Here is a 70872-nt window from a genome sequence, read left to right as displayed (position 1 = left end):
TCGGAGCGTGGATTAAAGTACGGCCGGAGCGGCGAGGAGACGGGTGACAGGCCGCCCAGCAGCAGCTCCTCCCAGCCTCGCCGTGCCCTCCGAATCGGCTTCACGATCACAGGCGCCTCTTCTTCGTAGGACAGGAAGCCCTCCTCGTCAGGTAGAACCGTCTGGGGCTTCACCTCTCTTTCCCTGAAATCCAGGCTCGGGTGGTGAGGGGTCTTGGCGGAAATGGCGGAGATTTTTTGCGTGGAAAGGTTGCCGAGTTGCGCGTCGTGAGGCAGGAGGGTGGACTCGGACGAGAGCTCCAAAGACTCATCAGCTGCAGAGACAGCTGGAATCTTTTTGCCTTTGGGTCGTCCAGGTTTCCTCTTTGATGAGGCAGTGTCTGAAGGCACAGGGACGTCGACGGTGAGACCAGCGGGCAGATCTTCGGGGACACTGACCGAATGCTCTGCTCCAGCTGACGGGGCCTGGCTGGGCAGAGTGCTGATGGGCGGCTCCTTGAAAACGGGTCGCTCATCCAGGCTCTCAGTGGATATTTTCCTATTAAAAGCCAGTGCTGTGGGGTCAGGGAAGACAGGGGTGAAGGTTAAGTCTCTTCCTGGAGTGCGGGGGACTCCAGCACTAAGGACAGGGGATTGTGCAGGGTAGGAAAAGGGGCTACCGGGGATGTGAGGGGAGATAAGCAAAAGGTTGCTACCCGTCAGCGGGGCATCACTGCCAGGCGTGACGGGCACGGTGTCCGTGCTCTGGGACTTGCCCAGACTCCGAGAGCGCTCCAACAGGTCCCTGCCCGGCGTGCGGGGGATGTCCTCGTCTGTGGGGAGCCGGGCCCGCTGAGGGAGGTCAGGCAGGGGACCAGGGGGCAGATGAAGGAGGGATCGACCCTCTAGAGCCGGGTGAGGAGGGAGAGGGAGGTGCATTAAAGATGCAGAGACAGTTTTGGGGGCAGGTGTGTTAGCGTCTACGCGGGATAGGGCTAATCGACCGGGGGTGACGGGCACTTCCTCGGCCTCTGCTTTACCTTTGTCTTTTGCCTCCTGGTCGCTGTCGGGCAGGGCGCCCGTGGGCGTGGACGGCCGAAGGTTTGCTACATGCTCCTTCACTGCAGGAATGTTAACGTCCACACTGATGTCTTGCTCTTGGACTACAAGACAAAAAAAAGATATTAATTGAATGTATCATCTGACATTCATTTTGCCGAATGACAAGTACCGTTGTTTAAATTATACATGTTTGCGCTGAATAACACAGCAGACACTCACCTGGGATGCCTTTGGGGGATGGAGGCTTCAGCTCCTCCTTCACCTCCGCCTCAGGACTAGGAGGTCTGCTTTTGGGTTTGCTGCTTAGCTTCACTCTGCTCCTCGGCTCCTCCGTGTCCTCTGGGACCGTCCCCGAAGGAGCGCATGGTGCCTTGATCTCTGCCTTCCCTCCGTCTTCATCAGAAGAGGAAATTGATGAAGACGAAGAGGACGAGGTGGTCACTGCTTCTTTGCCTTCAACCTCCACATCGTGTACTGCCGCCGCCGTCTCCTCCTCTTCTTCTTCTTCCTCCTCCTCATCCTCTTCCTCTTCCGAGCTTAACTCGTACTCAGAGGAGTCTGCGCTTTCTGCCGAGGAGACCGAGCTGGCTTTGGAGGAAGCTGAGCTCTCTTCTTCTGAAAGAAATGTGGAAGATAAATTATTAATTACAGGAAACAGCGGAACTAAATGAAAAAAAACAACTGTTTTGTATCGAAAGTACCTTCATCAGACGAATCTGAGGAGGCGCTCTCACTGGATGAGTCTTCATCATCACCCTCCTCGTCACCACTCTCCTAAGAGATGATAACAGATCATAAGAATGTTTACAAAATGCACAAATAGTCATGTGAATAGTCACACAGATACAGGATTAATGACTGCTTACTTTTCCTGACGACAGCCTATCTGTAACCTGAGTTTTCTCAGGCTCCTCCTCCCTGTCGGACAATGACTCCTCTTCCTTTCCCGAGGTGTCCACCTCCTCCTCTCCCTCGCTGTCCAGTTCGAGTGGCCGCGAGTGCCGTCGCTTTGCTGACGCACTGTCGGCGTCCATTTTGGAATCGTCCAACGGGAGCTCGGCTGGGTCTCGATCCCGGTCTGACAAAAACAAGCCAGGAGACAAATTAGCGATTGGCAATTTCGCAAAACAACAGAAAGAAGAGAAACCCAGCGAGAGCGTTACCTTCATCCTCCAGCTCGTCGTCCACTGGGGTGGAGGGTCGTGCTCGTTTGTTGTCGCCTGCCGTTGCAGCCTCAGGCGGGTCCTTCCTTTTCACCTGAACACAACATGCAACCATTAAACACCAACAGGCGGGGGAACTGGCGTCGTCCATGTTGACATGAAGACAAAGGCCGTACCTTGAAGGAGGGCAGGCGGATGGCCCCTCGTAAACTGATTCCCAGGCCCATTCCCTCGTAGCCCAGACCCTCGCCCTTGTTCCAGTTCTCCAGCAGACTTGAACCCATCGTCTCTTTGGGTTTGGGTCTTTCTTCTTCCTTCCCCTCGGCACCCTTCACTGGAGTCAACGATACCTGTGGAAAAACAAGATGATCTTTTCATGTCTGAACATGTCTGCCTTTAGTCTACAGATCAATTTTCATGAAGCAAACTGTGCTTCATGTAAATTAATCATGATCAGATATCGGTAGATTATTTTTCCAATTGATCGTGAAGGAGACGTCTTTAACTTGCTTGTTTTATCTGATCAACAAAACCCCAAAGTGGTCAATTGAACAAGATATAGAACAGAAAAGAGCAGCAAAACCTCCTATCACAGTTTCTGGAAACAATGAATATTTGGCATTGATTGACCAATGAATTAAAATATTAACTTGATTAAAACAATGTGTTTACAACATCATCTTTTTTTATTCAAACTATTTTTCCAAATCATCAGCTCAGGTTTTATGGCACTTAAAACTACAAAGAGAGGTTGTTTTTTATTAATCCTCTAAAGGCATCATGTTTTGATTGCTGCTTTGATGTTCCTGAACATTTGTGCTGGATGGTTTGGCAAACATGTTTTTTATTATATATACAAATAAATAATATAATATGTTCCCACACATACACAAGTGTGGTTATAAGCTCTCTTTGCTTCTGTTTCCATCTTGGAAGGTGAAATGAATTACTTACCTTTGCCGAGTGTTCCTTCTTTTCCCACCAGTCATCAAAGGCTCTGAAAGCCACCACCTCCACCATTTTGCGGTTAAGGTCCCTCTTCATGATGGCCTTCAGCTCCTTGACAATGACCAGCAGAACACCGTCAACGGTGGCCTTGTGGGGATCCTCCTTTTTAGTCTCATATCCAGGAGGAGGAACAGTAGGGTTGAACTTTGGTATACTGGGATGCTGCCACTGTTGTCCGGGTGCTGCTGCGCCGGCAGCAGGTGTGGCGCCCATCGCCACAGGCTGGTAGGGCGCCCCATAGGGCACAGACGCGGCGCTGTCCATAAAATGTGCATATTGATAGGGACCTCTCGTCTGAGCCATGCGACTCAGCATCTGCTGCTGCATCTGGAAGGACATGGGAACGGTGCTCCACTGTTCCCACCGCAAGCAGTTCATCAGCTCCATTTGCACCAGCGGCATCATGCTGTGAGCGTAGGGGCCCATGGGTGGCAGCATATGGTGAGGCACTCCAGGATGACCGGCCAGGTGAGGATGTCCCGAGACGGCAGAGTGAGCGGCCAAGTGGTGATGCGAGAGCTGGAAGCCGACCTGGTGCGGGAGAGAAGCGAAGCCGGGAGGAGGCATGGAAATGGTCTGCATCGGGGACACGGCAGAGTTCATGACGATGCCCTGGACGCAGTCTCCACCGCTGTTTGGAGTCCCGGGCATCTCATCGTCGGAAATCTCCATGTCTTCACCCGACGACTGATGACCCTGCGGAAAAAAACAGACAACCGGTCAGGACTATGTGAGGTCAACACAGGGTACATGAGCACAACTGAGCAAACGCCATTGACTTGTGAAGGCCTTGAGATAAGGTTGAAAAGCTCAGGAAAAAAAGCTAGTAAGTGGACCTTGAGTTAAGAGTTTTGTAAACCTGCCCATTTAGCTTTACCAATAATTATGGGTGTAGTTTGACATTTCCCCCCAGATTTTTGGGGGGGAAATGTCAAACTTACTTTGAGAAATATAAACATATTTAAACTTTGGCTGGGAACATTTTAATCAAGACATATCTGATCAAAGTATAAGTAAACACCAATACCATCCTGCAGTACCAAAAAGCACAGAGGTTTGTGAATCATTCAATAAAAGCAACAAATGATCAGTTCAAAGTTTAGTCTCTCGGCGTGCACAGTCACACAACTGATCCAAGTCATTGGTCAGCATGTCTCCAAACTGCTCTGGGCCATAGTGGATAAATGTCCGTGCAACACTTGTGCCATTACACAACACATCCGCATTTTAAAATCTTCTTCCCTGACGTTTATTATCATAAAAGGATTTATGTCACAACTGCTGCCAGAATGAAACTAAGGAGAGTAAACTCAGCATGGGAGTGGCGTCGTTATCCAAATGACCTGTTTGCAGTGCTTGCTATGTGATAACTTGAAATGTGAGACATGAGCCGCTGCGGCCAATCCTGACAGTCGAGTTCAACAAAACCAGGAAGTGTGGTGTTGAATGGGGCTAACTGCCAAACTGTGTTTTCCTCCGTGTGCGCGTGTGGCGAGTGTTAGAAAGCGGAAATAAGAGCACTCAATTCCCCCACAGCAGAGCGGCTCTTGTTTCTCCAAGCACAACACCAAAAGCAGAAATACAACAGCACAGGCCAGATGGTGTTACTATGACTTCAAACAAGGAGAGCAACTTCATATGAATGTGAAGGTATTTGTGAGGCTGTGCGCTCAATCTGAAACTTTTCATTCGTAGCTCAACTGTTTTGCCTGTGTCAACAAGGAATTTTACATCTATGTGTATTCATAGACTATTGTGCACACGTAAGCACTTTTTTACGGGTAAAAGACTACTTGTTGGTCCTTTTAAAATCGTATTTGTACTTTTTGCATAAAAATTATCAACACAGCAGCGGCCAATTGCAATAGCAAACACCTTTTTGTGCTGCCTTGAGACATAGATCGAGATCGAAACTTCCTTCATGAAGTGTAATGAAAGAAAATAAACAAAAAAAAAGGGAAAGTTTACTACGATCACCTTGCACTGAAACTAGACCTTAATTCCGGTGTCCCCAGTGTAACCGTCACAGCTGTGAGTAAACATCAACGAAGCAAGACGGTCAATGCAAACTCTGTTTAGCTACATTCGGAACCTGGGGCTGTTCTTTTCCGTGGAAAGCAACTTAACACATGGAAATATGAAAACTATTATTTTTCATGTGCAACATAAGTTTGATGCAAATATAAAGAAAAGGTGTGTCCTACCATTTCAATTATTTCAGTGGGAGTGTGGCCTCGAAAATGTCCATCTTTGAGGTCACTGTTGCTCATTGTCTCCTGGACCGGAGGACTGATTCTCTTGCTCAGGGACGCAGTTCCGGGAATCGGCTCTTCATCTTCCGACTCTGGCAGTGGGGTCGGACTGATGTCCTCCAAGCCTGTGCTCGAGGGACGGGAGTTTTGCAGGCCACCTTGGGAGCCGCTCGTGTAAGGGGGAATTGGGGATAGCTGAGAGGACGAGGAGGAAATCGGACTTCCCTCCATACGCACCTCAGTGTCTGAGTCTCGCTCCTCCAGGAACGGCAGCAGTTTTGTCCTTTTCTCCTTGAGGAGCATCTCAATTCGGGAATCCAGGCTATTGCGCTCCAGATCAAGTGTGGGGGAGCCAGGTGAGGGGCAGTGCTCTGGGGTCTGAGGAGGAGGGGTGGTCGGATGGGGCATGGGCTCGGGCGGAGGCTCTGGGATTGGAGGAGTTTCCGGTCTATCCTTGACGGGTAAAAAGTCAGTGGCAGCTGCCAGAGGCGGCTGCGGGGGTCGAAGGTACTCACCCTCCCGTTGGGCTGGGTGATGGAAAGCAGGCTCTGAAGGAGGGAACGCGGGGGGCAAAGGAGCCTGGTAGGGCGAGAAGGCCGACTTGAAGTTGGGCGTAGCAGGGAGAGGCGGCGTGTAGGTGAAGGCGGGGGTGGAGGGCGGAGGTTCCGGTGGGGTGAGTTGGTGCTGTTTGAAGGGAGCCTGCTCGGACGTCGTACTTCTGTACATGTTGCTGCGGTACTGAGGCTTCTCCGGTCTGCGGTTGTACGCATCCTGGAACTTACTCTGGTGTCTGTGAGACTTGTAACTTCCAGAGCTCTCGGCCCGGCTGGACTGGTACGCCGGGGTGGACTGCCGACTGGAGAAATTGGAGTCTTGAGAGAAGGGCGTACCCGACTGGCGCGGAGTATGAGGGGTTCCCTGGGACTGGGGCGTGTCCTGCCTTAGGCTGGAGTAGCCCGTCTCCTGGGACTGAGGAGTGGTGGAGCTGCTGCTAGGAGGCAATGTTCCTCCACCAGCAGACACGCTGCTCTCCGACAACCTGCGGATGGGCTCGCAGGCCTTAGAGGAGAGAAGCAGGCTCGAGGTTAATCAAAGGTGTCCCAGGCAAACATGCACAGCTCTGAATACTTAAAATACATTTAATGGAACATAAGGAGTAACTGTAAATCAATCCAATCAGGAAAAATATTTGGATGATTTTCACCAAATGAACAATAATGACATCTCCCAGGATACATTTTTTTAATGAAAGCAACTAGTGGATAAGGATTTCCAGCACAATGCCTGAGGCTTCTTGTGCGATGAGGCCAAAGTGCACATTTCAGTGGCTTTGTCATTTCAGTCCACAGGCTGGATAACATTTCCTCTGCTCTACTCTACCACCTGCTGCGCTGATAAAATGGATTACAGATAAGGGTGTCAGTTTAGACTGGTCAGTTATTTCTACAAAGTAACACAGGCAAGTCAGTGATCACCAGGCTGACATAGAAAAAAACCTGTACCAAACTACAGTATTGTCTGACTCTCACTGACACAGTTAATAGCGTGATTTATAATAAACACATGAACAAAACATTGTTTTTGCATATTGTTAAACGCAGTTTTACCAGTAGGGCTTCTGCCAGGCTACGAGGGGAAACTTCCCGGACCTCCTCTCCCCCAACAGGGAGGGTCTGCGGGGTGTAGCTGCCGTTCATCAGGAGCTGGAAGTACCTCAGGCGATTCTCACCTGCAGAGTGGTAAACATGCGTTGGTCTGATGACGAGTAAATAAAGAAGGCTTAATGCCAGCAAGCTTTATTAAAACTAGTCTGTCAGCTGAACTCAAACCTAAACATTTGTAGATACACAAACTCAGTTTCCTTTTATAGTGCACACTTTCCAAATATTTGGAAAGTGTGCACTATAGGAGCATTACAAACTAATGTCATATAATTGGGCCTGCCTATTTATATATGAACTGTAAAACATAATAATGAACTCAATAAATATTGTTAATGTACGTTTGTTACTCTGGGAAGGTACATGTAACGGATACAGTAGATGTACTATAACCACACAAACATGTCTTAATAAGACTTACCACATCCTCCACAACATGCAACACTTGTTCACTACAATTCTTATTAAGAATATTCATAAATAGAAAATTAATACATTTGCGGAAATAATTCAAAGGAATTGCACTTGTGCAGCCACAACAAACTGTGCACATTGTACTTAAAAACATCAGTCAGTATGTTGCCTTCATATGAACACAGATGCAAAACTTTTGCCAGTCAAATAAAAATGACTTTACATTGCCTTGAAGAGGAATTAATGTTGTTGGTCGGCATCAATGAGAAGCAACAGCAGAGTCTTTGAACCTTAACACTGTTACTGACAGAAAGTCTAACGAAGATTTAAGGCAAGCATACAATATATAATATATATATATATTATATGTGACTTAACAGAGACAAAGTGAAGGTGGAGAGGAGTCTGGATTGGTTTTGTGTTTGTTTACGGGTCTGAAATGATGCACAGAGGGAGTACACAGCCCCCTCAGAGTCCCGCTTGTGGGAGCAGACTTACATTCAATGAAATTCAATTACCCCACGTTACCAGGCAGCACATGTAAAGGTGCACACGTGATTGCCGCCCTCATAGTAATTAGAAAACAAGGAGACATTTCTCTCGGAATGAAGGCTCTTGCTCCTGCAGCAGAGAGAAGACCTGCTCCTGCATAAATGTAGGCTACACATCTTTCCCTGGAATGACAGAATCACTGTTTACCTTTCGGGTCCAGCTCCACGTGGATGAAGTTTCCCATAACAGATGTCTTGTGGAGCGACTGCACGGCCACTTTGGCGGCCTTCACGTTCTCAAAAACAACTTTGGCGATCCCCAGGTGCTTTTTGTTCTTCGGATTGTACAAGATCTCCACGTGCTCGATTTCCCCAAATTTTTTGCACATGTCGGAAAGAAATCCTTCCCGAACGTTGTCGTTGAGCCGGGCGAACGTCACCTCCTTCGGGGGAACCGGGCCGATGTAACACTCGTCGATCTGGAAGCAGGAGGAGAGGGGTTAACGGGAGAGGGGCTTCCGGGGACATGTTGCAGCAGCGTGGTGCCGTTTCTGACAGCTGATCTGAGAGCAGTACCGGAGCAGTTACGATGGACATGCAACTCCACTCAGCAAGAGTAGTGCGTCTTATTTGGCTTTTAACAGCCCCCTTCCGACATCCCGAAGATGAGTGAGGGGGGTGTGTCTGCAACTTTTGACAGCCCCACAGAGTCCAAAAAGCTGGACTCAGAGTGGAAGTATACCTTAAACGTCGGCACCGGTAGGTCCGTCTCTTTGTACTTAGTCCAGAGACGACCGATCCTGGGGTCTCGGACGATGTCCACTGGTGGTATCCCGGGGTTCTGTGGGACAAGGGGGAGGACGAGAGGAGGGGGAGACACTTGTGTTATCCATACTTTCACAACTTCACGCGTTGCGGACTTGTTGCAAAGAAGTTTGGCACAAACCAAACGCGGCGGCGGGTTAAAAAGCCTGAAGGTGACGGAGCGCACCGTGGCCACCGCTCCGCCACATTGTAACCCGTCATGGAGGTCGGCTACTCGGTTACTATTGTCGCCCCCGTCTCGCCGCATTCAAAAGGCGGTCCACTTACGGGCATGTTGAAAGTCTGTCCATCGTAGCGGTAGAGTTTGTGCGGTCCCTTCTTCAGCGCCGGGTCGATAATCAACTTGTAACTTCTACAGTGGTGACTCCGCTTCTCCGCCGCCGAGCCGCTGACGGGATGGCTGTCCATGCCGTTCGCCAAACCTGAAACGACAGGCAGCGACAAGGAGAGAGGAGCTATCGTTAGGCAACGCTACACACGGTCCCGTTAGCAGCCCCCCCGACACACTTTGAAAACAGCCACACGATGCATGGCTCTGGTGGTCGGGGTAACCCAAGTGGCGGCGAAAACGGGATCTAGCGTATATCCCAGCTACGGAAAACAGGCATTAGGAGGGCTGGAGAAAGAGGGGAAAAAGAACCAGCTTACTTGAACTCTGCTTTCTGCCATGGTCTTCGTTCAATCTGTTTTTCTCCCCTGGCTTGGACATGGTTCGTCCGATCGAGGGATTGTTCTCTAATTGACGAAAAGACGAAATCGCTTTCCTTTCGCCGCTTACATTACATGATTTAGCTTGAAGAATACTGCCTCCTTTTCGGCGAGAGCCAACACATATTGTGTGCCTCTGGTCTGTAGCTTCTGTCTCTTCCACAATACACCGCTAGGCTTGCCCACCGCCGACGCTAGCCGCACTTTCGCTATAAACTCGTTTATATTTCTGCCGCTCATTTAATTATACTATCACCTTGAATGCAATTGTTTCGTTTAAAACGACTCGGGCGATAACGTTCGTATGTATATATGATATTACTATAGACCTGGTGACCGTTCGGCGTTGCTAAATCTCTAAATATTTTTTGTGTGGAATCTGTCGTCTGCATTTACCCAAATGGCAAACACAAGATAGACACAGGGGCAATATCTTCTCAACTGCCCCTAAAGGCAAATAATAATGCTTTGGTCGCAGGTTTTTTTTGGTACACTTGTGGTCGTTAACAAATGCATGCATGTCGGGCTGCTTTTGTAAACGTAAACAATCAAATGGTGACACCGCTGCATTTCACATTAGCAGCCACTTGACTGCTAATGTGAAATTACTACCAGATTAACGCGATTAAAATACGAAACTCGGCTGGTAACGAGTTGTATTTAACAGCCAGGCGAATGTTTATAACCGTCGGAATGCGGCCGTTGGTTCGCTGTCAATTAGTGTAATCCAGACTAACTAGTGCCAAGCCGTTGTGTTGGCCCTCTTTTTAAAACAGCGTGAAGTTTTTAATTATACAATCTTAACCCCGTATGGTTTTCTTATATTTTTCTAATTATATTTATGAATTGCATATTGCCGACAATATTTTTGTTTGACATTGCCTGGTGTTTTGCAGTGCTCGGGCAATTGGCTGGTTAACAGCGGTAGCTCAGCGGGCCAATCAGAGCGCAGCAGCAGAGGAGCCGTCTGCTATTAGAGGCACGGCTCAGGAGTCCTTCAACAGAGAGCAGAGAGAGGGGGCCGAGCGCTCTCGGCAGCCATTTTCCTGAAACAGGACTCAATGGCCTATATGGGTTTCCTTTGTTCCAAAAGGGATCTTACACTTGATTTCCTCATCTCTCACGGACTATGATAAAACTATGATTCTTCCTTTTAAAGGATTGAGAAGAAGGAAGAGAATGTACTGGATGTAATACCCTGTGACATCTTGAGCCTTTTTTCCTCTGCCTGGAATCCATCTTTGTCTTAACTAGGTCATGGCACACCCATATAATAGTATTTATATTTCTTAAGTGATAAGAAACCAAATGTTGTGAATAAACAGTTGTGTGATCTTGCAGATGTTAAATTAGGAAAACAGTTAAAGTAATGTGTGATTGTTGGCATTGCACATATGGCCTTGTAGGGATATGAGTAAGTTCAACTCTTTTATAATCATTTTAAAATGTTTTGCTTATTTAATAATGTAAAATGTGAGGCATGCAGTTACTGTTATTAAACATGTTTTTCTGTCTATCTATTGAGCTATCATCTATTTAATCACAGAAATATTTGCATTTGTAATAGGCAACTTTTATTAAATATGTTCACTGAGTATGACACTGCTCCTCAAATGACAGAAAGCAGGCCATGGATAACTAATGGCCTTTTGTAAAATAGTTTATTGTGCTGCCTGGAATTTTGACTGTTGATTGATAACCCATTTGCTTTGATCAATGCCTTTAAAACACTTTCCTCTCACAACAGCAATGCTTAACACCCGTGGTGGCTTGTGTGCTGTAGATTACCCCTCCTACAATTTAGAGAACGATTACGTTTGTGCCGTCCATTTGCCATATAAGAACCAAATGCGTCCAAAGTGTAATCGTCGGCTTGACCTTGCGTCAAGGGCACATTTAAATGTATTTAGACGCTCATGTAGGTAGCCTTTAACAGTTTCTACAACGGTTAAAAAAACAGACTGTCAAACTTCAGAGGAAACAGAGGGAAAACTACGGTGAAAATATTTACCTCAGCACTTTGGTGAAATGCAGTTAACAGGCCTAAACGCAGGGGCAGAAGGAATGTTTTCAGCTCCATCTTCGGATCCTCTAATAATGGCATTAATAAGGGGTGGGATAGCATCTCCTGAAAAGGAAGGAATCCATTAGCACGAAAGACAGAAAGCTCTTTTGAAAACTTTTTTTGATCAATAGGCATTGCCTCTGAGCCAGCGAATATGCATCTTCAAGCATCATATCTGTGTGGGCAATATGCAAACCATCTCCTCTCTCTCTCTCCTTGAAGACAGGATTGCAGTCAAGTAGGCTTTAACCTCTTCAATTTCGACATTTTCTAACTGAGCTACATCACATAACAAAACAAGGAAATGTTTGGAAAGGTAATGGATTTTGAGCTATTTCACTTAATTTGCCAGTTTATGTCTAATTGTAAGTTAAGTGTTATATATACTACAGGACATGACAACATGAACAATAAATACGTGTGGTTAAAACGTTATCAGCATAACTGTATTGGCTTTTGTAATATTTATCCATAAGTCGTATTTGTGTTTGATATTGTAAACTTACAGTTTGCATTCAAAACATGTAATCCAAGTCTTAAACGAGGAAAGGGGAGAAATGGGGAGGAATCTCGTAAATGTCACTGCTTCCCTTTATCCAAAGAGACCCTTTAGTGATATGTAGGCTACACTTGCTTTGCTTGCTCTGCTGTTTCTGTCTCAAAATGGCTTCTTTGCAGACAAAGGACAGCACTGTGCTGTAAAACGCTGCTGCGCCATAACTGGGAGAGGCTCGCTCGCGCGCCTCGCTCCGAGCACATTTCTCGGTGCGACAACAGGAAGTCTTAACACCGACCGACGCAGGCAGGGGCGATTTTACTCGAATTGGTGTGTGTTTAACAAGAAGTACGAAAGGAAAAAAGAAGAAAAAAAGTGCCGCCACTGCGTATAGGGAAGGACACGTTCGCACAGTGGCGTGCTCTGGCTGTCGGTCACTGACTCGCCCTGCATGGCAACGGCAGTAATCCGAGAGCTCTGGACGCTTGCCACGAGAGCTCGAGCGTGTTGCACCCCCACACTGCTATATAAGGTCATCAGGAGTCCTCTGCAGCAGCCCTGTTGTTCTGTATCTGGGGGGAAATAACACGGGGGGTGCCTTTTCGGGCTTCAGCGCGTGTTCTTTAGCTCGAGGAGAGAGAGAAAAAGTCCGGCGGGATCTCTGGCATCGATTGTTTTTAGTGCTGCAGATGAGAAAATGCTAACTTAAAAAGATGCGATTCTATATTTTTTTGTTTCGGTGAAGGAGTTGAAAAGAAGGGGGTCTTAATTCGGTTTTAAGGTGGGCCACGTTTGCGGTGTCTTTACGCACTCCCTTTTTTGGTGTGTGTGTGTGTGAGAGAGAGACACACAGTGCTTATGCGAGCACACATTTGTAGTTGGTGTGTCAGAGGCCTGTTTTTCTTGTTATCCACTCCTCGCTGCGGCTGCCAAGAGCGCGCATTCCTCCATTTGCAGGTCACGAGGCTGCAGACAGACAGACAGCGCTCTGCTCTGTCCAAACCTGCTTTCTAGATCCCCATCCCCCCCAGTGCAATGGGGACAAAATGTGAAGAAGGTTTTATGTATGTAACAAAGAGGAACATTTTGCCTCCAAATCCGCCAATGAGGTTGTTTATAGGCCTTTGTTAAAAAAAAAAAAAAAACCCTCCTCTGTGGGTTCGCCATTCAGCTTTGCGCGCCGCTGACAGACTGGAATATTCCACACAGAGGATTGGCCTCTCTTCTGCGGGACAGCTGTCTCTGCACGACGAAAAAAAACATTATTTTTTTTTGACAAATGTTCTTTGTTTATTAATTGATGAAAGGGGGCTGTATACCTGTGGATATTTTGTATCCTACATCTACAGGACACTTTAATATATTTTTATATGCAACGTTATTCATTTGCTAGGCTGCCAGTTTCACCGTGTAAATCAAACAAGCACTTCTTTTTTTTACTATTATACGGGCATTTTTCATAGCTTGTTCCACTGTACCGTTTTGTAGAACCTATTGGGGCACATGAGTACGGTTTTATGGCTTTTTTTTTATGGAGTCAGAGTAGCAGGCAGTCAGGCAAACTGCTCTGCCCTTTCTTTCTCTTTTCTTGTTTTCTCAGCCCTTTATTTTGACGGATTGTTCGCTGAATCAAATCAGGTATCCTCCTATTGTGTTTTTCTTTTCTTTTTTTTATCTATGGGTCTGCTTATTCAATGTTTTTTCATTGGCGTTATGGCTCCTGTATTTATTTGTATATGAAATACTGTCTTTTCTTCTTTCTAGGTCTTAAATATGTGCATATTTAGTGTATCATTAGTATACTAATCCAGTATGGTTTGTGATGTAGTCTCTTATTTGACAATATTATCACATGTCTGTGTTCCTGAAATATTTAAATAAATAGATTATACCCTCATTCTTATGTTTTATTGTTTTGGAAATTGAAGCAGGTTGCTTTTCCTTTTTGATGGGCTTTCATTGTAATATCTACCTTTTTTAATGATTTTAGGCCTGTCGTGATACTACACTAAATTACACAGTGAACTCAATTCATGCTGCATGGTGACATGGCTGTAGAAGCCAATTTATAGGTGAAATTCCCTTTTAGTAAATGTGTGTATTCTGGCAAAATACTTGAAAAGATTACACTTTTTTTAAATAGGCAAAGGAAAAGGCAGTGTCAGCTCATCCTCTTAAAGGGACAGCTTGCTCAAATTTTCCCTACTCCTACCCACTAACTGCATATTTTCCCCACCCGAGACCACTGAAATGTAACCTTCAAATTTGTCTTTGTAGCTTTCCTCAAACAGAGTTTCACTTTTATGAGAGAGGAAATGTTCCAGACCAGATACTGAATCAAGTGTAATGTCAAACACAAAATGTGTCTGTAACCTGGTTGTGTGGACTCATTCTCTATGAACTACTCTCTCCTGACACCCACTGTTACTGATTTCTGTAATTACAGCCATCATCGACTTGGCTGAGACATGTTCCTCATGGAAAAATATAATTTTATTGCATATACTGTAAAGTACAAGACAATCAATCATCCAGTTTATTTGAGTAGTAACTGAACTGAATGTCCAGTTGCTTTGGATCATTACACCACATCTGGCTCAACACCATTTAAACACTGATAAATGATTCTTCATGCCTTAAAGCAGCGCGGCAGCTTCGCACACCCACAGTCTCCCAGTAAATAGCAGCACATGCATGTTTTCACCTTATAGTAAGGTAACATATACTGTACCTCAGAATGTCGTCTCCAAATCACTTTTTTTTTGCTCATAGTTTGATGCTGGATAAAGATGTCCCTACATTCTACCCTGGGATGAGAGGGAATAGTTTATCCTGACGCCCCAATCTGTGATGTCACTGCTGTGTTCAGCCATACAGATCGAACAGACAAATATGACTGACACATTGCTTGTAAAATACCTCCTGGGGATTTAAAATAATCACATTAAAAGGAAACACACAGCAATAAACATGGTCCACATTTGACCAATTGCATGAATAGATTCTGCATAAAGACTGCTTAATGAAGGTCTATTCAAAGGCTAAGACATATATACAATCAGATCCAAATTGATTCAAGTATATATATATATGTGTGTGTGTGTGTGTGTCAATCATCATGAGCATGGGATCCCATGGATTAAAGGAATATTCCACATTGATTCAAACCTCCATGCATGGGAATGAAAAGGGTGGGAAATCCCAAATAAAATGCATACATTTAAAGAAGCGAAGCAGCTGATTTATTGCTGTATATTTAGTGTTTCCTCTCAGAAGAAAAAGGGTTTGGCCATTTGTACGTTTCTGAGAAAGCAAGTTCACAGACGTAGAAAGCTCTGACGGATGTATACAAGTGCACACACCCAGCGCATTCATCGTCATCAGAGCATACCAAGGCCAACATGCATGACTTCACAGATGAAAATCTAGAAATCTTTTAGCGTTTCAAAAACCCACTGACTTAACTTCAGCATTAGAGGTGGATATTTTCAATGTTCTCTCTCTCTCTCTCTCTCTCTCTCTCTCTCTCTCTCTCTCTCACACACACACACAGACACTCACACACACACACACACACACACACACACACACACAAACACACCCACCCCTCTATTGATGGAGGCAGTGCTTCAGGTTGAGTGCCCACCCATTAAATGAAAAAGGCATGCACATTCGATAGAGGAAGTGGACCAGTCAGACTCAACTGTTCCACGCAACTCCCTATTCTTACTCAGAGATGCTTTCAGTGAGCCGACTGATGATTTGATAGGAGAAGAGGGTAGGTGATCAATTGGAAACTGCTTCAATGCGACAGGAACAGGAAGTGGTGAACCATGAGAGCTACCTGGTAAAACATGAGGCATTTCTGTTCCTCTCTCTTGACACTTGTACATCATCTCATCTCAGCCTTTCCAAATACAGAGTCATTTAAGCGTTGCTATGTATTTTAATTAAATCTGGAGGGAGTATCTTCAGCCCTGTCCTGTCTGGCACATGTTTGACTGTTTGGAAGCGAAATGACACACAACGTTGCTGGGAGTGGGACTGCTAATGGTACCACGAAAAGGGGAGCCGAACTTAAAATTGTGGTAGTGGGAGATGGAGGCTGTGGGAAGACGTCTCTTCTGTTGGTTTATGCTAAAGGTGATTTTCCTGAGGTAAGAAAAACTTCTATGTCATGCAATGTGTACATCATCTGTTGATAGTACATATTAATTAAAGATATGTTTGTCTTACCATAATCAAAAGTCTAATAATGTTGAAATTAGAACTTGCCAACAATATATTTTCGTTAAAATAAATAAGTGGGCTTCATTTCCTGGTTTTACAGGGATCACAAATAACATGTGTGAACTTATAAATGGGCTGACATATGGAATTATATAAATGTATACTGTATGGTTGCATCAAAAAATGGACATCTTTCTCTTGTGTATCAAAAACAGAAGTATGCACCGTCAGTGTTCGAAAAATATGTCACCACTATCTCTCTCGGAGGAAAAGAGATAAAGCTCAACCTGTATGACACAGCTGGTAAGACCATCAAAAAATCACCTCCATGTTGAACATCGATGATTATTATTTATTTGACTGGAGAGACCACTCATTAGAGTACACTATAGATACATCTAAACAAAACATACCGGTATACTGCCTCAGATTGCCTTACATAAATCATTTAATAGTTTTATATTAGATTAGATATTCCTTTATTAGTCCCGCAGTGGGGACATTTGTAGGATTACAGCAGCAAACAGGGTAAAGTGCACAGAAGAGACATAGTAAAAAATCAAGACAAGTAATATAAATAATAAATGGTGAAAACAGTAAAAAAAAACTACAATACTGAATTATATATGCACAGACAGAATAAATATGTTTTAAGAAAATGAAGTTCAGAGATCCTCCCCCTGTGTGTCTTTATCTTGATGTTCTTAAACTGACAGACAAGAGGAAGTGGTAAAGAGCATCATCAACATTGTCTTTCAGCAACGGAACAACTGTTTGCATGTAGTAACTGTTCATATTCTGTTAGGAAATCAACTTTAGAGGCAAAAAGTGTTTTTTTACCTTCCAAATAAGACAGAAAACCTGCATCAAGTGAAATCCTCTTATTCCTTCTGATTTAATGTTGAATTTAAATAGGTGAGTTACTGTATTTTAATTTAGCATCGATCAATAATAGAGCCCGACTAATATGTATATATATTGTATTATATATTATCGCTAGTAGTTTACTATACAGCAAAATTACTTGAACGTAAAAGAGCGTAATGTGCTAAAAGTTAACACTCAGATTCTCCATCAACTCAGTGGCTCTGTTCTGAAATTGGATGATTTTAATCGTTGCTATTTCCATTTATTAAGGTAGATTTCTTACACAGCTATTTGTGTTTTTATATAAAAAAATCAACAACCACTTAGAGTGTTTGAATAAAATTGTGTTCATATTTGGTGTTGATAATTTAAACAATAGCTAGCTTTACTCCAAACGGCTGTATTTATTTGGGTACACGTGAAGTTCCTATCTGAACGGAGCAGTTTTTAAAGTCATTTAACTTTCAGGATAAGCCATGACAGACTGGCTGCTTATCTTTGATACAATTGCAACAGGGTCCATCACATCAGTGTGAAAGGAAGCTGAATCCAGGATGTGGTTTAATACATCTACCCTCAATGCACAGCCTACTTCATATAGTTGTGTTCAGGCTGTTGCATCCGAAGCAGACCACTTCTTGTTTCGTTGACAGGAATTGTTATTTACAAGTGTGTGCTCACTTTAACACGCACCAGCTAACATTGCCATCGTTTGCCTTCTTCCTTTCAGGACAGGAAGACTACGACAGACTACGGCCGCTTTCATACCAAGAAGCCAATCTGATTTTAGTCTGTTTTGACGTGACCAACCCCACCAGCCATGAGAATGTCCTGATAAAGGTGATCCCTTCTATCGCTCATTATCATCGGGCCAAGATACAGTTTCAGGTTTCCAGTTAAAGTTGTGTGTGTGTGTGTGTGTGTGTGTTCATGATTGTTCGCCTGGTATGTGGGCTGCATTCTTTTCAATATGATTAACTCATGTGACTGAGCCTGCATGTGGACATTGACCCCGTGTGCCTGCAGGTAGGACTCAGTGTTGTGCTGGGACGTTCTCTTTTCTGAATCCTGAAGAACAAAGTCTGATGTAAAAAAGAGCAGACACAAAATGCCGCAGATCCTTAAAGTCTTGTTTTGTATACCCAGTGGCACCCAGAGGTGAAGCACTTCTGTCGGGACACTCCGGTCATCTTAATTGGCTGCAAGACCGACCTCAGGAAGGATAAAGAGTGTGCCAGGAAGCTCATGGCTATGGACCAGGTTCCCATCACTTACACACAGGTAAGGTCAGGAGGAGAGTTCAGACATCTTGTGATCTAAAAGAACGGGCCTGATGCTTGAGGTTACAGGATGTTAACGACAATGTGCAAGAGGAAGCGCGCTAACCAGAACCTACAACCACACCTACACACTACAGCTTCAATGCAATGAGACATCTCTTCCAAACGTATATTCATCAGCTCACAAAGACTAACTGTTGATGTTGGGTGGGTTTGGGGTGTAGGGCGAGGAGACCCGGCAGCAGATGAATGCAATGCTCTACCTCGAGTGTTCGGCAAAGTATCAGGAGAACGTGGACGACGTTTTCAGGGAGGCAACCAAAAGAACTTTGGCCTTTAATCGAAAACAAAAGAACTACGTGAGGAAGAAGAAATGTGTAGTTTTGTGAAGTCAGAAGAATCGATTCTTGAGGACTCTACTGGCATTTTTCCCCCTTTTGAAAGCCATTCATTCACATGGTTAGACATTCAGAGACCAAAGATGCTCGGCGTCCTCGTGTGGAAACAGCTGTATGAGCACTGGTTCAGAAAACACTGACCTGTCCTGTAAGTTTGGGCCTCACTGAGTCCTCAGCCCTCACCGTAACAAGAAACAAACTAATGGCTAAATAGGAAAAACTATTTAGCAAGAAGCAGCAGGTTTGTATGCAACTTGAAATGCCTTCCGTCAATGTATTTTTATATGAGACACGTTTAGTACTTTTATTTTTTTGATCTAAAGTTTGTACTATTTCCAAACCTGTGTTTTATTGAAATGTGCATATAAAGTTGAACAGTTAGTATCGTTAACTATTTAAAACATTTGTAATTCTCATGTCAATTAAAATGTCTGAATCTGGTTTAAATTCTGCATGTAGATAACAGCATAGTTCAATATATCATGGCACTGTCACTTTAACAGTTGTGAGAAAGAAAACCTTCATCAACACCCAACAGGATTAGTTCATTTCCAGTAAAACAAAACACTGAAGTAGAATCTGTTTGGTAGCTGCGTGGCTCTTTTCTTTACCCGCAGCACCCACTAGTGCCAGGAAACTGCATGTGTGCAATGGCTGAACAATTTAGGTATTTCCCATACATTGCACAAGAACCACAGAAATGGCAAAAAAAATTGAATTAGGTGTTTAATTATTAATATATATATTTTACAACAATGTACACAGATTGAGAAACTGATCAACTCAGGCACCAGTTACAGCCTAGAAATGAACGATGAAAACATTGTTCATCAGCTACATCATAAAAATGAGGAAATCAAGTTGTTTTGTGCGTTCTGGCAGCTTTCGCATTAAATGTAACATTTTGGTCTGTAACCTTCCCCTCAATAAACGTGATACCTAAAATATTGGGATTCTCTTCAACATGATTATTTTCTGGGAAATGACAAAGAAATGCTACCGTCTTTGGAGTTTTCAAAATGAGAGATTTTCTGCTGCGACAGGCTGGCGGGACAATAAGGCATTAGAGATCCGACACGGCTGAAAAACAAAAAGACTCAACTTTCAAAACAAGCACGAGACAGGAAACAGACGCCACGACAGTCAACGAGGGCAAAAGCTCCAGGTTAAGCCATTAGTTAATTCATACAAATATTTTATTTAGTATGTTAATTGGAATTAGAAAAACAAAAACCCAGCACAGTTTCAATCACCATTCTGCGTCTTGGTCTCACAGGACCAGCACTAATAGCAGCATTTGATACTTTTCTGCACATAACGAGCATGTTCTTTGTTTCAGCACAGTAATAATAATAAAAATCTCTGTGCATGGCTTTGTGATAAAGTGTGTAATAAATGTGAAGGAAGAGTACGACCATTAGTGAAACAGATAAACATAGACATTACAATTAGTGAGAGTGAGAACATGTAAGTCAGTGAGGAGTTCACTTAAGCTTCACTGGAACAAATGTTCTTCATAAAAGACCATACAAGTGTGTGACTCAGCCAGATAACTCAGTTTAACGTTAAATTTAAAAAAAAAAAAGTTATGGCTTTTGCAACCGTTGCCAGAAGGGAGAAACAGTGTTGCAGTGTTGTTCCCTTGAAGTCCGTACTTATTTGAGGAACTAGGAAAACTAAACAAAAAAAAAAAAAAAAAAAGACACCAGGAGATTTCTTTTCTGAAATTGAGAGGCAGTCAAGTATCAGGTTTACGTTGTTGACCTACAAGTCTTGTAAAAAAACAAAACACTTGTTAGCAGTGAAATAGCACAACAGAGTTCATAACTACACATAAAACATTACACAATTCTGGAAATGAAGTGTTGATCGTGTCCAATTTGGTCCAGAGACAGTTTGACCAGTGCCACTTCACAGAGGCATGAAGCGCATGACAGACGTTAGGTCTCCAAAAGGCAAACTGTATTCTGTCCTGTGGATTGACGCTACCGGCCCTCTTTTAGTTGCATATGATTTGAACAAAAGGCTCTCCGACAGATTCATGCGCTGACACAAACACCCAAATAAAAACCACATTCTTCCTGCTCACTTTGTATGTACAGGACAACGCGACAGACTGTTGTTGGTCTACCAGGTGAACACCACTTTGTGTTGGGACTCACTGTGCAGCAACATCAATGCAGAGTCATTAGAAAGCAGAAGCCCGTGGGACCAGATACTTTGGGCCGGACGTTGCTGCTGCCACCGTCGAAGACCGAGAGAAAGAGTGGTTTCAGTTTAGTCTTCTCCCGGCTCGATCGTACTGCGGTCGGTCCATCAAGCCAATGTGCGCGTCGCTTCAAAATTACTGGCCGTTTGTAAGGATCGTAGGAGTTTTTTGTCTCAGTCATTTTTTTGCATTTTCCCCTGGTTTTTCTGAACCTTTTGGTGGACGACTTTTAAAGTGGTGAGAAAGTTCCCGAGGAATAGGACGAGAAATGTCAGTGCCAGCATAAATACCTGGAAGAAAAAAGGGGCAAAAATAAGTGGTTAAGAACAAACAAACTGTAGCTCTCTGGATTTTGAAAGGTGGAAGGGCTCGGTCATGTTAAGTAGGTGTGGATAACAGCCAGACTTTGACCTGTGACTTTAACAGGCTTTGTCACAGGTCATTTCAATAAAGGAAATTGAGTTACGCACATGTGTGCTGCACCAGATTGATGAGATAAACTTTGGCAGCACATATGTTGACTTAACCTAAGTCACCAACTCTGAATATGGCCCGACATGAAAGAAAAGGCAAAAATGATTTTAAAAAGCCTGTCAAGCTTTCCCCCCCCAGTCTGTCTCGACATAACTCTTATACATTTAAACAATGCATCTGCCAGAGGGATCCTTACTTGCCACTCCTTACAGCCCTCATGTCTTCCCAAGCGAAACAGGGTCACTGAGTTGTAGAGCTGCCAAAACTGTGAAGGAAGAAAAGAGGCATTATCTTTCAGAGTTGGCGTACGATCTCGTTGCCCAAATAAATTTCACTTTGATCCACATCGTGAAAAAAAGCTCTTAAAAAGTAACACCCATTCATGCACTTTTCTGCAGATTAAACACTAAACAATGCATGCAGATGTAAAATGGATTGCAAAGTACAACCACCTCCTGATTTTAAACATTTGGCGATAAACATAAAAGGCGATAAAGTCGAAGTTTGATTTAAACAGATGTAGGAGAAAAAAAAAAAAAAAAAAAGAGGTTTTGACTTACATGACCAAAAAAGAGGAATGGCAAAAGAAAAGTGAGGCCTCTCCACATCCAGGACTGAAATCCCTCTGCAGAGACACAAAAGTGTAACAGTGACCGTGGGACAATGTGACACAGAATACTAACTAAATGGTTCATATGTAGGTACCCAGTTGTCAATTAGAAGCAAAATTCTCTGAGGTATTCAAACATCTGCTTGGCAGCATACTGATGTTAACGACCGTCTCTGACCTTTCCCCTAGACATGGTGTTGCAGATGGCTCAAGAGTTCAAATGATCAAATTGACAAGCACCAAAAATAGCTTACAACTTACCCACAGTGAGGTCCAGCTGGCTTCTCTCCCCCAGAGTTCGCAGCCTGTATAAGCAGCCGCGCTGGTAGTAATACTGGAGGAACTGAACAAAGCCTGGAGGACAAACGGGACGCAACAATGACGGATTACCACACAGCCAACACTGTGGGGTGATGTGGGTTCACACATGACTCAGTGCTGCAGAGAAAAAACTGTTTTACAGGATGAGCATCAGCTCATGAACAAACAAGTGCATATGTTCTCAAAATAAAAAGACTCACACTGTCCCAGTTTCAGCTGAAGCTTTTGTTTTCAAACATCGGTCTGTTTAAACATTTACTTCTCACGCTAAACCACAACCACAGAACCGGATCACATCATATGTGTGTCTTCATGTGATGTACTAGATAATGACTGTAACCACCAGTGTGTGCAACATGACTTCACTTCTGTTTTCTGGTTTAAAGAATTGTTGTAGCCTTTTCTAAATGCAGCCATTATCAGCAGGATACAGAGGAAGTGTCTACAGTCTAACATCCGTGAAACACAGAAGTATAGAACGGTTCATGCTAAAACTCAACTTGCTTTTATCCAATAAGAGCTTAATATGTCAAAGTGCTAATTGATTACGTCCACTGAAATTAGATCCATTTAACATCGACTGTATGACACAAAACAATTCACTACAATGTTTCACTGTAGTTTAAACAGTGTTGCAGGTGAATCCAGAATAAAAAGAATGAATGGAAGGTAATTATTTTATTATCTCCTCTTTGTTATTCAATAGCAACATACAAAACATTCACGTAGAACTTTATTAGTCAAGTTGAAAGTCAGAAAGTTATTCAGCAACTAGTTTAATAATAAATTAATCACTATAGTAATTTTTCAAACAAAAATGCCACCCTTACTCTTGTTACAGTGACTCCAATCTTTGATTTTTGGACTTAAGTTCAGACCAAACAAGACCCTTTGCAGACTTCACTTTGGACTTGTAACGACTATGGACACTATTTTCTAACAGGCAAACTATTTATTAAATCAAGCAAGAAAATGATTGGCAGTTTAATCAATGATAAAAAATAATAATTAGTTGCAGCCCAACATTCAGGTATTCATGAAGGGAAATATAAAAAGAAAAAAATGCATAAGTAATAGTAGTTCTCCTTTATCTCCCACAGCTGGTGTAACTGATGATGTACTACTGGCTGTACACTTGACCACAGTGAAATGTCATGAGACAACAAAAAGAGATTCTACATGTTCCTCGTTTAAGCTACAGCCCACCAAAGTGGTAAGCCCGGCACAACTGTAAGAAAATACATCATTCTAACAGAAAAATTATTCCACCTAACAAACTTCCTAAATACATTCAATGAGGGAATTCTACACTGGATGCAGATTCAATTACATCAAACCCAGACCTCCACAAAAAAATTCTGGTTATGACCCAAACAACATTATGACTCAGAGAGCCTTCCCCATATTGTACATACACAAACAGATTAAATTCTTACTCTGATAGATGGAGAAAGCGAGGAACTGGCTCCGGAACATCTGATACATGAGCCCCTCTGGCCTATGAAACGACACAAGGGTAAACTAAATAAAGGAACTGTAGCCTTTATCGTCGTTGCAGTCGCCAACCTGTACGTGTTTGTACTCAAGGCTGAAACAATGCCACACTAACAAATCAAAAGACAAAAACTCACCAGGTGAGCATCACACCCGACAGAAAGGTGGATACGTAATGGTGAGACACCCACCAACCTTTGATCCTAGAAAACAAAAATTATGAGGACCCTTTTATAATCAGGTCACAAGGTACAAATCAAGAAGAAGAAAAACGTGGTATAAATCCCCCCCCAAAAAACATGTTATGTATCAAACTAAACATAGAAATCAGGGCTACAATAATATACAATCCCCATGTACAACGTCTAAACACAACTCAAACAATAAATAGGATTAGGGTTTAAAGGGTTAATCCTTTTCTCTCCCTCTCAATAAAACGAAGAAAGAAAATAATTAACTATGAACAAGTGCACTAGTGGTTTTACTTTTCAGTCCCAGCAGACTGACGTCCCAACATACCTGGAGCCATTGCTCATGAGGATGCTTTCCCTTATGGTCAACGTGCAGTAGTACCACACCAGCAGGAAGTTGAAGATTTCATCAGTGACTCTGAAACAAAATACAGAAAATGACATAACAAGATACTCTTTAGATTTGAATAAGTCAACAACAACAATAATGATTGAAGGGAAAAAAAGTTCTCTCACCGATAGTTGAGAAAGAAGAGGCAGGTTATGGCTCCAAACATCAGGATTATGGTCATGTAAAGCTTGAACTTCTCATACTCGTCTTTGTAGGCAAATCTATGAATACATTGAGGTTAAAATGAAGATGGAACATACCCAAATCCAAACTCTAAAACATACTTTTCACACTGCCCTTGAGGCTGAACACTTGACATACTTTGCCTGGTCGCTGAGAAGCGTTACGTTCACGTTGCCGAGGACTAAATTCAGGTACAGCCTGAAAACACACACACAGAAAAAAAGAAAAAAACATTAATACAGAACAAGATAATATCCACTGTCTGTAAAGTTGAGTGAATTGTCAACAAGCAAAAGTACTGACCCGTTTTTCTTCGGCAAGTATGCTTCCATATCAAAAAACACATTTTCTTTTTCCTTGATTTGTGATTTGATATCCGTTATTAGTTTCAATTCTTTCTCGTCACATTTTTGTGAACACCTACGGCGAAAAGACAAAATGATCATCAGTGGAATTATTATTGTTTATATATGTATATTTTGAGACAGTAATATTTTGAGACTGCGGTTTGAGTAAATAATCTGTTGAAGAAAAATGCAGTTCTGTCCTGATCAGAAAACACTTACTTGCTCAAGCTGTGCCTCAAGTCTTTTTGGCATTTTCTCTGTTTACTGATGGCACTGCTGCATGTGGTCTGAAGATTGGTGAGCTCCTCAAGTTTTTGTCTGTATATTTTGTGAGTTTCCTAGTGATCAAAACAAACACACGGTGAGCGGAGGAAATCTGTAACCACTAAAAAGCCCGCCGACTGAGTAACAGGTGATACCATGTATAATGTGCCTTTTTGCACTCACAAACGTATCAAGAAAAGAAACGACTAGGAAGTGCTGATGGGTGATTAACCTACATTTAATTTGTCATATTCCACTGAAAACACTTCTTAGAAAGAGTGAAATGCTTCTTAATCTTTGCCAAGCAAAACATTGTCAATAGACAACACTGAAAAGCTTGAACAGAGTCTCTATTCAGCAGATAAAGAAACGCTTCAACCTGTGAAATCTGGTTTGACCTTTCTATCAGAAGACGAACATCCCATGACATTATGCTGTCAAATGCATATTTCAGTATGTATGATTAAATGCTGGCAGACCAGAACAAAGCTTCCCCTGCACGGTCCCCATCACCACTGGTTTATGAGTGTGTGGAGGTGAGGATGCATCGTCAGCAGAGGTAACACTGTGGTCCTGTAGGGTCTGTCAGTGCTGTTCACATGTACACAACGTACACCATATTTAACGGTACAAACTGAATTTTATCTGATGCAACTATTTCACACTAGTTGAACATGTGGCTTCACTTAAGCAACATCCCCGTACAGTTGAGTCACCTCCTCTCTCCCTACGGATCAGCTCCAGATTATACATTTTGATGGCACCACAGGCCAACGTCCCAGTGGTCTGGTGAGCAGAAGGGTGGCGGTGCCTCGACACCACAGACGACATGATGGTGTATTGTACCTCAAAGGGAGCTGCACTCTGTCCTTTTATCGACTGCTTACGTTATTGTTTAAAGTTAGCTTGCTTGCTAGCGTGGGGATGACGGATGATGATGATGCGTTCAATGTCTAGGACTTGATTTACTCGCGCAACAGCTTGAAGTTGCCTTTAAAACCACTGTGTAACTTTGGGAGCAATCACTCAGCGTCAACATTAATCAATGGAGCAACACTCCGCTCTGTTGTTAGCTAAGTTAGCTGCTCGTTAGCCGTCTAACACAACAGCAGCGAGACAAGAAACCTGCTGCTTTACGTTAGCGGCTGTAAAACACGGAGAAAGTCGAAGATGATAAACATCCAGTGAAACATATTCCACCCCGTAGATATTGCACATGTGTTGGCTTGAAGCTGAGCTGAGAATGAATGGCGAATAAGAAATAGCCATCCAAACTACTGCAGACAGTAGAGTATCGGCTGTCAGAGCCACTTAACACACGCTACAAGCCAGCGATTTACGATTCTGTCGTCCTAGTGTCATCCGTTACCTGTAATTGTTGATATTCCTCGTCAATTTCCTCCCATTCCGTCTGAAACTTCGGTTTGGACATTGTGGTACAGTGGTTAGCTGACGCGAGGAGAGCAGCTTCACAAGATTTCACCCTCTCCCTCAGGCTGTCAACTCATAAGCGTTTTTAAATGGACAGCACAGCGCATGCGCACACTGTAACTCCTCCGCCTCTGATTGGCTTGTGCTCGGTCCCTTTATTGGTTGGTTTTATAGGAATATCAGGATAAGCCAATCAGAGGCGGTGTAGGACGGGTCAGAATGCCGCTGCAATATGATAAAATAACTATGTACACTGTCACTGAAGCGGTCTTCACTAAATACACTTTTTTTATTTTAATTTATTTTTTACAAATAAATTCTAAAGCAGTAGTCTTCAGTTGGGCGTCACAGACATATTTAACAAAAATATTAAATTGCAGCAACCAAAGTTACAGTCCACACTTCTGTTGCTAGGATACAGCGAATACTGAGACCTCTCGGTTGCGGACACCAGCTAGACACGTTAAACGTGCATTATAGCACTATTTATTCGATGACAACATGGAGTTTTTGTGAGTTTTAGTAAGTCATCCGCTTGGACACGTCCTAAGGTACAAGTACTTTGCTTTACATTAGAGTTGGATGTTGCCGGTGTTTGGCTAAGTCACACTGTAAAGTACCGTAAAGTACCGTTAACTAACGTAACTAACGTTAACTCAGCATCGCCTGCTATTTAACGAGCCTTAATTGGCCATGGTTGTTTTCATTTCATTCATTCTCAGCTTTGTTTTATCAAAACAATGTTGTTCTTAGTAAAACTTTTCATTCATGTGCTCCATTTTCCTCCACATAACATCGTATTCAGGCCATAGGGGTTTCACCCAGTTATGCCGTACATTAAAACCTCTCAGACAAGCCATCTATTGTCAACATTGTTGGAAACAAAGTCACAGAGATCTGGACTGCGGTGCGCAGTTTTCTCCGCCAGTGGAAATGAATACACTGGAGAGTGGCTGAAAGACAAGAAGCATGGTGAGATACTTTTTACACTTAACTACATATTTGTAAACACGTGTTTGTAAAGCATCAAGCATGACATACTTTGGCCATACTGTTGCTCAAAAGTTTGCTTATTCTTTTTTTCAAGGAAAGGGAACTCAGGTTTGGAAGAATTCCAGTGCCATTTATAATGGAGAATGGAAATTTGGAAAACGTGATGGATTCGCTACCTTCAGTGTGCTGCTTCCAGAAACAAAGGAGTATGCAAGGAGGCACTGCGGTGAATGGAAAAATGGAAAGAAGCATGTATGTATTTGATATGCTGTTATACTTGCACACTGTAACATATATATGTACACTCTGTGATATATTGCACATCATGTTCTATCTCATACTTTAGGGGTACGGGATGCACTACTACAAAAACTCATCTGTTTATGAGGGGGAGTGGAGTGAGGGCCAACGAAGCGGCTGGGGAAGGATGTACTACGAGAGTGGAGACATCTACGAGGGAGAGTGGCTGAAGGATAGGAATCATGGACAGGGCGCCATCCGGTTTGGTAAGTCCACTTTCCTTTCCACACACTTTTCAAAACTCTAAAATAGATTATAGTTTAGTGAGGCAACATGGTGGGTTTTAAAATGTGACTTTCCAACTTGTGTCCAAGCAAATGGAAATTGGTATGAAGGCAGCTGGCGAGATGACAAGAAGAACGGCAATGGAAAGTTCTACTATCTTGACAAAGGCCAGATTTATGAAGGCCTTTGGATGGATGGTGTGGCAAAGTGTGGGACCCTGTCAGATTTTGGGAGGAATGAAGCACCAACACCGACAAAGTATCCGATTCCACAGGTACATTTTCACTGTGGATACTTTTACAAGCGCTCTGTAACCACTTATGTGGCACAATCACATCATCATTTGATTTGACAAGGCACTTTACAATGCATTACTGTGGATTAAAATATGAACATCTTTTCTTTTCTTTTTTTCAAGCTACAACTGGTGGATATGCAGTTGGTTTTAAGTGAAGCCAAGGCAGACTACCTTGAGAGGATCAACAGCAAGTTCCCACTCTATAACACACTCACAGGGACAGAATAAAAAAGAAAGCAAATGGCATGATGGTATTCGGTTTGTTCAGTTTTGTCAAAAATATTTACAACCAAATGGTTTGTTCTTGTGTGTGGAGCAAAACAAAAACATCTATTGATATTTCAAATGAGTTAAAAAAAAAACAATAGTGATAGAAGTTAAGCTATTAATCCAGTTTAACACAGGTGATTAAATTCATTTTTGTGGAAAATACAAATGACACATCCACTCTATACACTGCACACGAACAATACCCTACCCTCTCATCACCACCCCAACCTGTACAACTTCATGAGACAAGATAGCACTTATCAACATCCCAGTATATACCTTAACCTTTCACTTATGACCTTATACCTCGTCCGATACACATTGGTAACTCAGTAATCAGTTTCTCTAAATTATTGAGAATAAAACCGCAGTTAAATGAAATTAGACCAGTTTAATTGGAAAGCAATCGTGGTGTTCTGTAAGAATGAATGATGAAAACAACAAGCTAATTCAGGATAAGTGAGACAAGTGGAGTGCTCAGTCTTTACAAAATGAAGCACCAGGGTGATAAACTGTGAAAACTGTTATGTATCAAGTCTACTCACAAACCCTTTATTCATTACTTACTAATAACACAATAGATCAAATAATTTAAAATAGTACATTTAAATTATTTTTGAAATTCTAAAACTTTGAATTCCACTTGATATAAAAGGTGTTTATTTCAACAGCCTCTGTGTGTGTCAGCAAATATACTATACAAATAATACTGCAGTTTATGCAGCTGTTGAATCAGTCTACACACAGCAAGTATTACAAAAACAATCAGTGGACAGTACAATAAATTATGTACACTGTGAATAAGGAGGAAAGAGTAAAATACTTGTGGTTCACAAAACACAATGTTTATATTAACAAATGCAGTGTTCACTGACAAATGGGTAAATAAATGCAGCAGGCAACAGACAGGATTTCAAGTTATTGTTAGATCTCTACCATAATGAAAGAGAAGCACCAAGCAACTATTACAATTAAATTTAGACTTTCCAATTTCGAGCCATGCATTACGGCAGATTTGTGAGTTCAGTCGATCAAACATGTTTTCTAAAAAATACATCTTTTTTCACGAAAGTAAATTCCACAACGAAGAGATGAGACATCTTCATACCTGTAAAAAAATTACAAGCCAACATTGGCTTCTGTCTTGTGGAAATACCAAGCAGTCAGAGTTCCACCATAGATGAACGTCCACCACACTTCACTACGGGAAATGTGAGCTTGGAGCCTGCAAGATGGAAGGATCCCCTCTGTTGTCCAGCTCGTTTTGTAGCCTGGTGAGGTTAGAGAGCTCCTCCAGCTCTTGAAACTGTCTATCGGTCTTGTGGCTGACCAAGGAGCGGTAGAAATGCACAGCAAAGACTATAAAGATTAAACCAAAGGGGACCATGATTGAAGTGGAAGTAATTGCAGCAGCCACACCAGCTGAAATTGTATTATTACTGCTGGACTTGGGCTTAACGGGCAAAAACTTGACCCAGCAGAGTAGAACCACCTCAGCTAGGAAGAGTAACGTACCAATGACAGTAGAAAAGGCCCATGCTAGTTCAATGTGTCGGTGCATTCGCTCATGTGGAGACTCCTTCACCGAGTTGAGGTTGTGGACATTGCTCACAGCCTCTATATTTGGCAAAATGCAGGTGCTGACCATCAGCGCGAACAGGTGGACGGCCACAAGCACAGTGGTGCAGGCGCTGAAGGCGATCAGGAGGGCAGGTGGGTATGGATAGCTGTTGTCCAGCTGCACTTCCACCATGGCCACCTGAAGGGAAGGGAACAGGAAATAACTTTACACACGTGACCACGCTATGTAATATGACTGATTAGTCCACAGAAGAGTGAGAGGGCGGTTTCAAGACAAATGTTACCATGGCAAATCCAGAAAGCAGAGCTGATGTCCGACTGGAAGCCTTCAGTTTAGCACGACTCAGGTACAGCTTCCTCCAGGACAGCGCCTGCAGCGAGTGCTCGTTCAAGCTCATGTTGCTCATGTTGCTCATCAGCAGCGTGACGTATTTACCTCGTTACTCTTGCGGAACACGACAGAAACACGCGGCCAACATGCCAACACTGTACACGTACAACGCCTTTCAACTCGCCAGCTGACGGAACTGCGGAAGATATTTTTATTTTACCCCCCCCCCGCCACCGGTCTTCAGCGTGTTGTTGCGCCGCCTGCACCACATTACCCATGAGCCAGCGCGCGCTGTGGCGAACATCCGCTCCTGAGTCAACTGTCGGCTGCATTTCCTCTGTTGTGAGATTACGAGTCAGCCCTATAGTAGTACTGATGTAATTAACACGGCCAGTGTGGAGCCAGTGTCAAAATACGTTGCGGTCAATTTGATCGGTTGAGCCGACTGTTACACCCGCCCACCTGACACAGTAACGTCCAACATATAGAAATATGAAGTATTACTATCAGAATGAATCAAAGTAGATAAATACATGTTTTTTTTTAATATAAACACAAGCTATTGTATCGCTTGATTTTCTTCAGCACGTCAGGCTGAACTGTTCAATAATAGTGGTTTAAATGTTACGCTTTTCCCTTTCGACCACTAACAACAGTGATTGATGCGATTTGATGACATGTTTCTTCTTTATAAAAAGCAGCTGAAAAGCAGTGAACTAACATGCCGTGACGTTGTCCAACAATGTTTTGGTTCCTGGCGGTGACGTAATACACAAAAACATGGTTCCCTTGTTTTGAACCTGAAACGCGTGCTAAGTGTTTTCCTCTAACTTCACTCCGCATGAAGATGCATTTCCGAAAGCGAGTGGCTGGGACACATTGACGAGATGACGATGGCCCAGGCCGTGGAAACGTGTGCGGAATCCGGACGCAGGCTGGTGTGTAGTTACCGTCTGTTAACGTTAGCTTGTGAAGCGACGCTGGCAGACAGCTAATTAGGGAGCTAAGCTAACGGCCGCAGCTGTAAACGGTGGGACGTTTGTCAAGTCGCGTAATAAAGATGCTCAAGTTTGAGGCCACGTAGAGAAACCTATGGCTCTCTCATTTAACACGGTGCGACTTATTGTGTATTTGTAGCAGTTCAGCGGACGATCAGATAAACCAACATATTGATCAGTGAAACCCTGCAAAACATTGTGGAATAATAACGTAGTATAACGTCCTGTCTTTCCCCAGGACAAGCCTCGTTTAATGTGTATTATGCTTGACGTCACGTTTAGGAAACACCTATACTATGCTCATAACGTTATACTAACCCATACTTAAAACAAATAAAATAAAAAATGACCCTTTACTCCAGTTTTAAAGTTAAGAATACAATACATGTCATATATCATCCATCATATTGTCTGTTTATGGGGGCGGAGGAGCCGCCATATGACAGAGAGAGTTAATTAACGGTAAATACATATTTCGTTTTTAATGGCAGCGCTCCATCTGCCGAAGGATGTACGACGAAAATGAGGATTTGTCCGATGTTGAAGAAATTACAAACATCCGAGGTTTCAGTGTGGAGGAAAAGCTTGTCAGTGACAGTTACAGCGCCACGTTTGTCCACTTCATGGAGGGTAAAGGTAAAGTAAAACACATACGTGTCATATGTAATTTTTTCCCTTTTGATTAGCTATTGTTACAGTTATTATAGTTTGTAATAAAATTGATGAGCAAGATGCATGTCTTTCCCACAATATATTTTCTCTTTCCTTTCCATGCCTTTGTCTATAACACACTCAATGTCTTGCAGACTTCTCTTATGAATACGTGCAAAGGGAGGCTCTCAGGACCCCACTGATTTTCAAAGAGAAAGATGGACTCGGTGTCAGGTGAGACAACATGTCTGTGAATTTGCCAGCTTACAGATAGTTCTTAAGAATAATAATTGACAGTGCTCATGATGCTGATTTAACCCACTTTAGATTTGTTCATGATTTTTACCGTTTGGTATAATACATGTGAACTGAGTGACATCAACTCCTATCTTTCATAGAATGCCTGATCCAGAATTCACAGTCAGTGAAATTAAAGGCTTAGTTGGTAAGTAGGATGCCACCACACACATACACACACGCACGCGCACACACACACACACACACACACACACACACACACACACACACACACACACACACACACACACACACACACACACACACACACACACACACAAACAAATGTGTGCAAGTATGTTTACTGATGTAGCCATTAGAGTGGTTGAAGAGAGTATCCCAGCTTCTAATTCAGAGAATAAGAACTGATGGGTAAGAATATAAGGCTGTTTTATATTTTGGGGAGATTGGCGATGATCTGAAGTGTCCTATGTCCCATGATCACATGTACTTTCACAGCATATGGTTCATATGCCGGATTCTGATGGATTCTGTAGTGTGGTTGGTATCAGCTAAATCATAAAGAACCACACTTTTGCTTAGTGAAATAATGTTTATACATTCAAAAAGCAGATTTTTGGTAAAATATTGCACCTAGTATGTATGCACCAAAACTATATGTATAGCCAAAAATAATCAGGCAAAAAGTAATAGTCACTGTATCTTCAAACGACATAAACAGTATATATTGTTATTGTTTCAATGGTATTATCTTTGATGTTGTAGACAACTTTTGTTGTTCTCCTTTTTAGGCTAGTATTTAATTAAGAAATCTTCATGTTTATCTATCTGTCTATTTGTATGCCGAAAACAAGTTGATCAGGAAATTTTCCAAATTTAATTTTCTTACACAGTTCAGTGCAGCTGAATGAAGTCAAAACAGGATTGGGGTGTAGTTGCTCCATCTAGTGGGCAAGATGGGGAAATACACGCGTTAGAAGGTTCTTGTTCATGGGTAAAACAATACACGTTGGCTCTGTATAAATGAAATAATAGCGTGCTAGATTATTCTCTGACAAGTTTACAGACAAGTGGTATGCATGCTAATGACATGGCTAATGTTATTAAGGTTAATGTCAACTTGTGTTTGTGGCTGTCGCTTGCAGGGAGTCGTCGGTCTGTGGATGTTATGGACGTGAGCACACAGAAGGGCTCTGAAATGAGCATGGCTCAGTTTGTCCGTTATTACGAGACACCAGAGGAAGAGCGGGACAAACTCTTCAATGTCATCAGCTTAGAGTTCAGCCACACTAAGCTGGAGAACCTCATCAAGCGGCCCACAGTGGTAATACAACATAACACACTCTGTACGATGACATAAAAGGTTTCCTGAAGGTCACAAATCTGGTTCCACATTAAAAGAAAGTCTGACGAACAACGCTGTGATTGATGTTACAAGTGCAGTTTTGCTCGCTCTCACAGGTCGATCAAGTCGACTGGGTGGACAACATGTGGCCTCCCGATCTGAAACACAGCCAAACAGAAGCCACCAATGTAATCTCAGACATGAAGTACCCTAAAGTGCAAAGGTATGATTTTCACAACAATCTCTCCCGAGCTGTATATCTGTGAAAGTCTATGAGTAAAAGTAAGGAAATGTGTAGATATAGAAAATACTTTGGGCGGAAATTGCTGCTCCCTTGCCGGTAAATACAGAATAACATTTTTCTCATAGTGTCTCATATATCACTCTATCGTTGTAGAGCGCTGCATACAGTCGGTGTTATCCATCTCATGTAAGTGCTCTTGATTGTTGCTAGGCAGCAGAGTTCTCCACAGTGGAGGATGGTTTTATAACAGCTGCAGTCTGACTGCACAGACGCCTCTCAGCCAATCAGCTTTCACAGCATTTGTACATAGTCAACACCAATTGTGTCTTTCCTTGTAACCCCAATTGCTCATATTTCCTCCCATCACTCAGAGTCCCTCTGCTGAGTTATATTTCATCTTTTTAAATATATATATATATAAATATTTGATAATGCTCATTGTAAGATGAATGCAAGTGAAAGGGGATTTGGTTGTACATCATAGAATAAATTAGAAGCATGTTTTACAGATACCCAGATACAAATCTTTTCCATTATTATTTCAGCCAATACCAACATTTCATTTCAGTGGCACTAGTCGTGGTTAGTTAAGCTGTTGTTATTCTGCTAAAGTGATGCTTGGTGATGGTGCAGACAGACATATTTGTATTACTAAACATTAATTGAAGAGACTTTTCGGCTCTTCGAAAAAGTGATAGCCATTTTCTTCCCAATTTTCTTCCCAATTGATCGATCACGAAAAACAGAAAATCATATTATTATTTGCGAATGAAAATAATGGTGATCTTCTCTCATGCAAGCAATGTAGGATTTCCCCCCCAAACTATGAATATATTCATATCAAATTATTCCCTCTCAATCATCACGGACATCTCAACCCCCCTGTCTGTATTTTTTCTCTGTTCTTTTTATTTTTTGTGTGTTCGGGACATTTCTTGGCATCAACCTCTAGAAACGTAGCGACCAGGTGCCTGGTAGTCAGCATGTCTCCAAGAGGAAGCTATGGAAATCGTGTCGTTGAAGGAGCAGAACTATTTGGCATAATGTTGCCACACTATTCAGGATCTTAACTGACTGACCTTGACGTTCGCTGTTAGATTTTTTAACTGTAGCCTAACTACAGATGAACTAGCTCACTATTGGTTTCAAGTATTGATCATATCATCTTTCTGTGGGATGCGCAACATAATACTGGATAGATTTCTTTAAAATGTCTTTTTTTTTTGTACACACCTTTTGGTTAGATTTTCGTCAGATAAACAGAGCTGCTCACATCTGGCTAATTTACTGAACCATTTATGTCTCGGAGTGCTACTCGTTCCTCAATTATTTTCCAGAGGAGGAGAGCTGTCCCATTGTGATCAATTTTCTATGCTGTAGTGCTCTTGTTATTTCTAGTGCTGTTTTAGCTGCTGTTTTCAGCAAAAACACAGCTGAGTTAGCCGCTGCCATCTAATTGGCTGAGCTGTGTTTTCCTTTTAAGGACTTGTACATCCTGGCAATCTACAAAATTATTCTTTTGAATTTTGTTGTTGTCTCCTTTTACAGGTATTGTTTGATGAGTGTGAAGGGCTGCTACACAGACTTCCACATCGATTTTGGCGGAACCTCTGTTTGGTATCACGTATTCAAGGGACTGAAAGTAAGTTCATTCTCGTCTCTTATCTGCTTTTTTGTGCAGCAAATCGTCATTTATATGGTTTAGTTTCAGTGAATGTTAAGGGGAGAAATTAGGAAAATGTATGTCTGGTAATACAAAGTGTTTCTAACAGTTTCAGAGTTGATATTTCACCGAACCTGGCACCGGCTGTACAGTATAAGCTCTAAATAAAAACCCCTCTGCTTCTCCTCAGGTGTTTTGGCTCGTGCCTCCAACCCCTCACAACCTTGCCCTTTATGAGGACTGGGTCCTGACAGGCAAGCAGAGTGATATCTTCCTGGGAGACCGAGCTGATGGATGCCAGCGAGTGGAGCTTGAGCAAGGATTCACGTTCTTCATCCCATCTGGTGTGTTGGCATGGTTGTTTTAAAGTAGCCAGCAGGAAAAGATTAGCTGCCTCTTCGATGAACAGTAATGGCGGGCATTACCTGACTATTATACGATGTATTCCTCAACGATGTGAATTTGTATGAATCCTCTGTATGTTCAGTATCTCTTTTGTGTTTGTCTTGTACTTTTTTGTAATTAAGGTTGGATTCACGCTGTCTACACTCCAGAGGACACGCTGGTATTTGGAGGCAATATTCTGCACAGCTTCAACATTCCTATGCAGCTTACCATCCATGAGATAGAGAATAGGACGAAGGTAAGAGCCTTGCGGGATTCTCCACTGTGTGTGGCTCAACTGTGGCCTGCTCTGCAATACGTTAAGATAAATGACAAATCAATCTCCCGGAGAACCAGGGCAAGGCGAAGAGTTCACCCGAGAGAGACAGGAGAATGAGAGATGTGAGGGCGGAGACATTGATTTGCCTGAGATTGAAAGAGAAGTAAGGGATAAAAATTGAAGGGCAAAATATTTGGGAGTGGCAACAAATATATATGTTTCAGTCAGGAAGATGTGTCGCAGCCCAAAAGCAATATTTATCTGTGTGTTGTACAATATTTGTAGCTCGATAATAAAAGGGGCATGGAGGGATGTGAATGTAATGGATTATACATCAAAGAAAGGTGCATTTCTTTCAACGTGAATATCTATAATAGTTGTTTGGAAAGTTGTTATACTGAGGAAAGCAATTTCACTTCATGTGTAGATTCTGAATTTTATTTGTTATTTTTTTAAAAAGTAATCAGTGGTGTTCTTCCTACACCAACATCCATATTCTGAAACTCTATGGCCATATAAAAAAAGTGTTTCTAATAGGTTTTAAAGCTGTATTATTGCAAAAAATAATAATCGCATTACATATAACTTAGGCCAGCCTGTGGGATTGCAGTTTGTCCCTAAAGACCTGAGCATGAAGTGATAGAGCACAACATATTGTGATTGAGTACTAATCTCTTTACGCTGCTGTTGCTGCCACTGATCCGTGTTCTGTCTGAAGTCTCTGTCATGCTCATGCACACATGTGAAAACACAGACAGCACTCTGGTTAAGCGTAGACATGGGCAAGATTACACAACATTTAAGAAATCAGGTTACTACAAAAAGCCAACAATAGTTGTGCATGTTAATGTTAAGTGTTTTTCATGGTCACACTGATGTTTTTTTTTCTGTCTTCAGGTTCATTCCAAGTTCCGGTTCCCCTTTTACTTTGAGATATGCTGGTATGTCCTGGAGAGATACCTGCACTGTCTTACCAAACGCTCCTACTTTTCTCAGGAGATCCGCAAAGAGCCTGCACTAATGGGTGAGTGAAATTAAGTAATGCAGCTGCTCATCCCTATTGGAGGGGTGCACTGTGGGTTACTGTTCTTGCAATTCAGTACAATGTGGATCATAGGAGTCATTCTTTGCTATTTCACCCATTCCATTCATCCAATAAAGAAAAATACAATGTGGAAATAAGTCATTTGACGCAACAATTTCTCTCTCATTTTGTCACTTTTAGACGATGAGACCAAGGCAAACACAGAGAGCCCCTCCTCCGACTCAAGGAGTCAGGACATGAACGAGGACTCATGTGAGACTCAAGTCAGGGATGGCCAGAGTGAAAAACCAGAGAAAGCTGCCCAGGATGGACCCTGCTCTCCTGACAACCGGAGGGGCCAGCACCTCAAAGCTGTTTTATCTGTTGACTCTGAGGACAGCTGTAATCCCGGCTCCACCTCTCTGGACTTCCCTCAAACCCCCTCTGACTCTCCAGCCTCGGAGTCTCCGAGTAAATGGATGCACCTGACCGAGTTTGAACTGAGTGGACTTAGGACGCTGGTTGAGAAGCTGGAGTCGCTCCCTGAAAATAAGAAGTGTGTTCCAGAGGGGATAGAGAACCCACAAGCCCTGCTGGAAGACATGAAGGTAAGAAACACAAAAGATGACACAGTACACAGTCATTTTCACATTATATGCCAATTCAATAGACACGGCAAAGACCTCTTATACTTTTTGTGTGTTCCCTGTGGCTTTCTAGGTTGTCTTAAAAGAACATGCTGATGACGACCCCAAATTAGCGATCACTGGAGTTCCTGTTGTTTACTGGCCAAAGAAAAGTATAAAGGTAAGAATACAGAGCCTGGTTTGATCCCAGGCACCTGTCACTTGACTCGTGGTGCATAACATTTCTGAACTTTTGACCTGAAAGGCTAACTTTCATTGCACTGTCTACAACCTTTTTACCTTTATAATTGCATATCGAGATGGCAGGAGTACAGTTTATGTTTTAAAGGAGTTAACATGATATAGCCACAGCCCACTGATGACTGATGGTTAGTGACAGAACAAAACCAGTAACGGTATAAAACAATAATGTAATGTCATACTATTAAAAATCAACTGACAATATGATCTTGCTTTATATTATATAGATATATATATATATATCTATATAAAAATAGAAAAAAAACATATTTTTCAGACTAGATACACAACATTTCACTGCATACACAGAAACAGGTGCCTACACAGAAATTAAAAAAAGTAAATTGTCAGTCATATATATTCAGTCAGTGCGGATGCTCATTACTTATTACTTAAGTACTACTAATGCATGTGCCTTTTGGCCATCAGTGTGCTGAACAAAAAATGGCCTCAGACAAAGTTCATGTGAAATTTATATATTGTCTTATATAAGAATTGACTTGACTAGCTGTGAATACTTGCCAGTCTGAAGTGTGTTGAATGTCTATTTGATTTATCTTTTGACTTCATTGTCTCTTGAGCGGAGCATGAGGCCGTAAGAAAATCAAAATCAAGGCTTCTACATTTATTGGCTAAATCTAAAAAGAAAAATAATTACCTCCTTCATTTCCCCCAGGGGAAAAAAGTGTTCATTTTCAACATGTAGAACCAACATTTAACTGTGGTGAAAAATACAGTATGTGTGAAGGAATGTTAGCCAAAATTAACTAAAATATGAATAAAGTATGTTTGCATGTTCCACATTGATAACTCTATTTTTCATATTGTATATATTCTTCACACTTTCTATAAATAATGAATGATTGTCCATATAGCTGCATGGAGTGTGCCTCAACAGGAGGTGGGTGGGATGTGTTGTATCTGAATGTATGGAGGCGATTTTCTCTGGGTTTTAAGGACCCTCTGGATCACCCCCACCCGTCCCTCCAGAGGCCAGCTGCTGGTAGTGGGGCCTCTTTGTGTTTGCCTTTTGTAATGAGATGCCATCTGGCTCTATTGGCTGTGTGGAGCCTTCGCTCCTCTCCCTGTGATACCCATCATGAATATGACAACGCCGTCTCTGCATTTCGTCTCCTCATTGGATAGAGGCAGACACCCCCAGTACATATTCTGATGCACAGTAGCCTCCCATTGGCCCCGCGCTTCTAAACACCCCTCCTGTTTTCCTGGGAGTGGACCCATATTAATGAGGCAGGCTTGTCTGTGTTTCCTACATCTGCTTGTGGTATTGTGGAGCTTTAGAGTAGGAGGGAGGGCTGTAGGCCAGACAGCAGTAGCAGGAGTAGAAGAAGGAGGAGACTGCAGCCATGTCAGTTTGCTGTAAGCTGGACGATGCGTGAAAACCAGCCATGGCCATGTCGCTGAGCGCTGATGATGAGGACTACGATTCAGACTCTGAGCAGGTTAGCACACAAAACCTCTGCAGGCAGGCATAGTGAGGCCACCAGAGGAATGCTTGTGCCAGACAGAGCAGTGTGTAGCATCTCAGGGCAGCGAGGAAATGGAGCTTCCTGGAGAGAAATGCATTCATTCAGTTTATGTGCTTGGGCTTTGGTTTTTGCCCTTTTGTTTTTCTGATTGGTTTGCTGTTTGTGTGTTTGAGTGTGTGTGTGTGTGTGTGTGTGTGTGTATGTGTGTGTGTGTGTGTGTGTGTGTGTGTGTGTGTGTGTGTGTGTGTGCGTGTGTATGCTTGTGTGTTTTTGTCAGTTCAAACCAGAAATAGGAGAAGGCTGTGTTTATATAGCTCAGAGCCTCAGGGCTGCTATTGGTTGTTTCAAAGCAGAGGAATGGAAATTCATGTAGATGCAGAGGATTAATCTTTCATGGTTTGGTTGTAACGAGATACAAATATAAGAATGTGTGTGAAACCAAAAAAAGGTTACGTGTTCATTAGAAAGCAGTTATTATGAAAGGCATTGTAATTATTGTTCGGTGTAAATGGCTGAGAGACATTTGCTTACACAACAAGAAATGTGGAAAGTTAATTTGAATATCTGCTCTACTTAACTCTGAACCACACCCCCTCACATTCATTCTTTGACCGCATTTGGATTGGAAAAACATTGACTGCAGAAGTCCATTTGGCTCTTTTTTATTTTTTACAAATAATACAACATATTTTCTGTTCTGTTTGTTCCAGTCATGTAAGTGTACCTGTTCTTGGTGTCACAATTATCATGTAATTCGGCTCATGGCTAAGATGTAATATATGTTGAAGAACAAGTTTAGAGCAAGTTTAGATTTTAGGGAGTGTAGCACAAAAGCATCCAGCACCAGTCTGAACAACTTTATACTTAATTTAATACCAGCTATATCTCCAAAGCGTGCTCTGCATACTCTCTGCAGTGTTTCTACTGATCGACACAGTTGCTGTTGTTCAGTCAACCATCCTCAGCTTCTGAGTAACTATACTCTCCAGAGGTTTTACTCAAGTTGGTGTGTAACACTTGTTCCACTTTCCTTTTGTCATATGTAAAATCTGGGCTAAACACAACATACTGTGTACTAGAGAAATCAAATGTTTTTGTCTTTGTTTTTCAAATATAGCATCAACTTTACAACATGCAAAGAGCCTCTAAAGCTACAAGAAAATAAACCCTTCAAGAACTTGTGAACACATTATTTTTGCAAATACATTTTTCCCACATATATTCCCAGTGGTATAAAAAAGAAGCAATAATAAATTAAGAAATGTCATAAAAAATAGGACAGTGTTCACGGCTTTCAAAAGCACAGTGTTGTGTGTATCTGATTTTGAATTTCTTCAGCTTTTGATAAAACCATATGTCCTGTTGTTTCTGCAATCTGTGCTTGGTATGCACTGTCTTCCATGTGTGTTTAAGGTGATGTTAAGTATATCCACAGTCATTGATTTCCACTGTTCTCCACAGTAGCTTCAGAGGCTCTAAGCCAGTGTCAATGAGCATTACAATCTGCTTCTCATCATGTTTCCCGGCTGAATGAGCTTCGAAGAGCCAGTGAATTACTCGTTGGTTACTTGTACTGTCCTTGCACTGAGGAAACGTGTATATTATGTGCAGTGAAGAGGTGTGTATACTACAGCTACTAATGCTACGCTGAAAAATAAAAACACTTCAACCTGAGACAGAAAGTAGTTACTAAGAGTGATAATCAATTTATTTCTTTGTTAATTTTATTCTGAACATCAGACGATCTGCTTTGGAGATCACTCACATAGTGGATGGGGAGATTAAGGGGACAATATGGACAGCTTTCTGAAGTATCTTTTCCTTTGCCTCTTACATGCAGTTGCAGCTTAGGTTTCAGGTGTAATCAGACATGTTATTCAATGTGATCTGACATGAGCAGCTTGGTTGCCACATGTTTGTAAGAAGTGGCAAATTACAGATCATGGTGTGTGTCTTTTCCTTGGATATTTGGTCTCATACCAGTGTTCTTCTGAAGCAGACCTCCTGCCTGTAATCCCCTTGAGTACCCCAGCACAGTCCGGTGCAGACTGCACAAGCCCTACCCCCCCAATATCTCACTCTAATCCTGTTAGGTAAACACATATCTGACTGCCTATGTCAGGCTATTTCATGGCTACTGTTAGAATAAATTATCGTAATGTGCCTAATATTGAGCTTTCTTTCCCTTTCTGTTACAGAGTGTCATTACAGTTCTTATTGGTTACAAGTCAGTGTGTCATAGACTGTTCTGTTAGGGAATGGGACGTGGCTGTTGCTATGCTGACTCCAGGAGAATCTGCACTGCCGATGTAACTAAAGAAATCTGATCTTCATTTCCAAGAGCTGCAGTCTTTTGCACTCCTTCTCCTTGTTTATTTCATCTCACACATTACTACATATTTTCTCACACGGCACGGTTGGCAGTTCTTTGACATGTGGTTTTCACGGTAAGAATATGTTGTTGCGGTCGGGCTCTGAGCCTGAGGAGGAGCAGAATGAATAATACTAGAACAATAATGATGGAGATCAAAAGCATCTCATCTACATTACCCAGTTTTATCAAATAGAGCACATTTAATGTGTACCGCTGTAAATCAGTCGATGCCCTCCTAACGCAGAATAATGGCTTCATGTGTGATATGTAGCTGTAAGTGCAGCTTTTCTTTGAAGTAGAAACATGCAAGCAAGTGAAGTGCTAAATTTGGAAGATGGCCCCAGGGACATTCTTAATTTGTTTGTTTTTCTCCTGTGTTTTAACAGCCATGGATGGAAAAAAAACAACAAACATCATCAAATTTGTGTTTGTTGATTTGTATATATTAATATATGGATGTGTTTGTGTTAGGATATATTGACCCAGGGTTACAAAGAGCAAAGAAAGGATAAGGGATTACTGCCTACATCCTCCATAACACTGGCCCCTGCTCAATTGAATAGAATATGTACATGATTGTAAATGCTTATTATTGAGCCAAAGCACCATTATTAATTGAAATGCAATGCGATTCAGTACTTTCGATCACACAAATCTGATATTTTGGTTTAAAAACAATATTGAATTGTCAAAATGTTTGTTTATGATTTAGTACCTAGAGAAATAATGTTTCTAAAGCATCTGCAGGCTTCTTTGTGAAAGATAATATTGATGCTTGCTGCTTTTGACACATTACATTCTACACATTTTCTTCACAGTATTGTGTGAATGCACTTATATTTGACATATTCGACTACTTAACTATATTTAAGTAGCATACATTGTAGCATCATATTGTCGCTAAATATTTGTTGAATAATATATCTATCTTTAACGCAACAAACTCATTTATCTGACCTTTTAGATACCTGTATGTATGTGTTGCCTTATAAGTTTAGGTTCACAACACTGTATCCTCTTTATCCTTTTAGCCCCGGCCTCCCAACCGGCCGAAACCTAAGATGGCAGCTTCTCCTGCATCAGCAGTCAAGCTGTCAGCTGGTCGGGGAACATCTGGAGCCAGGAGGAGAAGGACGCGCTGTCGGAAGTGTGAAGCATGCCTGCGCACAGAGTGTGGAGAGTGCCACTTCTGTAAAGACATGAAGAAGTTTGGTGGGCCGGGCCGCATGAAGCAGTCCTGCATCATGAGGCAGTGCATTGCAGTAAGTTCACTGTTCATAATGTTCTCCGCTACAGCCAGCAGGTGACCTGATTGGCTTAGCTTAGCATAAAGACTGAAAACAAGGCTCTCAAAAGGTTAAAACCAGTAACTCAAAAGCTTGCTGATTAACACGTCCAACTGCTATTTGGCTCTAGCTACATATTCAGCGTGCAGACATGTGAGTAGTATCACTTTTCTAAACTAATTTCTTCAAATCTCAAACCTCTTGAATTTCTTCATCTCAAATCTTCTTTGCTTTCCTTTAATTTTGAATACTTGGTTTTGGGTGTGTCCATGTGGTTGTGAAGTTGCTAGGGCAGCACAGGGTGATTACTAGGGTGTTTCAGATGGTTGCTATCGTAGTAACACATGCAATATAAGTAAGTATGTACAGCAGCTGTAGCAGGAGTCACAGCAGACCAAGGAGAGAGACAAAGACTGCCTTTGCATGTTTCAGCACCATGGACAAAGACATGCAGAGAGATTGGTTTGATTGTTTCTGCATCATTTACAGGCAATGAGAAAGATTCAGTTTGAATGAATGACCACAATAAACGAGAGCGTGAGAGAGACTTGGCATCTGTCCCAATATCCCACACTTGCAGTCTGAAGCTCTTTAGCTACTGTGTCCCACTTTTAAGATGATATGTCAATATGCTCAACCCACTCTTGACGTACACTTAATAATATTGTGTAACTCTAAGAACACGCCAGCAACCAGCTTGTTTGCTAAATCAACAAATAATTAGCAGGTTGTTAAGTTCATGACATTGAATTCACTGAATAAAATGAAATGCAAATAAAACAAAACGTTGAATATAAATGGTGGTGGCAGACTATGAAATACTAGACTTTCAGAAAGAAAGAGCAACAGTGACAGGCAATTCAAGACATCGTCAACAACAAAACATGTCTTACTCAACCGTATAAATTGGCTCAATATACTGTTTAATCCACAGTTAACATGTACACAAAGCATCGCAGAAAGCTAACTCACTTGAGTGTAGCGTGTAATTGAACCTTAAATTAATGGAAACGTTGTGAGTGACAGTGTGAGTTAAACAGTCCGTCAAGCACAATTGTGGCCAAAAGCAATTGTTCCTAAAAAGGATATTAGTTTGATACAGCAGCCTCATCTTCAAGCCTCTGTTTTTGTCTGCAGCCTGTCCTGCCACACACAGCAGTGTGTCTCGTCTGTGGAGAGGCAGGGAAAGAGGACACAGTGGAGGATGAGGAGGAGAAGTTTAACCTTATGCTCATGGAGTGCTCCATCTGCAATGAGATTGTTCATCCTAACTGTCTTAAGGTAAATTAGTCAACATCAGTACGTATTGAATGTCGTCCGACAAAGTGACGAATCAGGTGGAGGTGGTGCTGATATAGATGTTAATGCTGAATGAAGCAAATGCAGCCAAACGCACAAGTTGCAGTCGGGATTTTACAGCTTATTGATGGTCAAGTTCAAATTCAGATTTGGTGAACCCAAACCACAACATCTGTCAACTAGAAATTTGTGTTAGAGTAATCAGATGTTGCGTTTATTAATGATAGCTTAATTGTTGCATGTTTTGTATCGAATAAATGTGTTTGGGGTAGAAAAGTCAGGCAGAGAAGTCTCTGTAAGTCATGATCTGTATGTCCTCCTCTTGTTTAGGTGAAAGATTCAAACGGAGTAGTCAATGATGAATTGCCAAACTGCTGGGAGTGCCCAAAGTGCAATCATGCTGGGAAAACAGGAAAAGTAAGTATCTGTATGTGTCTGAATCATGAAATGATTGAGTCAAAAGTTAAGTCTGTCTCAGAAACTCAGAACCAGAGAAATACAGTTGTGCTCTCTGTTTTTCTAACCTTTTGGCCTCAAAGCAAAAAAGGGGGCCAGGATTTAAGTACGCGTCAAACCTTCCTGGTTCTCTGCTGAAAGAACCACGGCTAAACCGGGATTCAAAAGAGGAGCCGGACCCACCGATGTTGGCCACAGCAACTGTCACTGCTTTGACAACCACGTCTGCTGTGAAGAGAAAGGCAGAGCGGGAGGAAATCCCGAAGAGGAAAGAGGAAGAGCCTCCAAAGAAACGTCCACCCTTGCTGTCTCTGGATGGTACGCTGCGACCAAGGCTAGAGGACAACCCACTGAGGAAAAAAAGGAAGCTCTTTGACACCCATGATGAACCTGTAATTGTGAAAAAGAAGGTAAGACCGTCATCTCATCAGTTATACTGAATGAGAGTCCTACATAGCAATAATAATGACCTTGGACCTTGGAAACAGGAGTTGACAAAATAATTTCACTGCAAGGTCCATTCAGCGGTTCATTCTTTTTGTGGCTTTACACTTTACTTTAATTGTTCAGAAAAACAGAAAATGTGCATCTTTAATTCCTTGGCAGCTGGATCAACTCAATTTGCAGAAGATGTTTTTTGCAAAGCTTTCTAACACAGTGTCATGCTGTGTTTAATTTGCAAAGAAAGAACAATAATGTCACAAAGTGAAGTTTATTGTGACTATTACAAAAGGGGGAGATAAAGAAGATCAGAGAACAAAATTAATAAACAACTATATTAAAATCTGCACAAAAGGGCCACAAAAAGATTAGTTGTTTGTTTTGGGTGGTTGTATTTTTAATTGTCAATGTCAAACTGTTATAATATATATAGTATAATAATATATATATATATATATATAATTTGGAGCTCAATTTTCTTGAGAATTGAACATTCAGTGAACTGAAATATGCAAAAACTATCCTTAAATTCTGCTTTAAAAACACAATTATTTGTCTTATATTCTTTCTTAGAAGAAGCTTTCAAAACTTGAGGATCCTTTGGCTCCGAAGCTGTTGCGGCAAATCAAGACAGAAAATGATCACGGCGACGAAGACGATGACCAGGAGGATCAGGAAGAAGATGGATTTTCTTTGGACAGGATTAATTTCAAGGGGAAACATGAATATGATGACGAGGACCAATCAGAAGACAAGGAGGTAGGGGAAGAAGAGACAGTGAAAAAAGAGAGAGACAGCAGTGCAGAAGACAAAGCCAAGGTCCTGCTAAGTCCACTGCTAAGAACATCTACAGCCAGACAGAGCGAACAATCCATTAACTCTCCCAGAGCTGGACCGAGCAGTGAATCAGGAGAAGCACAGGAGAGGAACTCTGCTCAGTTAAAGGCTCGCCATCAGCGTCGCCGCCTCCCCAACAAAGAGCTGAGCAAAGAGTTCAACCAGGAGATTCAGAAGACAGAAGACTGCCTCTCCAACCAAAACCACGGCTCAGTGAAGACGGAGGACGGTTCAGCCAATCACAATCGACGACCGCTGAAGAATGAGGACTCCGTGACCAATCAGATCCGTAAACCACTAAAAGCAGAGGACTCCACCACTAATCAGAGCCGCAGGGCCCTTAAAACGGAGGACGGTTCGGCCAATCACAACAGACGCTCCCTGAAGACGGAGGACGGCCTGACCAATCAGAACCACAGGCCTGTAAAAACGGAGCCCGAGAACGAAGTAGAGGACCAAAAGCCTCGATGGCCCCTTATAAACGGCAGCAGCGACCTGGGCGACTGGCTGCGACGCAGCGGGAGGGAGGTGAATGAGACGCCGCGCGGTTACTCGCCACTGGGCTGGAACCGAGGCACACAGATCACACCCATTTGCCCCCGCCCACTCCCCTGCCGGTCACCGCCAAAATGCATCCAAATGGAGCGTCATGTGATCCGGCCCCCTCCCATCAGTCCTCCGCCTGACAGACTCACATTGACCGACGGCGAGGCACACGTGATGCGAAGAGAGACGTGGATGACAGTGTTCAGTCACTTGACTCACAGAGATCTTTGTGTGTGCATGCGTGTCTGCAGGACCTGGAACAGATGGTGAGTACAACGTGTGCTGCGCAGTTGAAAACACGTCCTCCACACTTCATTAGAGAACATCCGTCTGTAAGATAACGGCCCCGTGTCTCACCAGGTGCTGCGACAAGAGGCTTTGGAAGCACGTCAATCTGAACCGATGTAAGTCCATCACTCCTCTCATGCTGAGCGGCATCATCCGGAGACAGCCGGTAGCTCTGGACCTCAGCTGGACCAACATCTCCAAAAAACAACTCAGCTGGCTCATCAACAGACTGCCAGGTAACAACATTCAACCAGCACAGCACAACACTGTGTTTGTCTTTTTATGAATGGCAATAAGGCACATGTTTACGTGTAACTGAGGGTTTTATTAAAGGAAAATTCTAGAAAAAGAAACAAAGTTTAACTTGTTGACTGTAGGTAGGAAGACTCACCTTACATTGGTATCTGTTAGAACCATGTGACTTCCTCTTCAACCTTTTTACCTCGGTGAAGACTACAACACTTTTTGTACTAAGGACAGTCAAATAACCGTTTCAAGTTTTGAATATTTTTTTGTAGTTTTTAATGAGTTACAATTCTCATATGACCTCGTATGGATCCTCAACATGGATAATTGTGTCTCCAGAGACTCCGTGAATTCAGACGGTTTTCTTTGTTGCTTCTAAATGTCTTTGCTGGATCAGTCAGCTAATTAGATGAGAATACTCACTGCTTCTGTGTTGGTTTATTTTGTGGCCACAGATTAACGAAAACTCTGGAGACGTAAAAACTGAAAAATAGGGCACATTTCTTCAACAGACTGAATGAGAGTCTGCAGTATTTTTGGCTTGCTGTGATGCTGCTTGTGGCCACAAAGAACATATTTTCTATCATGTACAGAAGATCAGTGAATTGTATCTTGATGTAGAAGATGTCTGACATGAGGCTCTGTATGTTCCCGCTCTTTCTGCAGGTCTGCGTGTGCTGCTGTTGTCGGGATGCTCCTGGGTGGCGGTCTCTGCTCTTTGCACCTCCAGCTGTCCTCTTCTGCGAACTCTGGATGTCCAGTGGGTTGAGGGACTGAAAGATGCCCAAATGAGGGACCTGCTGTCGCCTCCTACAGATAACAGGCCAGGTATTGACCTGCAAATCACACACACTGTCTGAAGAGCCTGAAGCTCTAGTGGCTGAATGAGTGAGCCATTATTCCTATTACTCCTATTACCATAGGAAGTCACTAGTATTATTTGGAATAAGAAATTAATGCGAGGAGTGGATATTGCATGCATAACTTATATATACTAAAATGTACAAAAGAAAAGGTTGCAAATATGTAGTTTAATTTAAGAAACAGATAAATAATTTCTTCAAGCGCTGGGCAGCAGTGTTTGTGACTATTTTCACTATTTCACACATTTTGCCCTAGTGATTATAGCAGGAAGGTGTATAAGGGATTGAAGTCGAGATTTAATTGGGGGAAAATAATTCTGGTCATATTGTGCAAATATTTAACAATATATGCAAAGAAAATTACAAACAAATTATTTCTTTCTATTTTTATATCAAAATCCAATCATGTTTTTTTCCTTTAAAACAAAATATGGCGTGTGCTTAAATTAGCTCGTACCAACCCGTTTCAAGCAATAATATCATGAATCAACCTGCAACTTTTAGCAACAGGGGAGGTTTCTGCGGAGCGACAGTCGATCCGTATCACGCATCAAATGTGAAGGATTTTAATTAAATCCCTCCTGTAACTAAACCGCTCAAATATTCCGTTTCTCCGTTTCACACACCAAACGTTACAGACGCTGAAAACCTTCTAACTTCCCTTTTACTGGGACTTAAACAAACAAATAAACTACGATGCAAATGTTTAATCCTAATGAAGGAACATGTCACTCAGTGCACCGTTGTGGATCATTCATGTGTTTTCCACAGTTTTTAAACAACAAGAGAGGTCACTGGCACAAAGGAATAAACCGCATCTAGCTTCAGAAACAAGCCACACATACAACACGATACTTGTCTCAAACGCCTGTCTTCTTGCACAAAGCTCATTAATATGGTCAGAAATATTCACATGTTTATCTGGTTACAACTCTTTAGGTCAGTTGGACAACAGGAGTAAACTGCGTAATGTGGAGGACCTGCGGCTGGCGGGCCTGGACATCACAGACACGTCTCTGCGCCTCCTCATACGTTACATGCCCTCGCTGTCCAAGCTGGACCTCAGCTACTGCAACCACGTCACGGACCAGTCCGTCAACATCCTGACTGCTGCAGGGACGACCACCAGAGACTCGCTCACTGACATCAACCTGTCAGGTAGGAGCCTGTCTTTGTTGGCTGTTCGTCTGCCTGCATTTGACTTGCTCCCCCGAAGGGCTAAATCCTGAACTTCCAATGAATGTATACATCAATTCCATAGACGTAAAGAAAGTATTTGACCTTCTAGTTTAGTTACTTTATTGGTGTTATTTTATGTCCTTCCAGGCAGTGACAGTTTTTTCGGCCGTCACAGGTTGAAAATCAACTTGGTGAAACCTGAACTTTGGACGGATGTGCAATTCAGCACAGTGAATATTTTGTCATATCATTGTTAAAAAGTTGCCAACTGAGAATAATTTAAAAATCTTCTGATACTAAAAGTTCTGTCTGGAAGGTACAATATGAAAATAAATGTAAACACCTCTATTTTTATGAGGGAAAGTGGGCCAGTTTATTAGAGCACACCTCATTTAAACTAATGCAGTCATCCTGCAATAAACCAAACCTTCATAATTTTAAGGTTTATTTTTTGTATAAACTATTTTAGAGAGGTTGTAGTTTTGTTCAGAGGCATGGCAATTATTCACAAATTGTGAAATACATTTATATATAATTATAATCCGTGTATTGCAGGTGCACGGCTGCTAAAAATAACCACATCTTATACTTGAAAAACATAAAATGTGAAGAGCATTGAATCAAAGGGCTATTATGAAAACTACTGAAAGGCAAAATGCAATTTGGCCGTCTGGCTCCTCGTGTATCCTGAAACACTGCCCACCATAATGAGGATTTCACATCCCAGAATATCATAGCGGCTTGATTAATCCATGCGTGTCATAGCTTATGTCAGTGTAGGTGACGCGCTAAGCATCATTTGTTCTTTTTCTCCTAACCCCATTTCTCCCTGCAGTCTGTAACAGGGTCACAGACCAGTCGCTGACCTATTTCAAGCGCTGTGGAAGCATATGTCACATCGACCTGCGATACTGCAAACAGGTGAGCAAGGAAGGATGTGACCGGTTCATTGCAGAAATGTCCGTCAGCGTGCAGTTTGAACTGATAGAAGAGAAGCTGCTGCAAAAGATCAGCTAAGAGCACGGAAGACTGTGTGACATTCACAAGCGGTAAAACTACTGTCCACACGGAGGCAGCAGATGACCGCCTGCTTCACTCACGTCTGCGGACACGAGGACGCGTCCGCCTCCGTCGATCTGATGTCAGGGGAAGCTGTGCTGCTCAGCCAGAATGTAAAAATGGAAATCTTGTCCTGTGATGGCAATATTGCAAAAAAAAAATGTTGTTGTTGTTTGCACTTGTTTATAAGTTATTTATTTCTTTACATATTGATTGTTTATGTATTGTATCATGACTATCTTTTGGTGTTCATAGATTATTTTTTCTTCCAATGCAAAGTTTATTGCATTAGAGTAATATTTTTGTATCAGAAAGTGTTTCATACATTTATGTGCAGTATTGACTGCACCACTGTACAGTATCATACCATTGGAATTGATAATCAATCGGCATTACTGTTAAGCTCTTAATTGTTGAGAGGCAAAGGTCTAATGATGTGTTGCCAAACTGTAGAATGGTAGCTTCTGTTTGTGCGTGTTTTTATATTTTATTGTATGTTTCAGTGCCCTGTTTCTGTTTGGACAAAGGTACTGTATATTTTGTTTTACATACGATACAATTTGCACTGATACAGTAAATATGAATACATGAATGTATTCACGCATACACTTTACAGTTGACAGTCTATAAAGCTCTTTTTTCCAAGACTAAAATGTTCCGCTAATTCTACTAACAGCTTCTAGTTAACTGGGTTATATTAAGACATAGCTGCGTACAAACGTCTTTGCCAGTCTCCATCACTCTTTAGTATTATTGGTGCTTTATGGAAGGATACGTTTTAGCTCTGCATGCAGCAAAGACACATGTTTACACTACAGTCAATAGATTTAGTAACTGAAACAATATAATCATCTGTTTACTCCTGTCAGCTGAACTCCACATGATACAAAAAATAGACTCAGTGCTGAATCATGCAAGAAATAAAGAAGCAACAATTAACAGAATAAGATATGACATTTGCTCAAGTCTTTTAGATGAGGCAGTTTTATCCTGTGACATGTTTAACTCAATCAAACAGGCCAAGAGGCTAAAATATATATATATTTCAAAATTATCATGACCCCAGAAATGTGATTTATAGTAAAAGAGAAGTATAGTATTTATTGTTTCCAAAGACAGAGATGAATGTATTTTATTTAAAAGATATAAAGACTGTATCAGTAAACTAATCTGGTAAATCCATGTCAATCTCCAGACATCAGCTTCTCACTACAAGGTTAAGGAAGTCTGTAATAAAAATCAAATACACCGTTTTTAGCGGAGTATGAAATAGGATCATAACCCTGCATGTCACTGAGCCTCTGCCATTTGAAGAAGCTGCAAAAGAAACCATCTTTCCTGAAAGATTTGTGCAAGTGTAACAGTGATTTTGTTTGTTCTTTTTTTCTAAGTCAGAGATTCCACTGAAATATACATTTGTTAACACTGGTTATTTTCTTTAAAATAATTTCTTTTAAGTCATTAGCATTTTCATTGTATTGTTTCTTACACATTTATTCATCATGCTAAGATTCAGAGTTATATACAAATTGCTAATTTTGCTATTGGAACTTGTCTAACAAATGTCGCACTCAACAGTTAAATTATTTGATAGTTAAACTTTTTTAAAGATAAAGTCTTTTTGACTATCACTTGGTACAGTTCAGTGAGTTTACATTTCCATTTTATTAGTTTGTTTTTTATGAAAACAAAATGTCTTCATGAAATATTTTAGTACATTACTGTAAATGTAATTATGTATGTAATGTACATTATGTACATGTAAAGCCTCGAGGAAAAGTTAAGTCAACCTTTGAGATATTAAATTCATTTTAAATACTGAGCTATGTGTGAGTTAGTATTATACATTGCTGTTATCAGATGAGTGTTATCATTTATATGTGAAAATCAACCATATGCCAACCTGTAAAGTTGGCTGTAAGAGAACAAAATCAAGCCGATTACAAAAAGAAGAGCAGGGTTTTACTTTCTTTTTTTGTAGTACTGCATTTTATTGAATCTAATAAATCGTTTTTTCTCTTGTTTACCAAAATAAAAAGGTTCAACATTCCAAAATATAAAGATCCAGGATTATGAGTGCTCATGATAACCTCCTACTCTGGGTCATACTGTAGCTGCCCAATGAATGACATCTTTGAGAAGCAGCAGCCTCCACAAACAGACGTACAGAGTTACAGTGTTCGTTACAGTGCTTGGTGTCAGTGTCGGGTTTGGATCTGAAGCAGGCGGCGACAAAATGTGCTAGAAAGCGAGACCATGACTGACGCAACTTTAATGGTGAGAGAGTGACGTGATCAGAGGACTGGGGAACTCGCCTGACCAAAATCAGCAGAGATACATTCTGAAAAAACGGTATAGTTTATCTTCTTATAATTTTAAATCATGTCGCCTCCCAAGTAAATGGAAAAATATACATTTAATGACTTATAAGTAAACAACAATATAAGCTATCTATGCGATTCACTTAACAGCAATTCAGCTTCTTTTTTTCAAAGTACCACAGGCATACTGTACACACATATTTTAGTGACATCTGAGCTTACTGGATCTCATGACAAGAAAACAAAGTGTTTCATTTGCATAACAGGTTAAAGTAAACCAGACTTTCTCTGCCTCTCGCTCTGCGATGGATATTTGGAAGGAGGCCCTGACAACATGTCAAAAGGTATGTTGATGTTACACTCAGAAAAGAGAAAGTAGCACCCGTCACCTACCTAAGATCTTCGACACATTAACGGACAACACAACCAAAGAAAGACACTTGGTAGACTTGGAAACTAAATGGAATTGCTTGGTGGCAGTTATTTAAAATGAAAGGGAGATGCGTCTTTAAAAAGAAGATATAAAAAAAAACAATCTTCACACAAAGTCCAGTCATTAGCTTTTTCTTCTCTCGTGGTCTTCCTCAGGAGAAGGATGAGGCCATTTAATGATCTCCCCGTCATATACGACCAACTTAGGTCATGGAGGCTGACCCATCTCCATGACAACTAAGAAAACTCCATCTACTGATGAAGCCTGTGAAATTTGAAAGCCCAGGAAAAAGCGAGTAAGTGGGCCTTGAGGTCAGATTTTATATATTTTCCCCCCTCAAACTGCTATTTCAATAACTCAGCATTCTTTACTGTTCGTGTCTTCGGCAGACATCACATCCGTGCACTGAATCTTTCGATGAGGAAACAATCACGTCCTTCACACAGCAAGTGTTCACATGTTTCACACTTATTTCCTAAAGTCCATTTGAGAAAAGAAATGTAAACTATCACACCAAGCTTGCTGGTTATGAGATGAATTTACCAAGAAATCTGAACCAAATATCGATCAAAAGGCATGACGTTTGGCACCTTGCACCGTCCTGCGTGCGAGACGAGATGACCCGGTGCTTGTGGTGTTCGGATTAACAAATAGACATTTAATAAAAACACATGTAAGTCTTTTAAATATTGCACATCCTAAAAGAACACTGAGGGAGATAACACGGCGTCATGTGGCATGACTGTGTAAACCATATTGACTCTAACCCTGGGATCTTATATTTTTCTGCTTCTCCTCACCAGACAGAACAACCCGATCCTCTTCAAGTATCCATGGGACCACCTCCTCTCCTCTCCTGCGAGAACAAACTAAACAGAGAATGGAGAGCAGACGGTGATGGCCTAGGTTTCTGCTGTGTTGAACAGACCAAAGAGGAAGAGTGAGTGTCTCGCTGCAGCTGATGACGGTCAACCAGGGAGGAGAAGTGGGGCTGGAACACGAGTTAGTAAGGGAGAGGGGGACAAACCATGGTAGTCCAGAGGCCACAGTCTGGGTTCAAAGACCGGGAAGTTGCTCGGACCTGCTGCAGCAGTAGGCCCTGCGAGACTTCATGCACAGTAGTTCATCCTCAGTGATAAATTCAGGGTTCGGGCCACGTGTGCGCCTGAGGGCCGCTCTGACGAGCACAGTGTTAGGACTTGAAGACGTGCACGGCCCGCACTACGTACTGCCTGCAGATGGGGCACTCGCTCATCCTCTTCCCACATTTGGTGCAGGTTACCATGTGACCACATTCCAGCAGCACGCAGTCGATGATGGCGTCCATGCAGATGCGACACAAGTTGTCATCAGCCGCCAGCTGAGCTTTGACACCATCTGTGGGTGGGGAAAAAAAGTGTTATTTTTCTGTTACAAAGCTTCTCTTCAGGATCATTAAACTGTGAAGTTCATGATGTTATACAGATGCTATGCAGTCCAATGGCGCCTAACTGAAGCTGCTGAAGTCTGAGAATCATCAACATAACCACATCATGCTGTTGGCTCACAGTGGATCCTTTCTTCTATTTCCCGACCTAACAAATTCCTCAGCTGTTATGCAAAACTGCTTTTGCTTTGTGCACAACTCACACATGTGAGGTGTCACTTTGAAATAACCTAAAACACTGTTTCCGTTTCACGTGGTGATCACTTAGTCAACTGTCAGACAAGCAGATGAGTGGTGACAAACTGTAGTGACATACTTAAGGTTTAGCTTTTGGATTAGAGTAGTTAGAGATTGTCTAAAACAATAATTGTTATGAATACTGAGCTATTTATCTTCTAATGAGGTAGATTGGACATTTGCAACTCTGTTAAATGTTCACAATAACTGATCTGTTACTTATAATTAGGTGCTGCCATATAAACCAAAGCAAATAATCACAACAGCAGATGATGTCAGAGCACTGGTTTATAGGAGTTGAATGTCTGATTGCTGGCTGATAGCTAAACGGGCTTAAATCTGGCTCTTGCTGCTCATATCAGTCGAGCTGCAGCCTGTCTGCTGTCCCTACACGTCTGACTATTAAGTGGGCTAATATGATCCTCAAGCCCTTTATGTCAACAAGAGAGCCTCTACGACGGTCGACAATGTAATTACACCTGATGGAAACATGCAGCTACTGAAGTAATATGATGGCTCATCAAGAGGTAAAAGCTCTTAGAGCGAGTGCATTAATGAGAGGATGAGAGTCTCTTCTTCACAATGCATGAGATGACGCTGACCGCTGGAGAAGAAACACGAGTGACAGAATATGGAGACACTGAACCAGGCAGGAGATAATGACTCAAGTGAGCATAATGTGATACTATGCGGGATGATATCAGGGATCAAGTGGGTACAAATACGGCAGCATGCCTTTCCAAGTATCAAATGATTGGTGCGATGTACATGTGGTCATGGAGGAGACGGCAAAGGTGCTGTAAAGTGACTTTTAATGAAAACATCTTACCTCCAACTCCACTTTTGCAGAGAGGTGGAGGATATGCAACCACTTTATAGATAAGAACGGGCAGTAATAAAGAAAACACATTAGTTCAGGAAACAGTTAATTTACCCTTTAAACAATGTTGAAGCACTGTTGCTTTTTAACATTGAGATCACATCACAGAAGGGAGCTAACTGCGCTTGAATGTTGATTGAATGTGTTAATAATAGAGTTCTCATTAAAAGGCAATGTCATAGTTTAAACCTGTGAATCAAACAACAATTACCTGCAGTTATGCTCACGTCTACCACTGAAAGAAAAAGGAGGAAAACAAGGTATTAATTATCTTTATCATACAGTCAAAATGTGAAATTTAGATACAAAAAGAAAGACGTTCTTACTGAATTTCCTGTTCTGCTCATTTTCTCTGTAGAGTCGATGCACTCTCTCCAGCAGCTCCCACTTCTCACAGCAGCCGGAGTAATTGACAAAGTTCCTGGCGAGAATCTCCTTCAGCTGGCGGACGGAGAGGTTTTCTATCGCCTCCTCGTTGTCCAGATCAGACAGCGAGGCCCTGATCCTCCTCTGTGTCGCCGGACTGACCTACAATCCACACAGGAAACAGAGCTGCGGTCAATAACACAGTCTGCATTCCCTAAAAGCCTTGCCAGTCTCTAATGATCTTTGTTCTTCTACTATAAACATGATTTAGTCCTGCAAATGTAAAAAAAACACTAGTGTTGTACCTCCATGACATTTTCCACAGGCTCCAAGTTCAAGAGAGACGCTGTTGGAGTATCCTCGTGCTCCTGTGTGAGTAGGAAGCAACACACTAAGGTTAATTTAAGTTGGTTTTAGTTCTCACAAGAGCATTTCACTCACTTATCCGCCTATTAAAACACATTGCTTTTAATGTTTAATCACCTACTATCAAATCACTTCAACATAAACTTGTGCTGTTTGAACAGGATGCACGCAGCATCAAAGTCGAGCGATGTGTAAAATACAACCAGGACTTCTGTAGTTTAAAAGATGCTCCTAATTTCAGATTTGGGGGCAGCTGAACTGACGGAACAAAATACTGAATTGAATATTTGTTTGTCTCGTGAACACGGTGGTCACCACTTACACTCCCTGACACTGTCACAAGATACACTACAATTACAATTCATAGTTTCTTCTAGCTCCATATGACTATCAGTGCCGTCATAAAAAATAACTTCAAAACTCTCTGCGATCGAAGTCTTCAAAGCACAACTGTTGGGCTATCTAATGGAAGAATAGAGGTGTTTAAGCACCGACTCAGCTGCTCTTAACCCGGAGGTTCATTATTCTCTTTGAAGGTGGAAGTCTTGAATTTGCTGGATGAAAAGGGAGTAAAGTGAGGCACAGAATAGTGCAGACTCTTTTTGGTCTGAGTGTATAGCTCAATGTTATCTCAGCCATTTATGTGCTTTGAAGAGATGGTATTGTCTCTTCATTCTTTTATCTGCTTGACAAAAGGGGGCTGAAATGAGCTGTAACTGTGTGATATCATGGTCTCTGTTTCTGGACCTAAAAACCTCTGTCTCTCTCTGCTTTGGCATATTCCAACAGACCAATCATTTCCCTGGAAGGAAGACGTGTTAATAATGCATCCGTCAGCGTCGCGGTGCTCGACGCCTGGCCTCAACCAGACATCATGCTCAGACTAGAAAAAAAACATGAGCAGCAGCCCCGACGCATGCAGAGTGGCAAATCTCTCTGGAGCACAAAGTTTCTTTGACTTGATGTTAGATTTTGTTCAAACATTTCACACATCTGAAGGTACTCGAAAGCACTCAGTGAGCGCATACTTCTGTAAAGCCTGCACACGCTGCTAAATTTGATATTTTAAGCAGAGAAAAAGTTCAGGAATGTTCATCAAAATATACTTGGTGATAGACAGTCGTGGGTCACCTTTCCTTTCATTGCAAAAGTTCATGAGAAAAGCAAAAAGTTAACTCAACCTCTTGGGTTTTGTGTCATATATGCTGCAGACATGTCAATTCAATAAAGTTATAATATCTTATTTCAGGATGATTTTGTCATATTTCTTCTTATCCAGCAATCGTGCCATTTTACATTGGAGTATAAACTGGTTTCAAGGTAACTGATCCGAGGAAGAAGTGGTGATTTCAAGAAACTATGTTCAACAAAATGTTGTTGTTTTCTTGCATTGGTTAAAAATAGGACAGATAATATATCCAAGAACGCTAAGTAGGATAATCTTATATTGAGATCTCTGATTTAAAATCTAGTTGGACGTCATTTTAACAGTTATTAATGTTTCAATAAATACAGGGTATTTGTTACAAATATTTTGCTGTTTTTTTGCCACAAAGTAAGAAGAGATCACGAGAGCGTCGATGGGGGCTGAAAGGAGGGATTCGCTGTGGCTGTGACATAACAGACTCTAATGACTATGTAACAGACTAAAAAAGGCAAAGGGCTTAAGCTGCATCGCTGACTGGGCAGAGGGCAGAGGGCACTGCACACACAAACACACACACACACACACACACAAACACACACACAGCTGTTTCCCGCTTTCATGTATACATTCTGCTGAACATTTGGCCTGCACTGAGAATCTAAGCTTTTATAATATCAATGAAGGGGAAAAGATTCACGGAAATATCGATTTTCAGGGAGGAACACTTAATTCAGCGTAATGCAGATTATAAAAAACACAGAAGACCACACGAATGGAAGAATAGAGCATGAATTACAGTGAAATAAATAACGTCTAAAGATGTTTGTCAGGGAGTTGAAGGCAGTACGTCTTCTCCTGACTTAAAACAGCCACACTGACACGTGTAAATACGCTCTCTTCACCTTTGAAGTTAATTATCTTGGATAGAATGAGGACATATTTGGGAGAAGTATGGCATATGTAAATTGGCTGTGTTGGCGCTGCATGCAGACACTCACACAGTGAGCATCAGCCGTGCGTCTCACCTGGCTGCTGGTCCCTGAGCTGTCACTGGGGCTGAGCACGTCTCCCTGAGAGGCGGAGACCACCGACTGCTCGGAGGTGGAGCGCGTGGCTGATGGGGGTGAGGCGGCGCGCGAGTGGGGGAGCGAGTGCAGGCTGTCTGTGTCGTCTCCCCCTTCATCTTCTTCTTCCTCCTCCTCCTCCTCCTCCTCGTCTTCCTCCTCCTCCTCCTCTTCCTCCCCCTCCTCCTCCTCCTCCTCCTCCTCATGCGTGTCCTCTTCGTCTTCCTCCTCGTCCTCTTCCTCCTCGTCCGCGTCCTCCGCCACTGGTCTCGGGGGTTCCCTCGTGCCCTGATGACAGAGCACCAGGTCCACCAGGTCCTGTTTCTCCCTGCAGGTGTCGGTGGAGATGTTGCGCAGCAGCAGGTACTGGCGCAGCTCTTTCACCCGCAGCTGCATGAGCCGAGGCCTCTGGAAGGCCGTGCCGCGCAGCAGGTGGCAGGTCATGCAGCAGCGCAGGTTCTCCTGAAGCACCGAGCACAGGGCGCAGAAACTCTTCTTACAATCACAGCAGATGTGCTGTTGGAGGGAGAAGAGATTCAAAGATAGATGTTATCAGCAGAGCTTTATCTTCTTTTCAACACCATCATCAACATAACCATCATCATTCAGGAAACTGTTTTCATCATTTTTAATCAGGCCCTGATGTCTGACTGTTAGCATATTCAACTATTTATCCTCCATGAATAAATGAACCATAAACTGAAAATGGTTTAATTGATTTCAGCTTTGAAGAAATGGGCCAACTGATGAAACTGAAGTCAATGAAGCTGCCGTTTGTACCAATGATAGTAACACGAGAATTATGCTTTAAATCTAACTATATTAATTGATGAGGCTTCTATTTTACCTGTGTGGAGAGTTTTTCAGATGCGAAAAGATGTGAAAAGATGGAACTTCCCATCGGTTTGATTAGTTTATATTTAATTTAGTAATGTTTAATTATTTAAGTAGTTTAGGATGCAAAAATGGCAAACATTTGCATGCTACGTCTTCTCAAATGTGAAAATTCACTGCTTTAAACTATTTAGATAAAATAAACAATGTTACTTTGGTGAATGATGATGGACATTTTTTTGTAATGCTCAAAAATGAAATGTAGATGGTGAAAATAATAAATCAGAAATCATGGTAATCGTTATCAAAAGAATTATAAGATTAATATTCATGATTTCCACCTATATTGACAATCATGTATTTCCTGCTGCTCGGCAAAGAGAAAATAATAAATAAATAAAATAATAAAGCAGCAACACCAAGTTCCATCTGAAACATTGGCTCATACTCTGTGTGCTCAGTTATTCTTTTGGAGATGAGTAAAGTAGGGAAATAAGCTTTACTATCTGTAAAGGTCCTGGTGATGCTTGACATTTTACTGGCGTTACACCGTCTCCTGATACACAGCAGCAGAGTAGATTGACACTTCAAATAGGCAGGAAAGCAGGTCAGCCACGGCTGTAAACACTTCCTTATCACTGGTGCACAAATGTGCTTTTGGTGGACCCGAGCTCATTTGCACGGCAAAAGATACTTTTCTTCAATCATGTGTAGTTAATCCCCCGGTGCGTTACTTTTTATATACAATGAAAATACCGTGCTGACAGACAAATGTGTGTGTGTGTGTGTGTGTGTGTGTGTGTGTGTGTGTGTGTGTGTGTGTGTGTGTGTGTGTGTGTGTGTGTGTGTGTGTGTGTGTGTGTGTGTGTGTGTGTGTGTGTGTCCGGGGAATCGGTCTGCTGTCAGAAAGGCAACTGGTGTGTGGACGGCGATAGAGCGATCTGAAGCTTTTTCATCAGTGTCTCAGTGCGTCCGACTGCCAGACACACACTCTGCCTTTAAGCGCTGACATGTTGAGCTGTGCAAATGCCAGAATGAATATGAATAGTGCATGTTCTCAAAGGAACATGCCAGTGAATTTATCTGTTTTTTCTGTGTCTGATTTACCTCCAGTGGTGGACAACTATTTTCCAAAACAAACCACCACAAGCTTTTAGATCAACTAACAATTTAAAGCAGTGGGAGAATAAGTACTCAGATTCTTTGCTTATTTAAAAGCACCAATATAAGAAGAAAATACTCCTTTACATGTATTATCAACAAAATGTACTAAAAAGGCCCATATGGCTGATACATTATTATATATGATAGTATTAGATTGTTAATGCTGATGTGTGTAAGCAGCCTTTAACTGTTTTAACTGCTCTAATGCTGTGTACCATGTATACTCTGTAATAATAGTATTTTTTAATCTGAAATCTTAATCTGAAAGGTATTTATCATAGTTGACAGATACATTAAGTGAAGTGGATGCATTAAGTAGTATATATTCTAAATATTTCAAGTAAAGTAAAAGTGCCTCTTGATTAAATGTATTAGTTACTTTCCATCACTGCCTTCAAGACAGATGTTGTTTTTTTTTTTTTTTTAATTGTTTTTTTTATTCACGTCAGTACAGCATGAAAATCAGCTTGCAGAGTCTTTAAACTTTCTTTTCCATCATAGTAAACCACTGGCTGTCTTTATTTTTATCACTGACATCTTGTACCTGCCTGTGATGCCTGCCTTATCTGAGCCTTTGTCTGGTTCACTGGCTGTTATTGTGTTCTATTAATGGATGTCTCTTCTTGCCATTTCATTTCTGTTAACTGTTAACAGGCCGATGCTCAGCCAACATACTCAGTATAAATGAAGGTTCAATAAATGAGGGTTCAATAAATGAAGGTTCAATAAACAGCGATTTAACCTTGAGTGAGAAACAAAATGATGGAAGTGATAATGTCAAATATACATTTTGTATTTCAGTGTGAAACACTGCGATATTGTTTCGGAGGTTTTTGCATTAAAAAGATCTTCAGCAAGTGACTCAGTAATGATGAATGTCAGTGTTTCCTTGAATGCATCATGAGGATGAGACCCTGCTCTAACTGCACGCAAGGATTACATAATCCTGACAATAAAAAGATGACTAAATGACTCTGAAGGATTACTCAAGCACGTTTCCATCCTGCAAGTAGATATTTTTTTATCGTGAAACCATGCAGTTTCCTAACCCCAATACAAATAAGCACTTTAACCTTTAATCATCTACTATCAAACTCAGCATCCCTTTCACTCCCACAACTCTTGCTTACCTTGCGTCTGAAGACAGAGAAGGCCAGTCCGCAAGCTTTGCACAGCTGTCCGGCGCTCCCTGAGCTGGTGGGGGGGTAGGTGGAGTACCCGGCACTCGGGGCGAAGCGGAAGGGCCCCGCACCGGCTCCAAACCCTGGCTGCTGCGCCCGCACCGTGCCCGTGCCCATCACCTCGTTCAGCAGCCCACAGCATGACGCCCACATGGACGATGCCCCCGCCTGCAGAACACACACACACACACACACACACACACACACACACACACACACACACACACACACACACACACACACACAGACAATTTCAAACTTTTAGAGCTGTCTAACTATCTAGAGGACTTTGAGTTTCAATGATTTATTAAAGCGTCCCTCTGGCCTCATCAGTAACTCTAACGTTATGTTTTTCTTGTTCTTGTCTTATTTTGGTAAACTCACTCTCGTTTCAGGTGCTTCACTTCCTGCCCTTGTGTGATTGTTTGCCCCACCCTGATTGTTTTCACCTGTCCCTCGTTAACACCCTCCTTTCATTGGGTATTGAGTTGGTGTGCTCTCCTTCATGTGTGCCAGTTCGTCTTAGCTGTTCATAGTTTATGTTTCTAGCCTTTTATTCCCCAAGACTTCCTAGTGTGATTTAGACCTTGCTTTGTGATATTTACACTCAGCCTTTTGCCTGCTGTTTTTAAATACTGTTGCCTGGTTTTGGACTAAACTGCTGTGCACTGAACTTTGTGTTCTAGTAAAGACTATTTTATTGTATTTGTCCTGTGTTCGGAGTCTTACTTTTGAGTCCACTGTCTGTTGGCACCAGTGTTTAAACATGTGATGTGTTATATCTATTTCTGTGCATTATTTTCTACACATTTCCCCAAAATTCAGTCTGCCATATTTTGAGTCTTTGGAGATACAAACACCATTCTTAGACCTGCTGACTGTAAAGGCGACAGCATCACATTTTTTTCATACTGATAAAACATTCACTGTATGCAAGCACTTTATTCTAATTGCGTCTTTAAATAGTCACCTGTCATGTATATCAACAAACTATTGGTGAAATATTTTTAATAATATGACCCTGTGGGCTATATCATCCAGTCCTTTTCCTAAATATTACCAAAAAAAATGCTCAAGGAGATAGACTCCCTTGGTATGTGTGATAAGAGAAAAGATCTTGAGAGGAGGGGGGACACTGCAGCACATTATCGAGAGTGCTCTGTAATAGTCTTTGAGGTTAGATATCATTAGACAGAAGCAGACTCTAAAAGCTCCTATTAATGACAATCTCCAAAGAGCGCTGCAATTTAAATTTCTCAATCACTGCATTATTTTGAACAATGTGATCAACAAATAATCCACGCAGAGGGTGTGTTAGGAGTCTCGACCACACAGCACACATCTCATGAGGGTCAAATGCGAAGAGGTGGACGCTATATGTTGCCTCCCTACGGGCTATGGAAACATGCAAACTTGCAAAAAGTTGGTGTACTCGGCTTGTAAAGTAAAAGTGCGTTGGATGTGGAACTGACCACAAGACGGGCCAGACACAGGGAGCAAAGATGGCGTGATGGGAGCCACGGCTCCTTGGGACATACTGATAAGAGGAGGAGGGAGGGGGAGGACAGCGAGGAGAGAATATGTCTTCTGTTGTTCCCCAGCCTGCTGAATCAATAGCTGACATGAGCATAATGCAAGCCCTCTGTGGTTCCCGGCTCTATGAGGAAAACAATGGAATTCGCAGGGTCCTGCCTCGTCTCTTCTTAAGGCAGCGCTCCGCTCCGACTTGCCACAAACACCCTGTGCTCTGACCTCACCCATCTGCTCAGGGATTCGTTATGCATTCTTAAGAACAAGGCTTTATATGTGGAGTCACGTTAAGGAGGAGGAAGCCCCTGCTGCAGAGAGACGGTCAGGATGGATTTTTAAAGATTAAATCTATCATTAAATATATAATGGTTTGTTGAATGGATCATTAACATGAGAGCACTAGGTGGCATCTTTAATACGCTTGTTTTGTCTGACCAACAGTCCAAAACCTGAACATATTTAATTTACAGTAATGTAAAAACAGACGATTAGCAAATCTTCAAATTCGAGAGAGGTAGGAAGCAATCCTCGGTTAAATCTACCACAAGCAGCTCACTTTATCATGAGATGCCTCCAGCTTTATGTGCACAACAAAACCATGATGCAGAACAAGTTGAATTATTTGCCCGTGGCGTAAGCTTGACCTGATGTTCAGCTGCTAAAAAGTCTCCCGACTCCGATACAGCCTCTTATGAGAGTGAAGCCACTAGAAGGAATGTTTCCTGCTTTCTCCGTGCGAGGAGCCGCTGCAGTCGGGCCATGAAATCAGTGTTATCTGGCTTTGAGCCAGCAGCACGAGTTCCCTCTGTCACTTCAATTAGCACACTGTAAGCTCTGCGGGCAGGGAGTCCCGAACAAACAAGTGACAAGAGTAAACGTCACATGTGTGGTTCATTGCGTTGTCTTTTCTTGTATCATTTATATTTTCTCTACAGCTGGAAGATATACCTGTGGGAACACTATTCTATACTTTATACGCACACGCACACATAATACTTTGGACACTTTTGAGTGTCAGGTCTGGACCAAATAATTTAGATATTTCTCACACTGCTGCTGGATTCCCAACATCGGGACAGCAAACAATCCAGCCCCAGTATGTGCACACAAACAAAGACTGAAAAAAACAAAAAGAGAGGCAAATCAGCAATGTTCAGGCCTCGCATGGTGCAGTGATCTGACCTCATTAAAATTAGTTTTTGAGGATCAGAATCTCAAAAATTGCACAAGCACAGACGAGTGAAAGCATAAGGGAGCCTCGATGGACCTAAATGGGTCATGAGACTGGAGTGTTTAACTAGAACTGAAAATCAGTCTGACACCAAAAAAGAAAACATTGACTGACTTCTATCCATCTACTGATTTATCTACTGCTGATAAGTTTGCCGTTCACCAAATGACAACAATAAGGACATAAGGAAATCACTTAGTTCTACAATTTTACACATGGATTTCAGTTTACTCATCGAAAAAAATACAACACAGGCTGTGAAAACTGTTTTTTGTGTTTCTAGAGAAATGACTCTGACGTCATTAAGCTCATTTCATAATCCTGCATTACAAACTGGAGTTGTGGGCTTTGATAGACAATATGCATTTAGAAGGCAGGGGTTTCTCATGAAAGATGCTGTTCAGTTGCATTGTGGGACATTTAGGGATCCAGCGTTGCGCTCATACTAGAGAACAGTCAGGTCACTTCATCACATTGATTGTAAAAAAACATCCTGTAAATGCAATATTGCTATAAAGTAGTTCTGCTCACTGATTTGCAACAGTATCCACTAGTTGTAGGCTATGAGTGGATAATTACATATGTATGATTGTCATGACAACATCTCTGAATGACTAATGGTATATATTGTCCCTAGTCATGTATTTCGGGCAAGTTACTTATAGGCATCAATACACAGATATATGGCGAACAGTTAATGGTTTTCAGTGCAAACAACTTTGCATCATCAAACATTTTATCGACAGGTTCATCGCTCTATATCTTTCCATCATCCACTGTCTCCTTCTCACATTTCATTTCCTCTTTTCTCTCTGCTGATTCTCCCTCAGCCCCTTTTTTAGACTAGAAATGTCACTCCCACCGTGAAAAGTGAATTCAGCTGCCGAACTGTTGAAACTTGAGTGTAATGTCGCCACTGAAAAATAAATTCATAACCGCCTTTCGTTGTTCGTCTAAAAATGATGGGAAGAAATGTGACGTTTCATCCAAATGAGGCATTATTCAAGTTGATGTTCAGTGATGTCTGATGCAGCCTTCGGATCCAGTTATGTCTGCAGAGATATGCAGAGAAAGTTCAAGCTGCTACCAGCTAAGTTTGGATTTGTGTCTGCAAAATAACAGATTCATACGGTTTACTCCAAAAGCAGAGGGGTTCGAGGGGAGGATTCAGCCCGGAGAATAATTTTGGTGTGGAAATACAAACAGATATAGACGGCTGCGGAGATTGTCCTGCAATAACAAACCATGACGGGACTATTTTACAACCACAGCCAGAGTTCTGCTGTGCCCCCTGGACTCTCTTTACAGCTTCTGACTTTTAAAGACTGGCCTAAGTAAGTTTGGTCTCATTTGGAATAATCATGATCCGCTTTGCTAAATCAGTGTTTCATCTTACAATTTCAACCAAGATTTCTGAGCGTTTGCATCCACGATGGATTGAAAATGAAACAGTAAGAGGATTTTGAAGAGAAAGTTTATGTCATAGACCAAGTCCCCCCTGATTGAGATGGCATTGATAACATGTACTGTACAGCAGTCTGCCCTATTTTGAGATGTATGCTTATAAAATTCAGTTAATACCGTCGGTTCCACAGGGGCAGAAAAGCTGCTTTTCAATTTAAACCAGATTAGTCAATAAAACATCACGTCCATGTTGTTTTCCTGTGACACAGTGATGCCACGCTGTCCACCAGGAGTTAAGCACCTACTCTTGTTTTCCTCGTGACTAACAGTATTGAAGTGCACACAACATTTTACCAAAGTGTGAGTTGAAGAAAAGATTCTTATGATCAAAAATACATTATTAATTGTGAAGAATGTGTCTGTTCAATGTTAAATGGTTGTTGATCAAAGCCACTTTTTGTTGAGTTTAAGCAGCAGACAATCGTGTGATTATGGCCTGAACCGACCACGCATTGTAGTGACTTTAAAGGCTTTATATACTGCTGACATTTATTCTCTTCACTGCATCAAATGTATGAGCTTCTTGTCGGTTGTATATGCAAAACCCTGTTAGTTCAAATTAATGAGTAACTGTAGAAATATTTTGTCATGCAGTGATGTGGAGGGAGTTTTGTAAATGTTGTGAGTAGCCAGCCTTGTATGTTTTTTCTAGTAATTTTGAAGTAATATGTAAAGTTTAAATATGTTTTTTTTTTTACGAAAGCCAATATACCAAATAACAGTATTTCCACCCTGCAATGCCCAATGCTGAAAGTAAACACACATTACTCCAAAACATGCAGTGTATTTGAAAAGAAGAAGATGGTGGAAGTAACTTATTTGAACAAAATAAAAACATCACTTTCACAGGCCTGATAAACTTTCTCCTCCATTAACTCCATTTATGATGTGATATTTAGATATAAAAACAGCCTACCTGGCCAGCCAGAGCTGCGTCGCTGGCCTTAAGCTTGCAGCAGCTGTTTGGGGAAACCCTCAAGCCTGCCACACAAATCACAAGACTTCACTATGAAATGTAGCGGAGCGAAAGGTCTCACAGTATAAATAGTGTCACATTCAAAACATTGCTTAAGTTAAGCATTTGGACGAGTGTATGTTGTTACTTTGCAAATCTTAAATTATATTTGCAAAATGGAGACAAGCACCTTTTAAAGTAATAATTGATCAGCCACAGTATGACTTCAGTAAGTGATTCTTCATCATGTGTGTGTGTCTACACACAGTAGGTTACTAATCATGATGAGGATGGTGATGGTGATGATGATGATGGTTGCAGCGACAGTCCGGCTCCCACCTCACTTCTCACCGTGACTGTCACCATAAAAACCGGCTGCCACCAGAGCACCAATGACATCATCGCCATCATCTTCATCATTATACGTTCCTGAGCGCGAGCTGCCAGACAGCATCATCACCTTTTCCTCCCTGTGCTGCAGCTACAGCGCGCGCGCACACACACACACACACACACACACACACACACACACACACACACACACACACACACACACACACACACACACACACACGCGCGCGCACACATACATACATGCACACACACACACTCTACAGGAGAGAGGAAGGAAGGAGACTCCTGACACAGCTCGGACCTGAGAGGTGAATCTCTCCAAACATCCCCGCACTCACTCACTCGCTGTCCGCAGTCTCTATCTCATTAGACCGGATTAGAAGGCTGGCGATGCATGGACGTCGCTCCGGCGCCTTTAGTTCACTGAACTATCACACTAGGGTCAAAGCAGGCACATAGAAAGCGACACACTGTACCTACTGTTTATCAGGACGATTGAAGATGCAGGAAAAACATCCCGAGGCTTGCCAGCTCGCCGGGAAAAATAAAATAAAATGCATATCTTTACGAGCAGCAGCGAGAAGATGTCTGGTGGACAAGTTAAAATGAAACAGATGCTGCATTTAAACGAAAGTCTGTTGATGTAGTTGCATCTCGGTGCACGCAAACGCATCAAATTGACATTAGGATGGAGGTATTCCCTGCATCTCGGTGCAGCATCGTGCGGAATATCACGAGAAATCTGCATCGTAAGCGAATCCAAATCGCAAACGAACTGCACATTGATCACGTACCTTCATTGCGCCTCCCGTTTGAGGAATTTGCCGAGTAATGTCAGGACGACGACCATTGCAAGTGCACAGGGAATCAAACCATTACGTCTTCCCTCTCTCCAGCCGCCTGTGTGTGTGGAGTAAGCATAACGTAATGGTAAAAGGAGCCGCAGCCAATCACAGAGCGCACACGGGCGCTGGTATCTTTAGTAGCCAATCCGCATGGGCACATCACCGGAGTGGGCGTTTCAGTGCCGAGCGGAGCGACGCATGTGCGAGCCCGACAGACGCATCATGCTACTTGCACAGCTCCGGTTTATTCTAGTGAATTTGCTTTTTTTTGGACGAACACTTGTTTCTTAAAATAAGTTGCTCGTTGCATCAGGCAGTTGTGCAATCATATTTTTTTTTAGTTGTATTTCACAATAAATAATGTTTTAAAATGTGTTTTTATTTCAGCTATTTAATGCTCTTACTTTATTCGTAAGAGGCAAAACATGAGATTATCTCCTGCCCCAACACATGCTGTGTTATTTCGTTTTTGTTCCATAAGTAAATGGGTCTACAATCTTATTTACCGCCGCATTTAGCCCGTGTGTGTGTGTGTGTGTGTGTGTGTGTGTGTGTGTATGTGTGTGTGTGCGTGTGCGTGTGTATGTGTGTGTGTGTGTGTGACGCGTACACACACACACACACACACACACACACACACACACACACACACACACACACACACACACACACACACACACACACACAGGGCTGCTGTCTGCAGTAGAGAGATTAGAGGGTTTTTCTTCTTCCATCACATGGCCGGTACCGCTGCGAGCCCGCAGGGGGCAGCAGATAGCGCGGCCACATCATTATTATCATTCAGAAGTAGCTGAGCCTCAGGGTAGGAAGGCTGCTCATGCTGTTCATTATGTTCTTATTATATTATAATGCAGCTCAAATACTCAAATTATAAATTATGCAGCTGTTGCAACAGTAGAGCAGGAAACAAAACAAAAAAAATGCATTTAAGATGTCATAATGATGCAGATAGAGTGTTATACTGCTGCCTGATCTCTTTAAATTCTCTGCCATTTCCAATACATCAAACAGTGACCCTACTATGTTGATTTTATTTCACAGGACCACATTAAAAGATCTGTGGAGGCCCCCGGGCCACCAGTGACACACTTTAGAGCTTTAGACTTGGCCTGAATTTTCTTCCACAGTGTTCAAATATCAAAGTTGTACTGGATGATGGAAGTGTGCAAACTCTTTCTCACGTTTGAAAAAAATGCAGGCAAATTATCAGTTGGGAATATGTATGTACTTTGCTTTTATTTGAGCAGATTTTGACATACATCTCTGACATTTTTTGTCAAATACAATGACTGTCATTCAAATTATATTTGTGGTGCAAAGCATTGACAAAAAACAGCTACATCTTTTCTTTTTCCAGAAACAGTGTCCTCATTTCTCTGGATAATCCACAGGGCTCAATACCAACAGTTTTCATCGAGACGATGTTCTCAGAAGTAGATCCAATGAAAACTGTCAGCGAATGATTTGTATTAACTGGGACATTGTTTTTTAAAAGATAGCTTGATGCTTTGAACATCACATGAAATCCCCTAAACTTGGATTCTTTCCTTCCATTTAACCATCTAAGTTCGACTCTATATGACACTGAATATCTACACGTAAGTACGTCAGACTGGACCTTACGGAGAAACATGATAGTCTTGTTTGATAGGAAACTTCTGTGATCATTAGTGGACTTTATATTGACAAACACAGTTGTTCTCTCCAGCTGTTGTTAGTTTATTTGTGAGGCTGCTAGTAAAGTGTGGGACAGTTCGGGTTTAATCACACACGGACAGTGTTGTTGTTTTTTTAAACTTTGGGGGACATTGCATTGACTCACATCTGTTCTGTGGATACTTTACTAAAGAAGAAGGAGAAGAGAACGGGGTGCTTTTGCTTTTGGTTCCAGGCCCTAATTGAGCATAACTAAAGGTAGTAGAGCAACAAAGGGGAAAAGGCCGGTGGGTGAAGTCAAATGAAAAAGAGACATTCGTCATCTGGCTTTTCTCATGTCTCCTCTTAGTCTCTCACAGTTTCTTTCCTGTCCCCTCTTGACCGACCACTATGGCAATTTAGTTTGTGTCAACGCTTATTCCTTTGTTTTCCTGCACTTTTCTCTGTCAGGTTTCACAGAAAGTCTAATATTATTTCACAACACTGGC

The 70872-nt window shown here is 42.0% G+C and overlaps 7 protein-coding genes across 7 annotated transcripts in view; 3 read left to right on the top strand and 4 right to left on the bottom strand.

The window, feature by feature from the left end:
• Positions 1–9563, bottom strand: part of setd1ba (SET domain containing 1B, histone lysine methyltransferase a) — a gene marked incomplete at both ends in the record, with an annotated part of 11557 nt that extends 1994 nt beyond the window's left edge. The window contains 13 exons of the mRNA XM_079235682.1: positions 1–1141; positions 1260–1655; positions 1742–1814; positions 1907–2118; positions 2204–2297; positions 2380–2553; positions 3158–3907; positions 5416–6522; positions 7071–7192; positions 8238–8508; positions 8772–8870; positions 9122–9276; positions 9503–9563. The exon at positions 1–1141 is cut by the window's left edge and continues 149 nt beyond it. Of these exons, the coding sequence (XP_079091808.1) occupies positions 1–1141; positions 1260–1655; positions 1742–1814; positions 1907–2118; positions 2204–2297; positions 2380–2553; positions 3158–3907; positions 5416–6522; positions 7071–7192; positions 8238–8508; positions 8772–8870; positions 9122–9276; positions 9503–9563 (4655 nt within the window). The remainder of the gene's footprint in view (positions 1142–1259; positions 1656–1741; positions 1815–1906; positions 2119–2203; positions 2298–2379; positions 2554–3157; positions 3908–5415; positions 6523–7070; positions 7193–8237; positions 8509–8771; positions 8871–9121; positions 9277–9502) is intronic.
• A 6432-nt stretch (positions 9564–15995) lies between these two features.
• On the top strand, positions 15996–20438 carry rhof (ras homolog family member F). Its single transcript, XM_079235534.1, has 5 exons — positions 15996–16280; positions 16569–16656; positions 17951–18060; positions 18367–18501; positions 18725–20438. The coding sequence occupies exons 1-5, from the start codon at positions 16140–16142 to the stop codon at positions 18887–18889; spliced, it is 639 nt and encodes a 212-aa protein (XP_079091660.1). The 5' UTR covers positions 15996–16139; the 3' UTR covers positions 18890–20438.
• An 842-nt stretch (positions 20439–21280) lies between these two features.
• tmem120b (transmembrane protein 120B) lies at positions 21281–26814 on the bottom strand (the record flags this gene model as incomplete). The annotated part of the gene is made up of 12 exons (XM_079235709.1): positions 21281–21397; positions 21778–21846; positions 22142–22206; positions 22453–22545; positions 23949–24010; positions 24144–24209; positions 24526–24615; positions 24714–24809; positions 24910–24969; positions 25075–25191; positions 25338–25456; positions 26752–26814. 12 exons carry the CDS (start codon positions 26812–26814, stop codon positions 21281–21283), a joined length of 1017 nt encoding a protein of 338 aa, XP_079091835.1.
• An 826-nt stretch (positions 26815–27640) lies between these two features.
• Positions 27641–28857, top strand: morn3 (MORN repeat containing 3; the record flags this gene model as incomplete). The annotated part of the gene is made up of 5 exons (XM_079234961.1): positions 27641–27785; positions 27901–28058; positions 28153–28312; positions 28421–28605; positions 28750–28857. The coding sequence occupies 5 exons, from the start codon at positions 27641–27643 to the stop codon at positions 28855–28857; spliced, it is 756 nt and encodes a 251-aa protein (XP_079091087.1).
• Positions 28858–29722: 865 nt separating this feature from the next.
• orai1b (ORAI calcium release-activated calcium modulator 1b) lies at positions 29723–30878 on the bottom strand (the record flags this gene model as incomplete). Its single annotated transcript, XM_079235298.1, has 2 exons — positions 29723–30658; positions 30765–30878. The coding sequence occupies 2 exons, from the start codon at positions 30876–30878 to the stop codon at positions 30101–30103; spliced, it is 672 nt and encodes a 223-aa protein (XP_079091424.1). The 3' UTR covers positions 29723–30100.
• Positions 30879–31704: 826 nt separating this feature from the next.
• On the top strand, positions 31705–52889 carry kdm2bb (lysine (K)-specific demethylase 2Bb; the record flags this gene model as incomplete). Its single annotated transcript, XM_079235674.1, has 22 exons — positions 31705–31749; positions 32301–32445; positions 32616–32694; positions 32859–32905; positions 33864–34042; positions 34180–34286; positions 34461–34493; positions 35856–35949; positions 36161–36314; positions 36498–36613; positions 37532–37658; positions 37860–38266; positions 38379–38465; positions 43441–43671; positions 44833–44976; positions 45325–45411; positions 45534–45860; positions 46465–47540; positions 47635–47798; positions 48475–48636; positions 49611–49829; positions 50686–52889. The coding sequence occupies 22 exons, from the start codon at positions 31705–31707 to the stop codon at positions 50865–50867; spliced, it is 4212 nt and encodes a 1403-aa protein (XP_079091800.1). The 3' UTR covers positions 50868–52889.
• A 1966-nt stretch (positions 52890–54855) lies between these two features.
• rnf34b (ring finger protein 34b) lies at positions 54856–63926 on the bottom strand (the record flags this gene model as incomplete). Its single annotated transcript, XM_079234726.1, has 8 exons — positions 63742–63926; positions 62278–62496; positions 59111–59665; positions 56878–56940; positions 56533–56734; positions 56418–56441; positions 56156–56197; positions 54856–55040 (listed from the first exon to the last, which is right to left on the bottom strand). Exons 1-8 carry the CDS (start codon positions 63862–63864, stop codon positions 54856–54858), a joined length of 1413 nt encoding a protein of 470 aa, XP_079090852.1. The 5' UTR covers positions 63865–63926.
• Positions 63927–70872: the final 6946 nt, after the last annotated feature.

Source organism: Taurulus bubalis (genome assembly GCF_910589615.1).
Source record: "Taurulus bubalis genome assembly, chromosome: 19".
In the NCBI taxonomy this organism is placed as follows: domain Eukaryota; kingdom Metazoa; phylum Chordata; class Actinopteri; order Perciformes; family Cottidae; genus Taurulus; species Taurulus bubalis.
The sequence above is the reverse complement of the archived record's forward strand: the minus strand, read 5'-3'. Positions and strand labels throughout refer to the sequence as shown.

Coding starts and splice junctions, on each gene's coding strand:
- rhof (XM_079235534.1), top strand. CDS start 16,140: ATGACACACAACGTTGCTGGGAGTGGGACTGCTAATGGTACCACGAAA. Junction 16,657..17,950: donor CAACCTGTATGACACAGCTG/GTAAGACCATCA, acceptor TCTTCCTTTCAG/GACAGGAAGACTACGACAGA. Junction 18,502..18,724: donor TTCCCATCACTTACACACAG/GTAAGGTCAGGA, acceptor TTTGGGGTGTAG/GGCGAGGAGACCCGGCAGCA.